This window comes from Adiantum capillus-veneris, chromosome 20 (assembly GCF_014529385.1).
Source record: "Adiantum capillus-veneris isolate H3 chromosome 20, ASM1452938v2, whole genome shotgun sequence".
NCBI classification, from domain to species: domain Eukaryota; kingdom Viridiplantae; phylum Streptophyta; class Polypodiopsida; order Polypodiales; family Pteridaceae; genus Adiantum; species Adiantum capillus-veneris.
Window position 1 is genome coordinate 2,623,657 of NC_140950.1, and position 72,089 is coordinate 2,695,745.

A 72,089-nucleotide genomic window follows, 5' to 3' on the forward strand; every position below is an offset into this window, starting at 1 on the left:
AAAATCCAAAAAAACTAGTTTTATTTATGTGTATATTTTTTCACTATTGTGATTTTTCCCTTCCTATATCTATTTTGTTTTTTTTTCTAAAAAATTAGAACACCAAAAATATTTATCTTTTTATGGTAGCCTCATAATGAGAGAGATTTCTTTTGACCCCTTTATATTTTTTCCACTTATATTATTTATATTTGACATGTACATATTTTTTAGACCCCTCAATATTTGATTTTCTTAGTTGTACTATTCACTTATATCATAATCTCAACAATATCTTCAATTATAGACCTACCAAATAAGGTCAAGGGTAGGTGGCATGCATACATGCACTATGGAGGGCTTACTCTTGGAGGTATTCAAAAGAATCATCCAAAGAAGGACCCCACAAGGACCTTGTGCAGTGGAAAAAAACGGTTGGTTTTGTTGAATTTTTAAAGTTCACTTGCTCTCCGAATTTGAAAAGGTGATACAAACAAAAGTTGTAGCTTGTGGGCTGAACTTCTGCCTCAAATTTTTTTATATTTTTATGAGCTACGAGCTGTGAGCTATGATTTTATTGGTGGACCCCAGTTTTCCCATGCTATGCAGCCACACTCTCTCTTCCACTTTATCATTTTCCTCTTTCACACACACTTCTCCACTCATCATCCCCACCTCTCTCACCACTCCTCTCTGCACCCTACTCACCTTCTCCTCAACCTTGAAGAATAAGAGAAACCATGGTGAACTCATACCTCCCACACACAATTCCATTCCAAAATTGACCACCTAGTCTCATTTTTCCTCCTCCAATTTACCCATATCTATCAAAAAAACCACAAAATTCAGCCTCTTCTGTTAAAAGACAGCATCATGGTGGTTGATTACTCAGCTTCAATTACCTTGTCTCTCAAGGAAGGTCAAGAGTGGAGAAAAAATGTACCGTCAAAGCTAGTGGACCGTCAACAAGCGTAAAAAATTGGCCCTACTCAAGACACTTGGAGCATCAACCTTGTAAGAAATCCACCTTTTCTTACCTCTTAAGAGTTTTTCTTCCTTATTTGTATCCTACATGGATACTCCCATTGTAAATATCCAATTCCATTTGTAAATTAATACTAACTCTACTAACACTAACCCACTATGAAAAGTCCTATCACCTCCATTTCTCTCCTCTCGCTTTCCCCACCAACTTCTTGATAATTCCAAGCAAAAGAAATTAGATAAATAGCTGAAAATCTAACCCAACCATGGTTAGAGGAGTAACCCTAGCCTTCAAAATTGCTATAAAAGGAGAGTGTAGCTAGCACAAAAGGGGGAGCCATAAGCAAGAGCACTATGCTATAGCTTGAGAAGCCAAGCTCAACCTCTCTAGAAGGAGCGCTTGAGTGGAAGCTCATTGTCTTCTGCATGTGCATGTGTTGTAATAGGGGATTAGCAAGGGAACTCTATGCCATTGTAAGAGAGAGAGTGATCATTCAATTGAGAGTAGGAAATCTATCATTTCTCCTACTAGTGTAAGCCCAACATTTGCTGAATCAAGGAGGGTGGATTTTGACTAAGCTTGGATACTTTGTCTCCCTTCCAACGTGAAGTAATGGACAACAATGATGCGTAAGTGTCTTGGTGTTTTTTGTTAAGTTCTTGATAGCTTGTCTCTGGTGTTGTCACAATCTAGCCATAAATCCCACATACTGTAAGAGGGCGACAGGGTGGAGAGGACTCCCCTGGCTTTAAGACAGTGATTGGGGTGGCTTTTTTTGTGATGTGTTGTGGTGAAATTTACGCAAGCTATGTTGAACAAATACTAATCTCACTTTGATTTGTCATGACAGATTTGTAAGAAGGTATTAATGCAACAAGCACCCCCTCCCCCTTTCTCTCTCTTTCTTAAATATATAGTTGTGTTTGCTTGATCATTGCCGATACGTTTCAAAGCAGCCCGAGCACTATCTCTCTCTCTCTCTCTCTCTCTCTCTCGTGTTTTAGTGTGTGAGAGTGTTCCATTGGTGTTAGGGTTAGTGTAAATTCCTTGCTTGTTTGTGGGTTGCTCTAACGATTCTCCTCTTTTGCGTCCTAGTTCGCTCTTAAATTAGGTGGTGCCCCTTGTGTAGTTGGGATTTGGCTGTGGGTTTGTTGTTTTGGTTTGTGTTGTGTTGTGCCCCAGCCCCATTGAGCAGCACGGGAGCCTTGAAGGGTGTCTAGAGGTTGCTCTTCTTGTTGCCCGCCCCGGACCGCCTCAAATTGGTGCCCCCACGGAGGACAGGCTTGTGTATGTTATGTGAAGTCTCAACGTTTAGCATAATCAAGTAGCTTGCATGAATCACGAGAATTTATATGATCCCTTCATTCCCATTGCAACGCAAAAGGTACACATAATTGTTAGTACTAAGTTGCAATTTCAGCGAGTAATTCGTAGAATTTTAGGTCCTCTTAGGTTGGTAGAGATAAACGCATCAGTAAATCCTTTTATTTTGCCTCTCATTAGGTACGACCTTAGTTTGGACGTCTATATTTTTGTTTTGTTTTAAGAATTAGGTCATGCATAGACCATGGATAATGGCCCAGGAATACAGGTTTTTCCCTTTCATTTCACTCCACACATTAGAGTAAACATTGCAATTAGTAGAAAAATCCATTTTCAACAACGTATGGTATTCATGTTTGGTGTCCAAAGAGCAGGAGAAATTCTCGCGTCACCAAACCCTGTCATTCTACCTCTTATTGATTATCATAGGTCATTTGATGTGAATATTTTGATTTTGTTGTAGAATAGATTGCAATTTAGAAAATATTATTGTGTAAATCTTTTAAAGAAAGAAAAAACAAAAACGCGTCACTTTGAAATCAATTCAATGGAGAGCCAACGCCAAATGTCTGGATATCCTCTTTTCTTTGGAGAGCCTGGAGAGGATGCAGAATTATTTTTAGCAAATTTCAAGATGTCTTGCCGTATCAAGAGGATAGTAACTGATCAAGAACGTGTAGAAATGTTTGAGGTGGTCCTTAGGAAAGATGCTAGTACTTGGTTTGACTCTTTGCCTGAGGAAGTTAAGGGGAATTACACAGAAGTTTTGAATCGTTTTAAGAGATACTTCTTTGATCCCCAAAACACTCAAAAAATATGGCAAGACATTGTTTCTCATAAGCAAAAAGACTTAGATGACTACTACTTGTACAAGCAAGAGTTTCTACGTCTTTGGGCTCTATGGATACGAAATGTTGCTAACCCTGGTGATGGTGCAGAATTTTTAAAGAAGGAGAGGTTCATAGCCGGACTCTTTCCTGACCTTAAGGTAAAAGTTGAGGCGGGTGCACCTGCTACTTTTGATGCAGCTGAAACTAGGGCTGCTGAGAAGTATAGGAAACTCAAGTGCTTAAGGGGAGAGGTTCCAATAGAAGGTCTTAGACCCAAAGGTAAGTCACAAGCATCAACATCTAGGGAGCTTCCTGAGGTAACGGCTGAAGTGATTGAGAAGTTAAATGAATCTTTAAGCAGCCTGTCAATTCACCTTGCACAAGCTGTAGGTCCAAAGGGACAAGCAAAGAAGTCAGAAGAGAGAGAGCCACGAACTAGGAGAGTCTTGCAATGTTGGAATTGCGGAGAGTCTGGACATGGGATGTATAATTGTCCTTGGCCCCGTGGAGAGCCAGGGAGACCTAACTTGAATTACCCAGTGATGAATGCAGGAGAAGGAGCTGGTCAACAACCAAGGCTTCTACAAAGGCCAAATGGACCAAGACCACCTCCACAAGGGGTAGAAGGAGTTCCACCTTTGCCAGATCCAAATGTGCATGTGGTAGAGGTGACAAATTCAAATGAGGTTGACATGGAAGCCAATGGCATTAAGCGTGGCCGAGGAAAAGGTAAAGAGAAAGAGGGTGTCCCATCACAGAGTGACCATGGACAAGGCAAGAAGGCAAAGGAGACCAAGGAAGCTAAGAGGACTCGACGTCGTATCAATCTCCAAGACTTCCCTCTTGGACATGGTATGGCTCCATACAACCTGTTGGAAGACATGCGAGGTAAGGGTCCTGATATCTCATGGCCTCAGTTTCTTGCATTATGCCCACAAGTTAGGAGGGATTTAACAAAGGCAGTTAGCACTAGGAGAAAGGTAAAAGAGAGTTTTCCTGTTGTAAAAATTGCACATGCTGAAATGAACGAGGATATTACACCTGTGCTAGATTGTTACATAAAAGGAAGATTGGTTAGGAAAGGTCTAGTGGATGGGGGTGCACAAATTTGCATCATGACAGAAGGGCTCATGCAAAGACTAGGCATGCACATCCATGAGACACCTGAAATCAAAGTGAAAATGGCAAACAATAGCAAGGCTAGGTGCGTAGGCATTTGTAAAAATGTTTTTGTGGAGGCCTTTGGCATTAAGAAGGCAGTGGATTTTTATGTTATGTCGACCAAGGGAAGTGGTTATCCATTTATCCTAGGAAGACCATGGCTAATGAAAATGCGAGCTTTGCAGGATTGGGAGAGTGGGAAATTAATTTGCAGGAATGACAATCATAAGAAGGTTGTCTTTGACATGAAGGAGCAACGCCAAGAGGAGCTCCATGAAGAATCATCTCAAAGTGAGACGGAAGAAGGTTGGACCGATAGCACTTCAGAAGAAGAAAGTAGCAGCAGCATTACTGAAGAGGAGTCTTCCATCGAAGTCATGGGGGTAAGGTTTAAGCCAAGCAACCAAGAGACCTCTTGTCGAGGTTTGGAAGAGGTAGGTTCCCAAGAGAACCAAAAGGTGGAAGATGAAGGAATGTTAGAAGGTATGTTGTCTACAACACTTACAAAGGATGAAAGAGAGGAGTTCAAATGTGTGCTAAGGAAATTTCCGAGGCTTTTTGCTAAAGACTACACCGATGTGCGTGGAGTAGATGTTGTTCAACACAAGATTGAGTTGAAGCCAGAGGCCACACCTAAGGCTCAAAAGCTACGAAGGCTAGGAGTCATTAAGGAGCAGGCTCTACTCAAGGAGGTAAGAAAGCTTCTAGCAGCAGGTTTCATTTATCCAGTGGAGAATTCAGAGTGGGTCTCTCCTGTTGTTGTCACTCCTAAGAAAAATGGCAAGTGGAGGGTGTGTGTGGATTACCGTCCCCTCAATGAGGCAACAAAAAGAGATCACTTTCCCCTCCCATTCCAGGATGAGATACTAAATGAGGTAGCTGGTCATGAGAAGTACACTGTGTGCGATGGTTACTCAGGTTACTTTCAAATAGGGATTGCATTGGAGGATCAATTGAAAACAACCTTTATCACTCCTTGGGGTTGTTATGCTTTTAGAGTCATGCCATTTGGTCTGACAAATGCTCCTGCAACATTCCAACGTTTCATGAATATGGTGTTTCAAGCATTCTTTGGAAAGTCAATTAGGGTGTTCATTGATGATTTCTGTATTTATAGCTCAAAATCATTGCATCTACAAAGGGTAGAAGAAGGTTTAAAGAAGCTCTACGACATGGGAGGTCAACTCAACCCCGACAAGTGCCATATAGGTGAGGATGAAGTAATCTTGCTTGGTCATAAAGTTTCTTACAAAGGCATTGAAGTGGATCCTTCAAAGGCAAAGGCTCTTATTGAGCTACCATCACCCAAGAGTCTTAAGGAGGTCATCTCATTCATTCAAAAGGTGAAGTATATGTCATGCTTCATTCACTTAGCCTCGGAGTTGCTTCATCCTTTGCAAAAGTTGACACAACAAGTAGAATTTACATGGTCTGATGAGCTTGAAGAGTATTTTTGTAACATTAAAGTCATTTTGTCAGAGCTACCAACACTCATACCTCCTTGTTGGGAGTACACATTCTTTGTTAGCTCTAGTGTTGGAAGGGAAACAATTGGTGTTGTGTTGCTACAACAAGATCCCCACAGTACAAGGATGCGACCCATCTACTTTGCTAGTAGGGTCATGAATGCTTTGGAGAGAGACTACACAGAAGCAGAACTCATGATGCTTTCTCTCATGTTTGCGGTGAGAAAGTTTAGATCCTACATGCTACCAAAACCTTTTGTAATTCTCACTGCAGAGAATTTGTTCCCTTGGGTGTCATCTCAAATGAATCTTAGTACTAGGATCTCAAAGTGGATTATGGAGTTGCAAGAGTTTCAATACTCTTTCAAGGTAGAAGATAGTGTGCGTGCACAATTGGCAGGGATTCTCACTTATAGGGTGCATGAAAAGGAGATTAAGGTGCCTGAAGTAAAGACCCTACCATTGCCACCACCAAAAAGTATTCCTAGTGCTTTTACCTTGTTCTTTGATGGAGCTTTTCGTCGAGCCACAGGAAAAGCAGGGGGAGGGCTAGTGTTGCTCAACCCAAGTGGAGAGGTGGTCATGAAAGAGAAGTTCAATCTACCAAGTTCAGTTAGCAACAATGAAGCAGAATACGACACACTAATTCATGGTTTGAAGATGTGCATTTGCCAAGGGATACAACGCCTCATGGTAAAGGGAGATATACTTCTCATTGTTAAACAGATTTTAGGTATTTGGGCATGCAAGAATGAAAGCTTACGGACAATAGTTCATGCCATTCGTAGATTGTTTAATCAATTTGAAGAAGTGCAACTATATCATATTCCTAGGAAACAAAATGAAGATGCCGATTTACTTGCACAGCAAGTAGTTACATGTGTTGAGAAAGAAGTGCAAATCATCATGGCGGCTGCTGTGAAGCAACCGAGGTACCAGGGATTGGAGTCATTGGCTACATTTTGGAGGGTGAGTTTCCACCAGACTTTACAAAAGCTCAGAAGAGGAGACTCATGAAGAAGGCAAGCATGTATCTCTTCCTAGAAGGCTCCCTCTATCAAAGAGGGAAGGATAAAGTGTGCAGAAGAGTACCAACTATCGCGGAAATTCCAGCCATTCTAAAAGGTTTGCATGAAGAGGCATGTGGTGGTCCTTTTTCCCAAGAATTAACTGTGAAGAAGATTTTGCTTGCGGGGTATGTTTGGCCAAGTCTGCATGTGGATGTCCAACATTGGTGTAAAAGTTGTCACAGTTGTCAGGTAAATGGGAATAGAAGATTGGTTTATGGTCCAAGGTAAATGGTGCTTGCAAATGGACCGTTTGAAAAGTGGGGCATTGATGCTATGGGTCCTCTGCCTAGGACAAAAAATGGTAAACTCTACATTCTAGTGGCTGTAGACTATATGACTAGGTGGGTGGAAGCACAGAGTGTGGCAAAGGTAAATGAGAAAACAGTGAGCAAATTCGTCTACACTCACATTTGTTGTAGATTTGGCACACCTTTGGAGATTGTTTCTGATAATGGTCCAGGGTTTAGAAAGGGATTGCTCACAGAAGTCTGTGAAGAACTTCACATTCTACATCGTCACAGTACACCCTACTATCCCCAATCAAATGGTTTGGTAGAAAAAGCTAATGGTGTCATTGCAGGCATCAAAAAAGAAAAAATGGTGAAAAACAAGACAAGGTTGTGGGATGACTTCTTGGATGGTGCCTTGTGGACGTATCGAACCACATATAGGGAAGCCACGGAGTTCACACCATTTCACTTGGTCTATGGTCAAGAGGCTTTACAGCCAATTGAACTAAACATTCCAACAATGCGACTTCATGGAAAATCAGCACAAGATGATCAAGAAGCATGGATGGATCGACTTCTTACCTTAGCTGAGCTTGAGTGGAAAAGAGAAGCAGCATACGAGTGCTATAAGAGGAAAGCCACACAGACAAAGGAGAAGCTTGACAAGAAACTGAAGGACAAAGGCATCAATGAAGGAGATCTTGTGCTAAGGTATGACAATCGACTCGATAATCGTTTTGATGCCAAATTTGAAACAAGATGGCAGGGGCCATACATAGTCAAGAAGGCTTTCAATTCAAGTTACTATCAACTTATGGACTTAAATGGGAAAGAGCACTCCAGGAAGGTAAACGGCTATCGCTTGAAGCCTTATTTGAGTCGCCTTCTACCAAAGGATCTACCAAAGATCTGTCAAAAGGCCACTGTTTCATGTAAGTATTGTTACATGAAGCATGAGTGTAACTCTAGCCAAAATTCCAAGGGGCCAAACAATGAAGATCTTGTCAAGGACTCTGAAGCACTCTCTTTGGAAAAGATTCTTTATGATGGTACATGAATATACCATCATCCTGGGGGAGGGCTAATGATAGCCGTTTTTTCGGCTCTCTGTAATTGCCATAGTGAGTTACCTCACCCTACCAAAATCACCCAAACGCTATGGTTACCCTCACCCTTTCACTGTATATAGGTGCGTGTGAGTTAGGGGACTTTTTCCATATCTCCTTACTGAAATAAAAAACCCTCAATTAGCTAGGCATTGGGCTAGTTGAGCCAAAAAAATAAAAAAAATAAAAAATATAAGTATATTATGGCCCATGCGTATGTAAATATTTCTTTGTATATAGCGCCTAAATAAAAGATTTTTTTCATAATTATTTTGGTATTTATTTAAATATTTCTACCTAGGTGTGTGTTATTTATGCTCTGTACATTGCCTCACCATTACCACAATTTTTCTTACCATTTTTCATACTCTTTATTCCATATAGAAATAATTTCATGTAAGCTTCTCTTATATTTGGTGTAACTCCACCCCAACAAAAATCCAAAAAAACTAGTTTTATTTATGTGTATATTTTTTCACTATTGTGATTTTTCCATTCCTACATCTATTTTGTTTTTTTTTCTAAAAAATTAGAACACCAAAAATATTTATCTTTTTATGGTAGCCTCATAATGAGAGAGATTTCTTTTGACCCCTTTATATTTTTTCCACTTATATTATTTATATTTGACATGTACATATTTTTTAGACCCCTCAATATTTGATTTTCTTAGTTGTACTATTCACTTATATCATAATCTCAACAATATCTTCAATTATAGACCTACCAAATAAGGTCAAGGGTAGGTGGCATGCATACATGCACTATGGAGGGCTCACTCTTGGAGGTATTCAAAAGAATCATCCAAAGAAGGACCCCACAAGGACCTTGTGCAGTGGAAAAAAACGGTGGTTTTGCTGAATTTTTAAAGTTCACTTGCTCTCCGAATTTGAAAAGGTGATACAAACAAAAGTTGTAGCTCGTGGGCTGAACTTTTGCCTCAAATTTTTTCATATTTTTTTGAGCTACGAGCTGTGAGCTATGATTTTATTAGTGGACCCCAGTTTTCCCATGCTATGCAGCCACACTCTCTCTTCCACTTTATCATTTTCCTCTTTCACACACACTTCTCCACTCATCATCCCCACCTCTCTCACCACTCCTCTCTGCACCCTACTCACCTTCTCCTCAACCTTGAAGAATAAGAGAAACCATGGTGAACTCATACCTCCCACACACAATTCCATTCCAAAATTGACCACCTAGTCTCATTTTTCCTCCTCCAATTTACCCATATCTATCAAAAAAACCACAAAATTCAGCCTCTTCTCTTAAAAGACAGCATCATGGTGGTTGATTACTCAGCTTCAATTACCTTGTCTCTCAAGGAAGGTCAAGAGTGGAGAAAAAATGTACCGTCAAAGCTAGTGGACCGTCAACAAGCGTCAAAAATTGGCCCTACTCAAGACACTTGGAGCATCAACCTTGTAAGAAATCCACCTTTTCTTACCTCTTAAGAGTTTTTCTTCCTTATTTGTATCCTACATGGATACTCCCATTGTAAATATCCAATTCCATTTGTAAATTAATACTAACTCTACTAACACTAACCCACTATGAAAAGTCCTATCACCTCCATTTCTCTCCTCTCTCTTTCCCCACCAACTTCTTGATAATTCCAAGCAAAAGAAATTAGATAAATTGCTGAAAATCTAACCCAACCATGGTTAGAGGAGTAACCCTAGCCTTCAAAATTGCTATAAAAGGAGGGTGTAGCTAGCACAAAAGGGGGAGCCATAAGCAAGAGCACTATGCTATAGCTTGAGAAGCCAAGCTCAACCTCTCTAGAAGGAGTCTTGAGTGGAAGCTCATTGTCTTATGCATGTGCATGTGTTGTAATAGGGGATTAGCAAGGGAACTCTATGCCATTGTAAGAGAGAGAGTGATCATTCAATTGAGAGTAGGAAATCTATCATTTCTCCTACTAGTGTAAGCCCAACATTTGCTGAATCAAGGAGGGTGGATTTGGACTAAGCTTGGATACTTTGTCTCCCTTCCAACGTGAAGTAATGGACAACAATGATGCGTAAGTGTCTTGGTGTTTTTTGTTAAGTTCCTGATAGCTTGTCTCTGGTGTTGTCATCAATCTAGCCATAAATCCCACATAATATAAGAGGGCGACAGGGTGGAGAGGACTCCCTTGGCTTTAAGACAGTGATTGGGGTGGCTTTTTTTGTGATGTGTTGTGGTGAAATTTACGCAAGCTATGTTGAACAAATACTAATCTCACTTTGATTTGTCATGACAGATTTGTAAGAAGGTATTAATGCAACAAGCACCCCCTCCCCCTTTCTCTCTCTTTCTTAAATATATAGTTGTGTTTGCTTGATCATTGCCGATACGTTTCAAAGCAGCCCGAGCACTATCTCTCTCTCTCTCTCTCTCTCTCTCTCTCGTGTTTTAGTGTGTGAGAGTGTTCCATTGGTGTTAGGGTTAGTGTAAATTCCTTGCTTGTTTGTGGGTTGCTCTAACGATTCTCCTCTTTTGCGTCCTAGTTCGCTCTTAAATTAGGTGGTGCCCCTTGTGTAGTTGGGATTTGGCTGTGGGTTTGTTGTTGTGGTTTGTGTTGTGTTGTGCCCCAGCCCCATTGAGCAGCACGGGAGCCTTGAAGGGTGTCTAGAGGTTGCTCTTCTTGTTGCCCGCCCCGGACCGCCTCAGTAGCCTATAGATGAGCTCTTGGAAGAAGCCATGTAAGAAGGCAGTTTTTATATCAAGATGATGTAAAAGAGGATTAAACTTAGCAGCAAGTGCAATAAGAAGCCGAAATGCATTCATACCCAGTACTGGCGAATAGGTGTCGAAGTAATCCACACCTTGTTGTTGAGTGAAGCCGCGAGCGACAAGGCGTGCCTTGTAGCGATCAACTAAGCCTTTGGGGTGGTATTTCTTCTTTAATAGCCATTTGCAAAAGACAATGTTATGATTCTTAGGAGGTGGCACAAGCTCCCAAGTGTTAGCTTCTTTGAGGGCTTGGAGTTCATCCAATATAGCAGCATGCCACTCCTTGCTCTCGCTATAAGTGAGGGCATCGAGAACAGAGAGGGGAAGGGCATCTTCAAGAGGCTCTGGTGGATGTTCAAGAATCATTTCATCACTGAGGACAACAGAGAAATTGGTGGCTTCATAGATCTCGCGAAGAGAGCGGGTGCGGCCATACGAACTAGAGGCGGCTTGGTCCAAGTGTATAGCCGAAGTGTGTTGCGATGGCGAGGTGGCAGAAGTAGAGCTATGAGGCTCGACTTCGTCGACATCTGCTGGGATGAGAGTAACTGGCAAGGTTCCGTGGGAGTTGTGGAAAAACGATGGCAATTGTGAAGGTGAGACCGGTAGCGAAGGTGATGGGAGCTCACGAGGTGGAGCACCGAGTGTTTGCGGTGTGATAGAAGTAGCGGCAGTCGGGATGGACGGTGTTGGTGATGGTGTCAACTGTGAGGAGATGGGTGTAAGACATTATGGCCAAAAATGACTCAAAAAGGGCTGTGTAAGGAATTGGTTAAATTACTAATTAGCAGAGCCGTTTGTGGTCAAAAGGGCTCCAAATTTGTCCGTTTTGGTCATTTAAAGCATACCTACGCAATCTAAAGCGTATCTAAGTACATATCTCTAAATATTCAAAAAGATATCGTTTTCTTAACATTCCTTTGTGGCTCACCTCGAAATTTGTTTTCATTTACTTCACTTGGCGGCAAATAGTTGTTTCCAGTACTTTTGAATCTCTCTTTTTTCTCTCACCTTTCACGAGATTTTTCTCTTCTTCTCTGATGCACCTTCTTCTCTGCTGCTACGTTATTTTCATTATACTTTCTGCTCCTTCATTAATTACTTACAATGACTAATACATCTTCCACTAGTGATAACCGCAAGTTTCACTTGAACATTAAGCTAAGCCAGGAATATGCTACTACGCGGAGTGTCTATCAAATACCAGTTACAACTGCAAATGAAGCACAACAACTTCGCAACGAGGGAAAGAAACACATTGATATATGGACAGATGGGAGCTTGTATCCACCGGATCCTAGCACTGGAAGGTATCCATCTTTTAACACTCCTCATGATTTGATGAGATTGGTTGGTGATGGGGTTGATGGCTTACTAGGATATAGTTCTAGGTTATCTCATTTACACATTGATCATACACATTACATTCAATATCTCAAAACTGTTTTGGCTTCAAATGCAGTAAGAATTTTAGAACTTGAAAACCAAATAGCATCTCTAAAACAAGAAAATCACCAACTTCGGACTTTAAAAGAAACTCCAATAGGATGAAGAGCACGAGTAAAACGAATGAGAGATGTATTAAACTTAACAGAAGGTTCTGGACAAAGAAAAAAAAGATTAAAGATTACTAGAGAACATGTGACTAGTCTTTTAGGATTTGATATGTCCAATGGTCAAGAAAGGGTGAGATTTTTGAATGAGGTAATGAACAAAAGTGATATTCTTAAACTTTTGAAACTTCCTGAAAATCAAACTCAGAAAAAATTGGTATTTCAAAGTTTACTGAAAGATATGGTTTTACTGGTCCAACCTTCTCAAATGCAAGAAGTTTGTGACACAGTGGGGGTGAGTAGAAGGGGTTACAGGGCCATCTCTAAAACCTGGTTTCAGGTTTTAAAGTATTACAAGATTAAATCTTTTGGGTTGCCTACGCATCATAATGTTGGGAAAGTTAGGACTCTATTAAACGAAGAAATACCCGAATTAACATTTTGGAGAGTACTATCATATAGAATGAACGATGCCATATGAAAAACAGAAAAAAAAATCTTCTTTTGAGTATAATGTTTTTAATAACATTTGGATGAGTATAAAAAAAGTTTAATCTGCTATGGTGAGATACTATAATATGCAAGAAGTAGATTGTGAAGGAAAACTTATATTTGTTCTGAAATTGGATGAAGCTCAAATTCAAAAATGTCAAAAAATGGAAAGAGTATCCATATCCCTTATGAATAGAGCATTCGACTATAGCCAGGGTAAGCTTGATTCCCCATACCACAAAACTCAATCAGAAATGGAACTTTGGTCGATCGGAGCAGCTCAAATACCAGTAGAAAATCACGATACATTGAAATGGCTGTTTTTGCAGACCGATATCCATTCTGTTATACAGGACCAAAATGCAGGTGAAAAACTCTGTGTAGATGGCATGGGTGACTTTTTTGTAGAATAGCACTTGAGTGCCGACCTAAAAGCATTAAAGTGCATGTTTGGTGTATGTGGAGGTGCCAATACCAAGTATCCATGTCTATATTGCATGGCAAGCACCGGAACAAAAGGATGGCTTGCAGAACACGAGGTTGGAAAATCACCATCGAGGAATAGTGTTAACGTCATCGACTACCCATCGTCTTCTATGATTTGGGATCCAATTCTAACAATAGATTTAAAAAATGTACATATATGCACAATGCATGCAGAGATTAGAATCTTGGACAAATTGCTTCGACTCCATCTCGACTATGGATATTCTATTAAGCCAACTAAACTTGCAGACGAGTGCATAGAAAAATGTGAGGCTTTTCTCTCTCAAATGGGTTTTCATGGTGGTCAAGTGCATCTAAAAAAAGATCCCACTCTTTCAAAAGGAACCGGTGATGTTTTGCAAGATGTTTCAATGGGTGGAGCAAAAGCCAGAAGATTTTTGAGTAACCATGACAACAAACAAGTTGATGCTATGTGGAACTGCTGGAAGGATCTTTGTGTTATAACAACCAATGTCAAAAGTAGACTAGATGTAGCCAACAAACGCATGGAAGTGTGGAAGAAGCTCGACAGTTTTTTGAAAGTTTTGAGACAACAAGTTAGCTCTGCTACTTATGCAGATGACTTTAAAAAGACAATAAAGCTTTTAATAACTGCTATTACAGATGCTTGGGGAGCAAAAGACATCACATATTACTTGGTGAGTATTCAATTACTTTCTAAAGTCTGGGTAGTATTTTACTTTGCATCCTATTGAGTTCAACTAACTTTTTTTTTATTTTTAGCATATTCTGTACCTGCATGGACCATATTTTGCAAAACAAGGACCCCTTGCAACATGGAATACTCAGGGAATGGAAAAATCTCACTATCAAGCAAGGACTTCTTTTTTCAAATGTACGAGAAAGGGAGGTGGACAAAGAAGGAGCAATGCACTAAAGGAATTATTCAATTGGTTCTATAGGAGGCATTACAACGGATGAGATCAAACAACCATGCTGCTCAACCACAGATCTGAGATTAATGCTTCACTTTGAAACATTGTACTTCGTTCTAAAGAGATCCAAATTCAAAAAAGATATTTTGGTGCAAAAAATTGTCAAATTTACATCAGTTTTTGATTTTTTTTATATCTCCAGGCATGTCACCCTTTTCAAACAAATACGTAGCGAGGGCAGGTACAGGAGGACATCCACGGCAAGGACCGACCATCAAAAGACTGTTTTCAATGGATGCAATAGATCTATAAAATGCGGCAACACCTACCAAATAAGTCGGAATGTAGAAGAATTTCTGCTTGGAAGTATCCAGGATGTGTTAATGCAGCAAATGAAAATGCTCAAACATTTACTATTTTGCATATCAAGCCTTCACAAAGTAGAAATCTCTCTCTCTCTCTCCTCCCCCCCCCCCCCCCCCCCCCCCCACATAGGCTTGCAGTAGAGGACATTGTAGATTCCCTCCTTATCCATCGCTCAACTTCAACTCGTGTCCACATTGCTAACTTATAGTACTGGAATGTCTCCATTGCCATGTGGCATGATAATAAGGAACCCTAATATATTATGGTTGACCACCAACCTAGTCAATCTTGTGTCGATGTGCTAGCCTTTCAAGTTGGGTTTTACTCAACATTGAGAAATTACATTTCAAATGTGTGAAAAACATAAACTAGTTTGAAACCTCTAAGTTCTAGAAAAAGTTTTACACGTAGAATCCTTGAGGAAAGGCAAAAGAGAAAGCTTTATCCATGTGAAGTACAAAAAGAAAGTATCTTTCATTCTATTCTAATTAGGCATAAAAGAAGACTCAATATTCTCAAGGCATTGCCTATTTGGAACAAGCAAGCCAAAAAAGTGTTCAAATCTTAGAAAATAACATCTAATCATACATCAACGGTCCTTGAAAGAACATGCAATGTTGCGAACATGATTACTCCTCCGCTCCAAACTCTCCATCAAATTGGTTTTGGTTCGTGACTATTGGAGTACAAGGTCTATGGGGCATGCCACCTTGACAATGGGAAATATTTCATAAGTTGTAGTTACGACAAGAAGGAAGCAACTTCCAAGTAATTGAGATCAAGTGGCAAATATATACGGTTATGGTGAGGATAACGAGGCCACCTCTTGCAGCGGCATGAATGAATATTTTGATGTCTGAAGGCATAGGGAAAGGAATATGAGATTGTCGGAGAGAAGCAACCACTAATGAACTACCAAGTTGTACTTGTACACAAAAATCTATTCTTTTTTGCGTGTAGGCCTATGCTTATACATCAATAAAAGAAGGTCTGCATCCATTTTCACATCACAGAGTGAATTATTAAACTGGACCCTTCTTCTTGCTGGTGCAATGGACTATGTCTGCAGCGTTGTATGATTAAGTGACTCGATCTCTGCTACCTAAAAATCGTAAAATAGTCAGAGTAATAGGACCATATTTACTCTCTCTTCCCAATCGTAAGTTCCCACATAGTCCAAGTTCAATTGGATTGGTGCAATCAGAGGCGTCCAATACTTCTTTCTCTCTAGTGAAGGTATTGCTAAAGACTAGATGGTGAATAATTTGATGCATAAGCAGTGGACTCCCAACATACTAGGCTCCCCACACTACAGATTGGTTCATTCTTAACCCCTATTCATTACTTACATAAAAGACTTGAATTGGACTCCAATACGTATTTCTTCCTTTCATGCTTTAGTACTATAGAATTTAAATTAGTATATATTCTACGTTATCAAAACTTCCAAGGTCTGCCTACTTTCTTGAACCACCTTCAAGCCTTCCAATTAAGTATAAACCTAAAAAATAGTAAGATTAAACATTTTTCAAATCTTGTTTCTATACATGCATTTATGAAAATAGAGAGAGAGAGAGGGGGGGGGGGGGGGAGAGGGAGAGAGGGAAGGAAAAAGTAGAAAGAATATTCTTCTAATTTATGTGAAAATGGTATATATATTAATAATTGTTTCTAGTGAATGAATGCATGTAATGTAATGTGACTTGAATACAAACTTAAACTAGATTTTGATTCGTGAATTTCAAGTTCTTTGTTTTTCTTTGTAGAAAATTTATGGTGCTTTGTAGTGATGTAGTCATATAAACAAAAAAAAATTGGTATTGATAACAGTTCATTGAGACTAAACAAAGAAAAAATATGTAACAACTTCAAATATGTAACAGTTCATTGGTGCTCTGTGTGTTCTCTCTCTCTCTCTCTCTCTCTCTCTCTCTCTCTCTCTCTCTCTCTCTCTCTCTCTCTCTCTCTCACACATTTTGAGGGGTGGACGACATGCACAAAATTGCTATTTTCTGTTCATCTATTGGGGGCACGTCAGTTTCAGAATGAAAAGTGTGCTCCTGTCAGCACTAGGTTCCTGCTTCACTACTGTAGTGCTCCTCTCTCTCTCTCTCTCTCTCTCTCTCTCTCTCTCTCTCTCTCACACACACACACACACACACACACACACACACACACACAATCGTACTGCATAAGGCTTGGTAGTTATAAGATACACAATATTCAAATTCTAGGTGTGAATGTGTTCTACTCTCGGACTGCGAGTCTGTTCCAATTTGTCTGTGGTTGAGGGATATCGACCAATTAATGTGAGAGAGGAGAGTTCAACCATTAAAATCATGCTCTCATTGTGAGAACTTAGAGATTAACTTAAATGTGATTAATATCACTATTAATTAATATGCTAATGTCAAGACATAAGAGAGTGCAAGATAGAAATAGAGCAATGACAATAGATTGCACTTGAATGGAGAGTGAAGACCTTGCTACAAATGAGGGCAGCTAATGGGATTTATATACAAGTTGAGGGAGTGAGGATTATCCATCACATGGGAATTATAGGTAGGTGGGAATAGACACATGTTGAGACTTGCATAGGTAAAAAGGGGTCCATGTGGGAATTATGGAATAGAGGTAGGTGGAAAGGAAGTCCACACTTATTATAATCATAAGTTACTTTTACATCCCCCCTTAAGGGTGGAATTCTCATTGTAACATTGAGATTGATGAACAAAAGAGCTTTGTGAAGTAGCCATGTCGTAAATACATGCTATCCCCCCTCAATGAGAAGTTCATCCAGTAGGGATCAAACTAAAATTACAAGATGAGGCGTGAGAGATGCAGTCAATCGCTTGCAGAAGGATGTACTCCGATGTGCCAAGAAGAGGAATGTCATCCGATGCGCCTAAGATAGCCATGCCTTTAGAGATTTGCCATATGTAGATATTGTAGTCTGCCATAAGACGTTCCCAGCCACATTTGAGCAAGTAGTGGTGCATGCGGATGTACCACTCTCGTGAAGATGTTTTTAAGCCATAAATGGGCCTATGCAATTTACATACATAATCAGGGTGGTGAGGGTCTTCAAAATGAGGAGGTTGTAGCATATAGATGAGCTCTTGGAACAAGCCATGTAAGAAGGTAGTTTTTATATCAAGATGATGTAAAAGAAAATTAAACTTAGCAGCAAGTGCAATAAGAAGCCGAAATGAATTCATACCCAGTACTGGCGAATAGGTGTCGAAGTAGTCCACACCTTGTTGTTGAGCCAAGCCGCGAGCGACAAGGCGTGCCTTGTAGCGATCAACTAAGCCGTTGGGGTGGTATTTCTTCTTTAATAGCCATTTGCAAGAGACAATGTTATGATTCTTAGGAGGTGGCACAAGCTCCCAAGTGTTAGCTTCTTTGAGGGCTTGGAGTTCATCCAATATAGCAGCATGCTACTCCTTGCTCTCGCTATAAGTGAGGGCATCGAGAACAGAGAGGGGAAGGGCATCTTCAAGAGGCTCTGGTGGATGTTCAAGAATCATTTCATCACTGAGGACAACAGAGAAATTGGTGGCTTCATAGATCTTGCGAAGAGAGCGGGTGCGGCCATGAGAACTAGAGGCGGCTTGGTCCAAGTGTATAGCCGAAGTGTGTTGCGATGGCGAGGTGGCAGAAGTAGAGCTATGAGGCTCGACTTCGTCGACATCTACTGGGATGAGAGTAACTGGCAAGGTTCCGTGGGAGTTGTGGAAAAACGATGGCAATTGTGAAGGTGAGACCGGTAGCGAAGGTGATGGGAGCTCACGAGGTGGAGCACCGAGTGTCTGCGGTGTGATAGAAGTAGCGGCAGTCGGGATGGACGGTGTTGGTGATGGTGTCAACTGTGAGGAGATGGGTGTAAGAGGTGGTGCAGGAGTGTTGCCGATTGGCTGTGCATGAGAATACGAGACACAAGGAGGTGGATGGGCGATGAGAAAAGGCCTTTGGATGGTTAAGGGAGGCTCAAGATTGTGCCTAGAAGGGTGGGAAATTTACATGGGTGTGTGTGTGGGTGAGGCCGTCAACAAAGATTGATGAGAAGAGTGGAATGGTGATGAGAATGTAGGGTGCAATGGTGGAGAAGATTTGCCTGAGATGATGAATTCTTCATCAAAGACGACGGTACGGGCAAAGATAAACTTGTGATGGTCTGGGATATAGAGGCGGTATGCCTTGATGCCAAACCGATCACCATAGCCGACAAAAGTTGTGCGTTGAGCACGTGGTGATAGTTTTGATAAAGGTTGCGTCACAAGTGGGTATGCAATGCTTCCAAAGATGCGAAGGTGGCCAAGATGAGGTGAGTGACCGTGCCAAAGGGTGTAGGGTGTAGTAGTAGGATTGCGGGTGGATGGAATGCGGTTTTGAATGTAGCATGTAGTGGCGGTAGCTTCTTCCCAATAGGTGTCTGGGAGGCTAGCTTGAAGAAGCATGGCACGAGCAACTTCAAATAGTGTGCGATTCTTGCGCTCGGCACGACCGTTTTGTTGTGGGTGGTCGGTGATGGAGAATTCATGTCGAATACCAGCAGAAAGACATAGATCTTTGAATGCATGAGAAGTGTAGTCCCCACCATGATCTGTGTGGAGAGTTTTAATGTGAAAGCCATGTTTAGTCTCAACTAATGCCTTGAAGGTGCAAAAATGAGAGAAGGTTGAGGATTTCTCGGCCATGTAGTCAGTAGTTGTGTATTTTGAGAAATCATCTATAAAAGTAAGCATATACTTATTGCCAGTGAGGGAGTTGACGGGCAATGGACCACAAACATCAGAGTGGATGAGGTCGAGAGGTGCAGTGGCTCGTGATGATGAAGTAGGGAATGGGACATGATGTGCTTTAGCAAGAATGCAGCCCTCACAAAGTGTGACGTGAGTGAGGTGCTTGGGAAGACCTAGTGCAAGTTGGCGATGAGTGAGTTGGTGCAAAACATGTTGAGAAATATGTCCTAGTCTATAATGCCATTTGATGTGTGTTTTCTTGTGTTTTTATGGATGATGCAGATGCATGTGCAGACGATGAGTCACCCAATGGATAAAGACGCCCAGTTTTGGGGACCAAAAGTGTGACATACTGACCATCTTTGTTTAGTGCCGAAATGTGGCAGCCTTCTCGCACGAATTTGATGATGATGCCGTTTTCGGTTAGCTCGCTGACAGAGATGAGATTTTTCTTGAGACCAGGGACATAATATACGTGAGAAATAGTGGTGTGTAGGCCATTAGGTACGTTAATGACAGCATCTCCATAAGCTTTGGTGAGCTGGATGTTGTTATCACCGAGGCATACTTCTAGAGGGTGTTCTAGATAAGTGATGTTGGATAGCCAGTGTAGGTGATATGTCATATGATGGGTGGCGCCTGTATCAAGTAGCCAGATATTGGGATATGAAGTAGCTATAGTGGTGGCATATAGTTGCAAAGGATAAGATGGGCTATCATAAGTAGATATGTCAGCATAATGAGCTTGACCATAAATAAAAGAAGATGGCTGGCCATGGCGTGTCCCCCCTTGAGGGTAAGAAGGATATAGGTTAGGGTGAGAGATAGGACGATTACCTTGATTGCGTGGTTGCCGACAGTCCTTTGTGAGGTGTCCAAAGTGATGACAATTGGCGCATTGCTTTGAATTTTGGTGATTGTGGTGGCTTTGAAATTGCAACTTTCTTCTAGAATTATTGTGTTGTTGAGGAGGGCCCGAATGTTGAGGCTTCTTGCCGTTGTAAGGGCGTGAGTTTCTTGTCATAGTGACAAGTGCCGTGGACTTCTGCGAGCTGCTAGTGTGGTCGCGAAGCGTTTCCTCGTGATGGATCTTGGCTACAAGATTTTGTAGCTGCAAGTTAGCCGTAGTGGCTTGTGTAGTGATAAAGGCTCTCCATGATGCAGGTAGAGAAGCCAATAAGAGCATACTTTGAAGCTCTTCATGGATGGCAAGCCTTGAGATAAGTACTTCATCTAGAAGTATTTGCCACGTCTCCAAAAACTTGGAGGATGACTGACCTTCTTGCATGGTAGTGTTTACCAATTTCTTGATCAGGGAAACTTGGTAGACGAGGTCAGTGTGCTAGTAGTTCTTCTCGAAGAACTTCCAAATGACGCTAGCAGTAGTTAGCTTTTTCACCATTTGGACTTGCCGATCTTGGCAATGGAGAATGAGCTCCATCTTGGCACTATTGTTTCTACTATGCCAAGTATTATAGGTGTCGATGAAGTATGTTGAATCTTTGTCTTCGGGGTGGTCAGGTTGCTCTTCGACTCCTGACATGACGTCCCAAAGTTGCAGCTGCGTGAGGTAGAGTTCCATCCGAATCTTCCACACTTGGTAGTTAGTGCCGTTAAGCTTGTCGATAATGTAGCGGGGCTTGTAGGTGGATGCGGAGGATGAAGAAGCTAACTCGGCCATCTTTCGAGGTTCCGGATTCCTTGAAAAGAATGGAAAGTGAGGCTTCGAGTGTGGACTAGAGAGATGTAATCTTCTTAGCGCTAATTAAAAAAAATAATCTTAAGTTCTAGTGCTCTGATACCATGTGAGAACTTAAAGATTAACTTAAATGTGATTAATATCACTATTAATTAATATGCTAATGTCAAGACATAAGAGAGTGCAAGATAGAAATAGAGCAATGACAATAGATTGCACTTGAATGGAGAGTGAAGACCTTGTTACAAATGAGGGCAGCTATCGGGATTTATATACAAGTTGAGGGAGGGAGGATTATCCATCACATAGGAATTATAGGTAGGTGGGAATAGACACGTGTTGAGACTTGCATAGGTATAAAGGGGTCCATGTGGGAATTAGGGAATAGAGGTAGGTGGAAAGGAAATCCACACTTATTATAATCATAAGTTACTTTTACACTCATACCACTATGACGGATAGTTGGTTGAGGGATATCGACCAACTAATGAGAGAGGGGAGGGTTTGGTGATTAAAAAGTGAGTGGAAGGCAGCAATTACTCAGGAAAACTGATTCGCCAATGGGACTACCATTTGGGCATACATGAATTTCCTCCGATGGTTTGAATGTAGACCATGGGTTGTGCTTGATTATACAAATTTTCACTCTCCTTGTGGACAATGCATCAGGCATCTGGAGCTAGGTCCCTACTGATCGGGTATATTCAATAGGAAATTCAGCTCTAATGAATGATGTGTCAGGCATCTAATGTGAGGTCCTTTTCTTTCAAAAGACGAGTTTGGAATCCTCAAGGCAAAGGAGTATAGAGCTACATCAATATGTTGTTGGCAAATGGAAAGTGCAACTATGCTAGACTCTGACGACTACCATTTTGAGCATAGATTGTCACTCTTTGTTGAGATTAAGCTACTGTATATTGTCCCTGACTACATGAAATTATCACTTTGATTATTGTAATTTAAGAAGAAGTTGTTACCCTTTTGTTGGTTGACTTTGAGCTCAAATCTTTTGTTAAGCCTGGCAATTGGGTTGAGGTTAGAGTATGCATTTTGTTGCGTTCATCTATGAAGTTCTACACAGAATGAGAGAGAAACAACTACAATTGGGTTGCGGAAATCAATTAAATGCGATATTGGTTTTCTGACAGTAATTAAGAGTCTGGCTATGCGTACACACTCCCATGAGCTTCTGTGAGCATTTGTAGATGGTCAATTTGCTACTCGCATAGTGCAATTGGGAATTGGCTAGGGAAAACAACCTCCATTGTTTGTTAGCTCCTTACAAAACTCACTCTCAAAATGTGATGCTGTGTGTGTGTGTGTGTGTGTGTGTGTGTGTGTGTGTGTGTGAGTGAGTGAGAGAGAGAGAGAGAGAGAGAGAGAGAGAGAGAGAGAGTACAAACGACTTTTTGTTTTTTGTTTTTTTGCAGGTTGTTTGGTTGTAGGTGGTTTTTGTTGTTGGGAAGAAAAACACATACTGATGATGGTCAGGGGAAGAGAAGCTTGTGGGTGAAGAGGTAGAGGCATGCTTGAGAGATAGACTCCTACTTTTGGATTGTGTGGTATGCTCATGACTTAGTATATTGTGGGGATACAACATTCTGCAGGTGAGTAGCTGAGGTGAGACTATGCATGCTGCTGCGATTTGGGACAGCGATGCTTGCTGCGGCACTGGAAATAGGAGACAACTCTGCCGCACTGTGCAAAGATGCAGTTGGCGGAGGCTGCAGCTTCCGCTTGGCACGAGCCTTGCGATTTTGAAACTAGTGGAAGACATTGGCCTCAGTAATGGTGCCATACTTGTAGAGCTGCACGACAATGTTGACGATCATGTCGCGAGTGGGAGTGGTGGTGCCAGAGTTGAAGATTGATTCAAGGATTTGAATCTGTTTCCTGAGTGGGGCACCATATCTAGGCCGACCAAGAGTGCATGTCTCCTCATAACGTGCTGTTGTAGCTCCCTCACCTGCATTACCATTCATATTACATAATTAAAATGTGACAATATATGCATGACTCAAGCTTTGTTTAAAAGATTGTTGCTGCTAGCTGATTGTTATGGAAGCAGATAATTTAGTTAATAATTTTTCTGCGTTGCGGCTTACTTGAGGTTGCTCTCCAAAGTACTAGTGCGAGCCAGCACAGAAGAACTCCCAGAACTCGTAGTGCTCTGCATCTGTTGAAGACTACCATACATCGATCTGGGCTCGATTTCTGCCCCCTGTATTGATCTCCCTCTGATTATAGCCGAACATAGAAGATGCTCATTGTAAAGCTGCTCTTGTAGGCTAGAGCTTTCTGGCCCTGTCTTTGTTGGGCATATCCCAAAATCATTGCACTTCAAGCAAGCGTAGGTGATTGCATATGGAGAGATGCGTCCGTTTTACAACAGCTGAAAACAATCCAGAGCTTCTTTGCCCTACTCCTGTTTGGCATATCCTGCAGTCAGTGTGTACATTAGGAGAAATACCCTCACTTCACAGTCTGAAAACAGTTGGCTAGAGATTCCTAGCCCTATCCCTGCTGGGTATATCCCGCAATCAATGCATTTCAAAAGATGACATTCTGGATATACATGTCGACCAAGGCTATAAGACAAAATCATAGGTGATTGTATCTAGAGAGATGTGCTCACTTTGCATCAACTAAAAACAGTCTAGAGCTTTTTTGCCCTAGCCTTGCTCTGCGTATCTTGTAATTAGTGCGTACACTAGGTGACTGCATCTGCAGAGATGTGCTCGCTTCACATTAGTCGGAAACAGTCCATGGCTTCCTACAATGCTACAAACAAAGTGGAGAGTTAGTGCGATCTCTGCATTGGAGGTGGTTGTGCTGTCTGTACTATAATATGCAGATGATCGAGATTATCATGGCGGTCAAGTTAGACTTCAAGGACCAGCAGCGAACCCTTCAGCGAATAAGGCCAATTACGAGGCGAGGTCGCCCTAATTGCTAGAGGTCGATGGAAATAAGTCTTTGAATTGTTTGTGCTATTAATTACTTTGAAATGGTTCTGCATGCATGATCTTCTCAAAGAACTTGATCCGATATACGTCTAGAGTAGCTTACTTAATCTTGTCTTTCATGCAAGGGTCACCTTGCATGACTGTAATACAGAGTGTTTGGGTTGGTTCTTTTGTGCGCACCGTCTCTATATACGTCCACATATGTCGGAGCATGTTCTGTGTTGCATCTTTGTCCCCATAAAGAGTCTAGTTAGAGTGCTTGCAACAGGGGCATGTATGGTGTTGCGACATTTGGGCACAATAGACCTATCAATTTTGCATCCTTGTAAGTATCTCTTATGTTCGCCTATAGGAACAGGACTAGAAAGCTTTGGGATGGTTTTAGTGAATGCAGGGCATCAGTTTCTCTAGACGTATTGTGTTGGATTGCACTTTAAGAGGATATGCATTGCAAGGGCTCCCCAAGCAGGCAGTTCTCAATAGATATAACTGTCAAAATTTTCAATGTGCTCAATGCATGGTGTTATGCAGGTCTAGAGGACCAGAGCCAAATGTATGTTAGTAACATGAGAAGAAATATAGCATTGCATTAGACAAAGAACAATGCATTTGCATGGTTGATCCCTTTGACAAAGCTATTTGGGTAATATTGCCGATGCCATCAGTTGACCACTGCTGTAGGTGCTCATAAAAATTGGTACAATGTGAAGCTTTAAAGGTTTGTGTATAATTATGCAAGCCCCATGAAATGCACAGGTTATGTCTTCATTAGTAATATTTATGCTAGCATGAAGAAGGAGGAAGAAAAAATATGGACGTGTGAGTGCTACGTAGAAGCTGCTACCACGTTGAAGCGAGTGAGTTTTTAATGCTTTTTTTGTTGTTGCATACTTAGCATCCACAAAACTATTTCTTATGCTCAAACACATAGACCGCCGTCTTCTCAAGCAAGGTCATCAATGTGACATAGAGAGATAGTATGGTTGCAGTAGAGGGCATTGCAGGGGTCCTCCATTTGTATCTCCGAGCTTGCCTACCTTCAACGCACAGACCTCCTTGCTTGTACATGGCTGGCTTATAGTGCAAAAAGATGCGTGGCTGTTCTTAATTGGCCACACACCCTTGCCATACCCATGATGGCAAGATAATGAGGAACTATGTGTATGGTGTTCAAGTAAGCGGTTGCCATGGCATCTACCTCACTGCAAGCCTATGTAAGACTGCACATGAGAGTGCAAATCCAAGAGGGTTTTTTTGGGTAGCCCTATGTTCTTTGCAATCTACCATCCATTAATGCGTGGATTAGTCTTCTCACAAGGGGATGCAAATGTGTAGGGATCGATCTCATTCAGCAAGACCTGCAATCTCATGGTTAAGTCTGCTTAAACCATTTGCCTGGCCTCATACTTGTTCATGAATGTTGTCGCTTCGGCAACAGTGGAGGATATGTTGCTGATGAGCCATCCTTAATCATATGAATGACACTATGGAAAGACGCATTAATCATATGATGCGAATTTTCCTATGGTGAATGCATCAAACTGGTTTCTATTAAAGTGTCACCAAGATAATAGGGATAGGGCTGGGATGTTGTGGGTTTGCAGCAAATGCAAACCCAAGGTGTTATGAAAAAAATGCCTAATGCCCAATGAGGGCAGGGGCAGGGCCATGAAGCTATGGGATGTTTTCAAACAAATACGTAGCGAGGGCAGGTACAGGAGGACATCCGCGGCAAGACCGACCATTAAAAGACTGTTTTCAATGGATGCAATAGATCTATGAAATGCGGCAACACCTACCGAATAAGTCGGAATGTAGAAGAATTTCTGCTTGGAAGTATCCAGGATGTGTTAATGCAGCGAATGAAAATGCTCAAACATTTGCTATTTTGCATATCAAGCCTTCACAAAGTAGAAATCTCTCCCTCTCTCTCTCTCTCTCTCTCCCCCCCCCCCCCCCCCCCCACCTCCATAGGCTTGCAGTAGAGGACATTGTAGATTCCCTCATGCATCGCTCAGCTTCAACTCGTGCCCACATTGCCAACTTATAGTACTGGAATGTCTCCATTGCCATGTGGCATGATAATAAGCAACCCAAATATATTATGCTTGACCACCAACCTAGTCAACCTTGTGTCGATGTGCTAGCCTTTCAAGTTGGGTTTTACTCAACATTGAGAAATTACATTTCAAATGTGTGAAAAACATAAACTAGTTTGAAACCTTTAAGTTCTAGAAAAAGTTTTACACGTAGAATCCTTGAGGAAAGGCAAAAGAGAAAGCTTTATCCATGTGAAGTACAAAAAGAAAGTATCTTTCATTCTATTCTAATTAGGCATAAAAGAAGACTCAATATTCGCAAGGCATTGCCTATTTGGAACAAGCAAGCCAAAAAAGTGTTCAAATCTTAGAAAATAACATCTAATCATACATCAACGGTCCTTGAAAGAACATGCAATGTTGCGAACATGATTGCTCCTCCGCTCCAAACTCTCCATCAAATTGATTTTGGTTCGTGACTATTGGAGTACAAGGTCTATGGGACATGCCACCTTGACAATGGGGAATATTTCATAAGTTGTAGTTACGGCAAGAAGGAAGCAACTTCCAAGTAATTGAGATCAAGTGGCAAATATATACGGTTATGGTGAGGATAAGGAGGCCACCTCTTGCAGCGGCATGAAAGAATATTTTGATGTCTGAAGGCATAGGGAAAGGCAATCTGAGATTGTCGGAAAGAAGCAACCACTCATGAACTACCAAAATGTACTTGTACACAAAAATCTATTCTTTTTTGCGTGTAGGCCTATGCTTATACATCAATAAAAGAAGGTCTGCATCCATTTTCACATCACAGAGTGAATTATTAAACTGGACCCTTCTTCTTGCTGGTGCAATGGACTATGTCTGTAGCGTTGTATGATTAAGTGACTCGATCTCTGCTACCTAAAAATCGTAAAATAGTCAGAGTAATAGGACCATATTTACTCTCTCTTCCCAATCGTAAGTTCCCACATAGTCCAAGTTCAATTGGATTGGTGCAATCAGAGGCATCCAATACTTCTTTCTCTCTAGTGAAGGTATTGCTAAAGACTAGATGGTGAATAATTTGATGCATAAGCAGTGGACTCCCAACATACTAGGCTCCCCACACTACAGATTGGTTCATTCTTAACCCCTATTCATTGCTTACATAAAAGACTTGAATTGGACTCCAATACGTATTTCTTCCTTTCATGCTTTAGTACTATAGAATTTAAATTGGTATATATTCTACGTTATCAAAACTTCCAAGGTCTGCCTACTTTCTTGAACCACCTTCAAGCCTTCCAATTAAGTATAAACCTAAAAAACAGTAAGATTAAACATTTTTCAAATCTTGTTTCTATACATTTATGAAAATAGATAGATAGATAGAGAGAGAGAGAGAGAGAGAGAGAGAGAGAGAGAGAGAGAGAGAGGGAGAGGGAGAGAGGGAAGGAAAAAATAGAAAGAATATTCTTCTAATTTATGTGAAAATGGTATATATATCAATAATTGTTTCTGGTGAAGGAATGCATGTAGTGTATTGTGACTTGAATACAAACTTAAACTAGATTTTGATTCGTGAATTTCAAGCTCTTTGTTTTTCTTTGTAGAAAATTTATGGTGCTTTGTAGTGATGTAGTCACATCAACAAAAAAAATTTGGTATTGATAACAGTTCATTGAGACTAAACAAAGAAAAAATATGTAACAACTTCAAATGCTATATGAGATAAACTTCAATTTTAAATATATCTAGATGTAGTTTTATTTTTTGGAATGCACTCTATTGTTCTGTTCTTAGGACGTAGTTGTGCGGGTAAAATATTTTTATATTCAAATACACGTCAATGTCTTCTTCCAAAGACTTGATTGTGTTCTCAAAAGAAAATAAATGTGCATATAAGCGCACTATTATGTCTTCCAAAGACAAAATAGTGCAAAAGAGAAAAGAAATAATGTTTAATTGCACTCTAACATCTTCTCTTGAAGATTTGGTAGTGCTTTTAAATTAAATATGTATAGTCTTTTACATCATATTCAATGTTGCTAATGGTTTGAGTTTTCGATGCTCATTTTGGGAGCGTATGATTAATTAGAAGTGTCTTTTTTTTGCATATATAAGTTGAAAGTGACCAGATGATTTATAAACAGATGCAAATTTGTTTACATAAAGTAAATTCTTACATTGAATAGACAAATTAGAGTATTGTAAAGTGAATGTTCCACTTGAAAGTTGTTCTCCCTCCCAATATTCCCTTGCATGTTCACTTTTCATCTGGTATATTGATGTACGTTTCATGGCTACGTTGTTTTTTAGCCAAAAGAAATGTTTTAATAATGCTTGAATATATGTCTATGTTTTTGCTTGGCGTCACTTGCACTGCTCTAAACTTTTTATATGGTAGGAATATGTACGTTGCATACTCTTTCGAAAATAAGTTGCTTTATGAAACTCTACATTCGTGTATAAGAAGTTTGCTCGAATTCTATAGCAAAAACTGTCATATTCAAAACTCATTTTGTAGTTTCATTTTGTTTGTAGACAAGAACTGTATTCTTGAAATGCTTGAATACATGTCGATATTTTCATTTGGTGTCTGCTTACAGCAGTTGTGGAAGATTATTCAACAGGGACATTTATATTGTATATTTTCAAATACTTTGTAAAATTTTACATTTGTATATAAGGAATACATTTTTTTATTGTCATGGTTTTTACGTTGATCAGTCATATTCCAATAGTTGATTGGTAGATTAATATATGCTTTGCAATCCTCTTTTGATTGTAGATAGAAAAAAACGTATTTTTTATACTATTTAAATACATGCCAATATTATCATTTGATATCTGTTTGTCTCAGAAAATTATTCAATAGAAACATTGTCCATTTTTTTTAAACACTTTGCAAAATTTCATACTTGCATCTAAAATGTCAGCACTCCTATTGACTATGCTTTTTATATTGATTAGGTGTATTTATTCTTAGAATATTTCAATGTATATTAATGTTTCCATTTGGTATTTACTTATATTAGTTTCAAAAGTATATGCAGTAGAAACATTTACATTGTGTGCATTTAAAAAAAATAAGCTACTCTATGGAAGTTTATATTGGTATATGAAGATTTTTTTTCTTATTAATCAATTAGTATTACAAATCAGCATGTATAATATATTACAATTTTATAATAATTTCTTCAATATAAAATTATTTAAAGTTTTAATTTGTAATAGTTTTTTTGGTAGAAGAAAGATAACTTGCTGTGTCTCCATTTGTATAACGTAATTTTACTATTTCAATATAGACTATGGAAATTTCAAGGGAGAAAAGAACTTTAGAGAAAGACGAGCGTCAGTGTTTGGTAACTGCAATTGTCACGAGATGTTTGGCTTTCAGTGACCAATAGCTCAAAGAATTTTTCAAGCCTACTCGCACTGACTTGCAAGAGTTGTTTGTGGTGTTATAGGAGGCAAGTATCACTAGGTTGAAAGCTACGTGGCCTTACTTTGAACATTGCAATAATTTTATTTCTTCAAAATCTTTCCTCAACGAAATATCTAAAGCTCTTGGTGAAGTTAAAAAAAGTCATTTTTACAATTAGAGAAAAACGTAGAGGCAGATTCAAATAGTATATTAAGAGTCGAAGAAAATAGAGCAAATGTAGAAAAGGTTTCAAAAAGCAAAAGGAAAATGGAAACAAAAACAGATTAGTCGTACGCAAAACAAAAAAATCAATTGTGGTGAAGGCCCTTCCCAGTATGTGCACAGTAAAACAAATCCATTTTATCGATGACTCACAACAACGAGTCCATCATATGTATGGTAGTTACTCTTGCATGCGTAAATTTTTTGAACACACATTTACAGAGAATGTCCACGGCAAGGACCGACCATCAAAAGACTGTTTTCAATGGATGCAATAGATCTATGAAATGCAGCAACACCTACCAAATAAGTCGGAATGTAGAAGAATTTCTGCTTGGAAGTATCCAGGATGTGTTAATGCAGCGAATGAAAATGCTCAAACATTTGCTATTTTTCATATCAAGCCTTCACAAAGTAGAAAGCTCTCTCTCTCTCTCTCTCTCTCTCTCCTTCCCCCCCCCCCCCCCCACCACCATAGGCTGGTAGTAGAGGACATTGTAGATTCCCTCCTCATGCATCGCTCAACTTCAACTCGTGCCCACATTGCCAACTTATAGTACTGGAATGTCTCCATTGCCATGTGGCATGATAATAAGGAACCCTAATATATTATGCTTGACCACCAAGTCAATCTTGTGTCGATGTGATAGCCTTTCAAGTTGGGTTTTACTCAACATTGAGAAATTACATTTCAAATGTGTGAAAAACATAAACTAGTTTGAAACCTTTAAGTTCTAGAAAAAGTTTTACACGTAGACCCTTGAGGAAAGGCAAAAGAGAAAGCTTTATCCATGTGAAGTACAAAAAGAAAGTATCTTTCATTCTATTCTAATTAGGCATAAAAGAAGACTCAATATTCGCAAGGCATTGCCTATTTGGAACAAGCAAGCCAAAAAAGTGTTCAAATCTTAGAAAATAACATCTAATCATACATCAACGGTCCTTGAAAGAACATGCAATGTTGCGAACATGATTACTCCTCCGCTCCAAACTCTCCATCAAATTGATTTTGGTTCGTGACTATTGGAGTACAAGGTCTATGGGGCATGCCACCTTGACAATGGGGAATATTTCATAAGTTGTAGTTACGACAAGAAGGAAGCAACTTCCAAGTAATTGAGATCAAGTGGCAAATATATACGGTTATGGTGAGGATAACGAGGCCACCTCTTGCAGCGGCATGAATGAATATTTTGATGCCTGAAGGCATAGGGAAAGGCAATCTGAGATTGTCGGAGAGAAGCGACCACTCATGAACTACCAAGTTGTACTTGTACACAAAAATCTATTCTTTTTTGCGTGTAGGCCTATGCTTATACATCAATAAAAGAAGGTCTGCATCCATTTTCACATCACAGAGTGAATTATTAAACTGGACCCTTCTTCTTGCTGGTGCAATGGACTATGTCTGCAGCGTTGTATGATTAAGTGACTCGATCTCTGCTACCTAAAAATCGTAAAATAGTCAGAGTAATAGGACCATATTTACTCTCTCTTCCCAATCGTAAGTTCCCACATAGTCCAAGTTCAATTGGATTGGTGCAATCGGAGGCGTCCAATACTTCTTTCTCTCTAGTGAAGGTATTGCTAAAGACTAGATGGATAATAATTTGATGCATAAGCAGTGGACTCCCAACATACTAGGCTCCCCACACTACAGATTGGTTCAGTCTTAACCCCTATTCATTACTTACATAAAAGACTTGAATTGGACTCCAATACGTATTTCTTCCTTTCATGCTTTAGTACTATAGAATTTAAATTAGTATGCAAGGTCTGCCTACTTTCTTGAACCATGCACCTTCAAGCCTTCCAATTAAGTATAAACCTAAAAAAACAGTAAGATTAAACATTTTTCAAATCTTGTTTCTATATATTTATGAAAATAGAGAGAGAGAGAGAGAGAGAGAGAGAGAGAGGGAAGGAAAAAATAGAAAGAATATTCTTCTAATTTATGTGAAAATGGTATATATATTAATAATTGTTTCTAGTGAATGAATGCATGTAATGTATTGTGACTTGAATACAAACTTAAACTAGATTTTGATTCGTGAATTTCAAGTTCTTTGTTTTTCTTTGTAGAAAATTTATGGTGCTTTGTAGTGATGTAGTCATATAAACAAAAAAAAATTGGTATTGATAACAGTTCATTGAGACTAAACAAAGAAAAAATATGTAACAACTTCAAATGCTATATGAGATAAACTTCAATTTTAAATATATCTAGATGTAGTTTTTTTTTTTGGAATACACTCTATTGTTCTGTTCTTAGGATGTAGTTGTGCGGGTAAAATATTTTTATATTCAAATACACGTCAATGTCTTCTTCCAAAGACTTGATTGTGTTCTCAAAAGAAAATAAATGTGCATATAAGCGCACTATTATGTCTTCCAAAGACAAAATAGTGCAAAAGAGAAAAGAAATAATGTTTAATTGCACTCTAACATCTTCTCTTGAAGATTTGGTAGTGCTTTTAAATTAAATATGTATAGTCTTTTACATCATATTCAATGTTGCTGATGGTTTGAGTTTTCGATGCTCATTTTGGGAGTGTATGATTTAGAAGTGTCTTTTTTTTTGCATATATAAGTTGAAAGTGACCAGATGATTTATAAACAGATGCAAATTTGTTTACATATAGTAAATTCTTACATTGAATAGCCAAATTAGAGTATTGTAAAGTGAATGTTCCACTTGAAAGTTGTTCTCCCTCCCAATATTCCCTTGCATGTTCACTTTTCATCTGGTATATTGGTGTATGTTTCATGGCTACGTTGTTTTTTAGCCAAAAGAAATGTTTTTATAATGCTTGAATATATGTCTATGTTTTTGCTTGGCGTCACTTGCACTGCTCTAAACTTTTTATATGGTAGGAATATGTACGTTGCATACTCTTTCGAAAATAAGTTGCTTTATGAAACTCTACATTCGTGTATAAGAAGTTTGCTCGAATTCTATAGCAAAAACTGTCATATTCAAAACTCATTTTGTAGTTTCATTTTGTTTGTAGACAAGAACTGTATTCTTGAAATGCTTGAATACATGTCGATATTTTCATTTGGTGTCTGCTTACAGCAGTTGTGGAAGATTATTCAACAGGGACATTTATATTGTATATTTTCAAATACTTTGTAAAATTTTACATTTGTATATAAGGAATACATTTTTTTATTGTCATGGTTTTTACGTTGATCAGTCATATTCCAATAGTTGATTGGTAGATTAATATATGCTTTGCAATCCTCTTTTGATTGTAGATAGAAAAAAACATATTTTTTATGCTATTTAAATACATGCCAATGTTATCGTTTGATATCTGTTTGTCTCAGAAAATTATTCAATAGAAACATTGTCCATTGTTTTTAAACACTTTGCAAAATTTCATACTTGCATCTAAAATGTCAGCACTCCTATTGACTATGCTTTTTATATTGATTAGGTGTATTTACTCTTAGAATATTTCAATGTATATTAATGTTTCCATTTGGTATTTACTTATATTAGTTTCAAAAGTATATGCAGTAGAAACATTTACATTGTGTACATTTAAAAAAAATAAGCTACTCTATGGAAGTTTATATTGGTATATGAAGATTTTTTTTCTTATTAATCAATTAGTATTACAAATCAGCATGTATAATATATTACAATTTTATAATAATTTCTTCAATATAAAATTATTTAAAGTTTTAATTTGTAATAGTATTTTTGGTAGAAGAAAGATAACTTGCTGTCTCTCCATTTGTATAACGTAATTTTACTATTTCAATATAGACTATGGAAATTTCAAGGGAGAAAAGAACTTTAGAGAAAGACGAGCGTCAGTGTTTGGTAACTATAATTGTCACGAGATGTTTGGATTTCAGTGACCAATAGTTCGAAGAATTTTTCAAGCCTACTCGCACTGACTTGCAAGAGCTGTTTGTGGTGTTATAGGAGGCAAGTATCACTAGGTTGAAAGCTACGTGGCCTTACTTTGAACATTGCAATAATTTTCTTTCTTCAAAATCTTTCCTCAACGAAATATCTAAAGCTCTTGGTGAAGTTAAAAAAAGTCATTTTTACAATTAGAGAAAAACGTAGAGGCAGATTCAAATAGTATATTAAGAGTCGAAGAAAATAGAGCAAATGTAGAAAAGGTTTCAAAGAGCAAAAGGAAAATGGAAACAAAAACAGATTAGTCGTATGAAAAACAAAAAAATCAATTGTGGTGAAGGCCCTTCCCAGTATGTGCACAGTAAAACAAATCCATTTTATCGATGACTCACAACAACGAGTCCATCATACGTATGGCAATTACTCTTGCATGCGTAAATTTTTGGAACACACATTTACAGAGAATGTCTACACAACAAAAATCTTTAGTTCTGCAGAAACTCTTGCTCCGCCAGAATTACATGCAATTGATGAAGCTACAAACATGTCTATAAGCCATAGCGGCATCATATCTCTGCTTGGACTCTGCCGTAATGAAGAAGAGCCTATTGTTATATACCCTTTCTGAAATGGCTTGGCCCTTACGAGCTGGACATGGCTATCTAGTACTGTAGGTACGAATGTACCTCCTAAGCACTATGTCAGTGTTTCATAGAGGATTGGTATAAAAGAGCGTTTCAAGGCACATATTTTTGATATTATCAATGGATTGGAATAAACTGTAAGTTACATAAATTCAAATGGGTACTTGCATAATGACTTACAACTACAAAATATTTACCTACACTTCTATGAGAAAACAGAAGATGTTTACGTAGGTATTACAAATTGGGAGAAAAGTACGAGTACAAGTACAAAGAAAGTACATAAACCATTGCCAAATAATAAAAAAGACACCTTTGAAGAGTACAAAAGATTGTACCCATGGGTCGCTCATGAATTTTTCAATTCTAAGCCTGTCGCTTACAACTTGGCACAACTGAAATTTACTCTTTGGGAAAAAATCTTAAACTTTACGGTTCCTGCCGTTTGAAGGTAACAAACCGAGAAATGACTTTGTTCAAATTTTATACGCATTTGCAAAATGTTGTACTCGTATAAATCCAATGGAGAGACCTGCACTCTATGAGTTGTAAATATATGATATGTAAGTTTTAATTCTTCTAATTCATTTTGTACCTTTATATTAATAAAAAATATAATATTGAAGGTTACATGTTTTTATACTTTTTTTAGAGGTATATATTCAAGAAGAACACATTGTTAATCACTGAAAACACCTTTCATAAAAAAACTCTTCATAATTGAATAAACTTCTTGAGAATAGTACTTCTGTCACTGAATATAATATAGATACATATATAAGATTGAAATTCCAAAAAAAAGCTTATAACTATTCAATATGATTTCAATGTGCTCGTACAAGAATTAAAGTAATAAAAGAAATTGAACATTTTAATTTATTATAGTCATAAATATATATGAAAAACAAGACTCCATCATATGTAATCTAATATTGTAATTTATTAAATAGGTTAATAAGAAACAAATTTAAAAAAACTGCCCTCATATACTAAATGACATTGAGTTAGTAAAATATCCTCTATAAGTTTATGTATCATATACTTCTCTCTCTTTGTTTGCCTCTCTTCCTCTCTGTCTTCTCTTCTCGATGATTTGAAAATTAAATTTCACATTTATTACAATAAAATTGTAAACCTGCATAGAAGCAAGTATGTGAACTGGTTGATTTGTTCTTTAGATATTTTCATACCAAATGTTTAACGAACATGTATATGATGCTTTCTAGAATATTCTCAAGAGGAACTCCACTAAATGGAGCCAAGAAACACACTACTTGTTCAAAAAACTCCACACTAGTATTTATTTTGACGAAAGACGGAAACTTTGTACAAACAAGTACAAAAAATTCATTGTTTTCAACAGCAAATACAGAGGCTGCTCGACGGAATAAACAGTGTACAAAGAAACACATCAACGTAGATGAACCAGAGAAAGTAACACATCAGAATTTTCCTCCAAGCTCTGAACCAATAGAATATAGCGATGAGAATATCATCGACGAGCCTGCCCTTCTTAGAAACCATTACAAGAAAGCAGAGTAAATATTGTTGTAGCTTGAATTTAGACAATTTGTATTCTAGAACTTATGTTCAAAACAATGTACAAATTACAAAAGAGGTAAATTTTTAAACATACAATTACATGTTCCATACTAGCTTCTTTTCAATTTAATACATAAAAAACTTGAAAATTTGCTTTCTGATAATGTAATTGCCATTTCTAGATAACTTTTATAATCTCCAATAATATAGTTAATACTAATAGAATTTAGAACAATGACGTATTTGGCATTTCTAATTCAATATTAATATTCTTCTAGTGCTTAATTTTGCTTTATTATAGTTTGAAGTGTAATATGTATTAGTATATTATACCTGGAGCTTAGGATTTACATTTATAAGAGACAAAAAAATAAACCTTTATTTTCCGTATACAAAATTGTTGACTTTCACTTTCTAGTTTACGATTGATGTACATTTACAAAATACATATTCAGTATAATTAAACCAGTTACACTGATTCATATTCGATCAATACATTCAAAAAATTACTTCAAACTAACATACAATCTTAGGACTATCAATAAAAAACATATCTAAGTATTGAAAAAAAAAAATCTTATCCTTCAATACAAATAATCCTGATCAAATTTGTAGTTGGTAAAAATAAATAATACGACTATACAGACCTAAAATAACTTCATAGATTAAATGTAAAAAATATAGTGATAGTTTTTTTGAACATAGTTTGTCTTCCCCTTTTATTTTACAAAATGATTGTAATTACTAGGTACAAAAATTAATCTACTTACAAATTTCCAGTTTTATTGAATGAAACTAAAATTTGTACCACTAGTTCCTGTTAGTAAACAACATTGAAATTGCACTTCTTTTCTCTGGATGTAGATGGAGTTAATGACAAATTTACACGCATTGCATCCTGAATGTACAAATAAAATATTTGTTGGCACTGCCTGCAGTGATATAGGCGTGGTGCCTATGAAATGTTGTACACAACTTTTAGGCTTTTGAAGCTATTTTAAGATGTTATTCATTTTAAGATGTTATTCTTTGGAGCTATGCTTGTTGCAGTAAAAATAGCACGCACTTTAAAAAAGCCGACAGTAGCAAACTCTCCCCGATCGCTCTCGTCTCAGGCAATTCTCTGTGAGAAATTCTCTCTCTCTCTCTCTCTCTCTCTCTCTCTCTCTCTCTCTCTCTGATCAGGCAGTGCCGCCGCCATCAAGTTAGTGATGGCCTTGTTCAATATACAACTGCAGCATCTTGCTGCTGCGGAATCGGGAACTGACAAACATAATGGCCATTGAGTATTTGGTGCCAAACATGTTCCTTGCATGGGAGTTTTTTGTAGATGGTCAACCAGAGTTTTGTAATGAACCATCAACAATTTTTCCCTAGAATATTGAGTGGACACACAATCAGATAATTGAAGAAAATAGTAAAATAGCATGTGACGTGCTATATATTGATGCTTACGATTTACTGGTACATCCTTCCAGGGATACTATACGTGCAAAAAAAGCTTTAATGATGAATCAAAAACTTGGAGTTTGTCCCATTGTGATTTTCAAGATTTAAATGCAGCATGAACTCCGATTGAATTTCAATTACTTATCACAATGGCTATTTAATGAACGTTTTGAAAAGATTGTTACTGACAACCCTTTAGGTTTGGTATAAGGTTTGATCAATATCATAAGCCAAGATGTGTATGGGATAATGCTCGAATATAGAAGGAGAAGTGGATCCAAACTCTATCTTCTTTATGGATCACCTTATTGAGAGACAAGCTTACGTCAATAAAATTCATCGTCTACTGCCTTCTGATATTTCTAATATTGAAGAATGATGAGGAGCACGACAGGCTTGCCGACATAGAGCTGAATATGCATAGATTAAGTGATTTTACACAACAATTTCAAAATGTAAAGCCTATAGTTAAATGTAAAAATTGGGAAGCTACTCCTTACTCTATATTGCTTCCCCACTAAACAAAGTGGAAATCTACTAAGTTGCAATTTTTATAGTGTTCCAGTTTTTATTGAGTAGTAGTAGTATGATAATTTAGATGGTTATATTATTTTCCATCTTATATAGTACATTGTTATGGGTGACTTTTAATTCAATACAATTTGAAATTCGTCTACACATAAAACCTACTCTAGTTTGCATACATTATACTGAATAAAATATACTCATCTTTTAAGGCAAAAAAATAGAACCTACTTGAAAAAATAAATAATATCCAAAAAAAGATAGTTGTAAAAACCAAACTGCAAATATATCAACTTAGTAAATTTCAATAAGATTATGTTAAATTTGAAAAAGGTAGTAAATCTTACTGATACTCTAATTAGTAATTTTGCAATATCTTGTTCATACCATCTTCACTGCTCCAAAATATTCTTTAATAGCATTATACCCATATATATATCTACCTTTTTAATCGACACTTACGATGAATTTTTATATTGGTGTTGTCTTTAGTCATTCCCTACACTGATCGCTTACACTTATTAGCTTCTAAACGTCTACACTCTCTTCCGTTCTAATTTACCTTCATGAAAATACTTACTGCAAAATATATGACGGACCACTTCAATTTTGTTGTGTCTCTTTCTTCAATCCAATCATTTGTCCTGGCCTCTATTTTTTATTGCAACTACTATGTTCCCATGGTCTTCTAACTGTTATTTAAACTTCAACTAGTATTCTAAGTACCTGTCATCTTGATTTGTATAAACCATTCTTGACTTCTATACGTCTTAAAGCCAATGTCCATTACTTACATTTCCTTCTCTATTTTAGTTTATTCACGGAACCCTGAGGGGGGGGGGGGGGGGAGCTACTTGAAATGGAATCATCTAGTATTGAACATGCAAGAATTTACATTGAAGAGAGTTTCATTTATTTTGTAAAAGAAATTGTATACAAAATTATTGGATTGTTTAGGCCTAGATTTGTAATCGAGCACACCATTCAAAATAAATACTACCAGCTAAAAAAATACTTATATTACATTCAACTGCAAAGAAACTACATGCTTGAATATACTACTTTGGCTGGTCAAAATATAAATATAGCATAGAGTATATACTTAGATAATATAAACAAGTGAATAACTCTAGTAAGAAATAATATTAACAATTTCTTTCCCTTCCTCTTCTTCTTTGACCTCATTTCTTTAAATTTTTTAACACTAGTTCTGTAATTGGACACTTTAGTGTCCTGAGACACTAAAGTGTCCTGTTTTTCTACCAAGTTTTGGCAATTTCTTTGTCAAGCTAGAAAGAAATTTTTTACACCTTGCTTCTACCATATATTTTTTATGAGGGAAAAAAAACACTGGATTTTTCTCCATATCAAAATAAAATTTGTATGGAGAGAATTTTGGTAAGTTCTAAGACATAAATTTTAGTAAAATTTCAAGCTGTTTTGCCAAAAAAATCATAAAATTAATTTATCTTTTTGTAGAGATGGCCTTTTTGATGTTTATAAAAGCCAAGTGTTAGCACTTAGTGTTACAAAACAATGGAATGCACTTCAAAGATAAGTTTTCAAGTCACATGTAAGCTATAGACATAATATCATACTTGAGCACGTGCTGAATAAGAGCATAATTTTGGTCTTCCAAAGGTCCCCTCATGAAATTGGTACTATTCTAGTGCAATTTGACGACTACAAATGACTTTATATGTTTAAACCAAGAAACTACATATTTTTTGGGCTCTCTAACTCAATTAAATTTCGTTGCTTGAACTCTATCTTGAATTTTTTATCGTGCAAAAACTCTTGAGAATCTTGAGTTCTCCATAATAACATTGAAACCAAGGTTTTAGGCACCCCAATTGTGTATGTACCATGTACTTTGATACATTTAGTTGATCTACATGGAAATTTTGATATTATTTGAGGTTTTGAATGCTTATGTCTCAAGAATGAAAATATGAAAGTTTTCTCTTATGTAGTTTTGAATATTTGAAATGATCCAATAATTGTTGCTACCAAAACCCTTCTACTTGCCACTTTGAGTGCTCAATGGAAAGGTCAAGCAATGTGGCACTTTCTAAAACTCACAAGTACATCAAAAACATATTTTTCTATGTATACGACGATATGCTTCCATATCAAACACATGGAATTTTCCATTATTTTATATACTCCAAAGTCAATTTTTTTTCACATGAAACTTTCATTTATCTATAGAAAAATTATGGAAGAGTCACCTAAAATTTTTTACAAGGTCACTTCATTTTTTTCTTGAGCTTATAAAGGCGATTTCTTCAAAGCGTCAATCGCTGTCTTACGAGGGTCAACTTGATGAGTATAGTTCTTGATCATGATAGACTCTAATATGCAAGGTTATATTTTTAAAAGACCCTTAGCTAAAATATTTAAGCATATCAAGAGGGTTTTCTTAAATAAACCGTCTACTGGAAGTAGCATTTAATTTAAATTTGTTAAAAAAGGACACTTAAAGTGTCATGTTTTGGTACCAAACTAGTGTTAACAACCAGATCGTTCCTAGTAGTACATTTGTAATGAAGGTTGGCGATTTCAGTGAACAAATGAGATCTTGATTAGTTTTTGAAGGTTACATTCTTAATAGGTACGGGACATACGACCAAGCTTTTGCTACAAATTAAACGTGACTCCGTTCCTTCAAGCAGATCTTTTTGATGAAGAAGGATTCACAACAATTACACTACAAATCAATAAGTCCCAAATAAGCAAGTTTGAAACCATTATTCAAAAAAGAACATGGATTAGAATAGAATGCTTCTTAATCCAACTAAAGAGACATTTATGGCAATAAAGGCAATGCTCCACTGATCATTGTTCCTGACAACATTATAGTAATAAGCAGACTTCCCGCGAAGAGCATAGAAATTATGTTTTTCTCGAATGCAAAAATCATTGAGCTAACTCATATTCCAGACCATACTGAAAAGGAGGACACAGTTTCCACTGTAGTAATTCAAGACGGAGGCACATAACTTACAGGCAAAGATAAAACAGTTTTCCACATACAGCTCACAAATGGTATAAATGAATATGACCGACGTACTGTAAGTATTCAGCTGGACTTCCTACATAGTACTTGCACAAAATTCTACATACTCGCTAACACTTTTTAAAATATATATGTGTATAGATTGTTTTTATGAGTGGATGCAAAGAAGACCGGAATCTTATTTTGAACGAATTCTACAACGAAAAGTACGCAATGTTTGTACTAAAAAACTTGTCCTCCAGCTCATACAGAGGTAGACTCTCCTTAAAATTTCGAGCATCTTCAATTGCAGTTCCCATCACTGACCATGACTAGCTGTAAACATCATTTACAAAACGTCGCGGACTTTTGGAAAATGCTGAAAGAGGTAATATATAGTATTATATATGGTTCTCATATTTGTAAACAAAAAAATCTACTTACTTACACTTCCATATATATGTACATAGATATGAAATCTAAACTATGTATACAAAGTTTAACTTAATTTCAACTCGAACTTCACATAATACAACGATAATGTATGATTCATCAACAACACTCGTTTCAAAAAGTATATACACATCTAATGTATACGACATCATTGAAGCAAAATTTACAATTGGTGAAACAAAAAATTTACAGGCAATAGCAGTTTATTGATTCCCAAATACAAGTATACAACCATTTCTTAATATTCTTGAGACATTTTTACTTGAACCTCCTCATAATATACAATTATTTTTCTTGGTGATTTCAATATCGACATGCTCAAACCATCTCATCAACAAACGAACTTACAACAACTTATGAACAAAAATAAATTACAAATCATAAGCAAATTACCAACAACCATACACATAAGTTTACTTGATCACATATGGATTAAAAAGACACAAAAACCACTTGAAATAAACAACTACCCTATACATTGGTCAGATCGTGATGCTGTATTCTTATCAATACAAAAAAATACGCTTCTTAATATTGACTAAGAGGAAAAAAAATAAATACCAATTTCCAGAAAACAAATTATTCAAAAAACCAGAGCAATATTAAAGTGCAAAAAATAATAAAGCCCAACATATATTAGTCCTACAAACGTGCAATAATATACACTACAAAACATTACTCCTAAAGAAAAACTAGAGTTTACCTCAATTTAAATAAAATTGTTCTTTGTTTAAAAAAAGTAAAAATTTTTACCACACATCTTATATTCTTGTCTAGCAACATCACAGTGGCATATCTTATTTTGCAATAATAGAAGTCCATTTAATTTTACAATATATAATGCCGAAGAAATTAAATAAGCCTCCTAAACAACATGAATTAAATGTTTTAGATGATGCAAACAACATTAATGTTCTTATGAATTTCTTCAAAATCCGCAAGGCAAGTATGTAATTACTACTTAAATAATCACCTTCTTATAAACTACCGCAAAAATTCGATTTCATCCTCCACATGTACATGACTTAAATTCACCATAGAATACTGAACGTAATAAATAAGGTTTCCATGAACAAAAGACAGAGAAATCTCAAAGGTAACACTCTACAAAGTTTAAAGTTGATGGCCATTTTTCTTACCAAGAGTCATTTTCCATGTCGAAACAAGTGCCCACCGTTTGAGATATTTTTTGTTGCAGCTTGAAGGCGTTGTCAAAAAGTCAAAAAAAAGGCACTGCATAGCTTTCCCAAAGTCGAGTAAGAATAAGAAAAGAACACGACAATTTGGAAACTTCCTGATCGTTGTATTTCACTCTCTACCAGGTGACACATTCTGAAACGTGCTTCTCAACATTTTTGCAGAGAGTAGGCCAACCAAAAAATATGTCAATGCCGTGTAATGTACACACAATGCAAAGACTCAATGCCACTCTACCAACTCAAATGAAGACTGTCGCCACGATAATTCTTCGTAATAAAACACCATCAAGATTGATTTGATGCACCTTTGAATCCAACTCGATGTGGGCTACCGGTGGCCTCTGCTGGGTTGAAATGCACACTCAATGTGCAAAAAAAAAAAAAACCTAAAACCGCACATGTCAAGGTTACCAACGACAGATATTAATGGAGCACTTGATGTGGCAAGGAAATGGGCGAGAAGAAGCTCAATGGGCTCCCGAAGTGTTGGAATGCCATGGAACAAAGTAAGTATACACATTTCTTCCATTTGTTAATACAATATATACAAACACTACCAGTATACTTTACCTACCTACCATACCATTCCTACCCCAAGGTAAAATTTATTTACGTTCTAACTTATATCTTGATTTCAATAAACAGACAAAGCCTTACCATTACACTATTCTTGTTCAAAAAAACTTGCAGGTGGATTATTCTTAATCATGCGTATTCCCGTGGAAAATTTTAATAAAGATATACAAAGCTTGAGATGTATATTGGTGGAAATGGCCACAAGAAGATAGTTGACTGACAACTTGCAGCACCTACAACTTCTGGATACCCCACCATGTAAAATGGAATGAAACAACAAAAACACTTGATGTTTATCTAGATCTTGGATAAACTCAACCTCTTTTTCCTAATCTACTTTAACTTTGTAAACATCCAATTCTCTTCTGTTTCTGAAGCCAAACCGTTTATCAAAAAGTACTTTGATGACGCTTTCAATAAACCTACAGCCCATATGAATATTTTCTAATTTAGTCACTCTCTCAAATCAAAATTTACTGGACACATAGAGAACAACTTATATTACTTGTCATTGTCAACCAGGAGCATAAACTACATTTGTATAATTTTTTGTACATATAATTCAATAATACTTCTACCTAACAACTCCAATTCTTAACTAGAGGGAGTGCCCTCATCTACTGTAGACGACCTTGTTATTAAAGACCTCCTAAGTTCTTATTCCCATAAAGCCTCTATGACTTGCATCCAATCTTCTCCTCTGGTGTGTGAACTTGTAGGGATTTATTCATACCTTTGCACACATTGCAGGCCTTTGACTTGAGTTGGTGTTTCACATATGTCTGTAGCTCGCCGAAGCAGCTTGAGTGATTACCTCGCAAAGAGACCATGCCCATGTAGAGACATAATGCAGAGGAGCTAAAAGAAGAAAAATCAATCATAATGCTTGGCCGAGCACACTCTAATGCTTTATCTTTCTTCCATGATGGTGAAATATATATAGAGGCTCCAATTGGAAGTCCATTTTCAAGACTCGTTGGAGATTGTCTTGCATGACGGTCAACATCAAGCTCCAAAACATACTGCAGGATGTTCCAATGAACCCCACTCTTGAAGCTTCCACTCATATAAGCTTTGAAGCGACTTTAATACTTGCATTGGCTTTATGGAAGTGGTCGTCCATAGGATTGTCTAGCTCTCAGATGCACTGACTGAGGAAAGTTTGGAATCCATCGTCTTTGCTCAACCCTCTAGTTGAGCATTCATGCTCAACTATAGCAATAATAGGTAACAAAACCTGGTAATATGAGCCCCAGGATGAATTATATCAAAGTCAAAACCCTGTACAGGAGATATACAAACTGCCATATCTCATTCCATCATGGAGACTCGCCTGGATCAAAGGGAAAGCTCTCAGCCTGCTTGCTTGAAGACCAACTCCCACTTGGATCACAAACAGAACTAGTTGGCATGATATACATTAGCTTTGCACCAAAATCTACATCATAAACCCTCGCATATTCATGCATGCATACAATGGACTTTTTCTCTCTAAATTTAAATGCACAAGAATCTGTCTGTGGGCCAACAAACCGCACTCCAAATCTTGGGAAACACTTGTCACACCATCATTATCAAGAGTAGTAACCTTCAAGAGACACTAAAAAGCATGCATCCCTACAAAGAGTCATATAAATCCCTTAAATATATTAGAAGCATCGGCATAAGCCAAAAAATCTCTTGGAACACCTGTGACCAACTCAAGAGGCACTCCCTCATCAAGCAAATGATCTAGATACTCACAAGTAACGTCTTCAAGCATACCAGTATCAAAGGGAGAAGAAAGAGGTACATAATCACCTTCTTTTGATAAGAGACTGTAAAAAAAGTAGTATCATCACCTCCATCATCAAAAAAACTCTTTACTTGCACCATATCCTCACATACATTGTCGCTATGCCATGTGGACATATTATCCTCACCATCAAACACATTCAAATCTTCTAAATTTGCACAAGGAACGACCAAGTCCTCATCCGCAAGCTCATCCACAAACACCACATCCTCTTCAGCAGATATCATCTCCACTATAGCCTCAATCTCTATCACCACGTGCTCCTTGACAGTGGATGATGCCCAACCCTCTGCTTTGGCAGATCTCCTACCAGCTTGCAAGCCACGCCTTTGTCTTTTGGATGCACTTGCTCACTCGTCACATCATCAATTAAGCAAGATAGGAATTCATTCCATACCTTCTCAAACTTCAAGTTGACATCTAAACAATGCAAAGGGAATATCTTCTCATCCTCGACACATGATGACTCGCACTCCAAGGCTCCATCTCCATCAACTCCCACAGAGTCTACGATCGGAGACACCTCTCCACGGCCACACAAAAAATCTTGAACCGGATGCACATCCAAATGCTACTGATGTTGGCAAGACTACCCACCCCCTGTCTTTATCAAATCAGCTTTTGATACCTCTTGGAAATCTTCCATTGAACTGGATACACCATTTGGATATAGACCATCCATTTCACTATCTCCAGCTCTCCTACAATATGCACTCCATCGAGTACTGCATCCAAAAGCCTGCTTGAGATTCCCAAATCTTCGGCATTAATCGAGCTTTTGTCACTCCAATCATCGTCATACCCACTCATATATGATCCGCTATTGTTGGAATTCAATGACTCTTCACCATCAAATACTGCATGTGCTTTGATGGTTGACCCCATAAATATCTTTTGGTCTTTACAAAAGGCTAGAAGCAGAGCCAACTTTATCTAGTATCAAATCCTTTGGTCTATTGCAGTAGAGATTCCATGCAGTTCCACAAAGCCCTTGCCATGCATAATCTAGCTTTCCATCATCTGTGCAGATATGCAACTCCTCCATCTCTAGCTCCACGAGCCATATCCAAGTTCAAATCCTCTACCCTGGTGCTCCACTAAACCACTTGTCAAACTTGGAATACACCATCTGCAACACAGGACATTTTAAGGTTTCAGCACGTTGAGCTTCTCCTCCTCGTTGTCCTAGAAGGCACTTTTGGGAGCTTTAAGACACAAAAACAACTCGTTCCCCAATGGGATTGCCAGAAGATGATGAGGCAAACACACCCAGATCCAATCCTCACACTCTTTCCCATAGCCCAAACCCACACATTGGTAGGCTCTTTTATAAGAAACCCTTCTAGCAAAAGAAACTCCTTTGAGCACTCACAGATGGGACTCTCTCTCCCCCTTGACACACACCCACGGGCCCCAAATTTCAATGGACCTCATGCCCTAGCTTTATACAAAACAACATTGTGTGCTAGAACCCAAAGCATAATGATACCTAAAATGATCATATATACATAAAAACATATATTGAACTCAAGTCATTAGGAAGGGAATGGGGTCTAAGGGGGCCTCTTTATTTTCCATGGGATTAAAAAGGAGATTATGGAAGGGAAAAATGGGTGGATGCCATGTGGACTGAAATAGTGGGTATGGCAGGGCCTAAAAATAAGTGGTCAAACTTGTACTCTTTTATAAAATAGGAAGAGAAAAGCTCTTATAAATTCAAAAAATAAACTTTTCTCTAAATAGTTGAGTAAAAACCAATCCTTTCTCTCTCTAGTGGCTGCCAGTTTCTCCCCCCCTCTCCTAAAAGGGGGTCCCTCCAAAAAAGTGATGATCATTCCCTCCTTCTCTCTCTACTGTACCATCTCTCACTTCTCTTCACTTCACCTTGCAAGTTGCTTCTCTTTCCTTCCTTTCAGTTTTCCCTTCCAAAATCTCTACAGGAGAAGTTTGAACCTCTTTTCCCTCCTCAAGCTTATTGCATTCTTGAGGGTTGCATTCTTCTCAAGTTAAATTTCTCCATTTCTCCATGGGCCTCACTGAACACCTCTACCTAAAGCTGAAGATCTACAACATATCCTTCTGCTAGACCATCCCTTTTTCTTTCCTCAACAGGTTTCCTACTCCTTCTCCATTAATCGCTCTAGAGAGGATCTACTTCCCTCTCAATCTTTTCAACATTATCTTCCCCATTAAGCCAACAAGCAGGTGGAGTAGTATAGCACCTCACCCTCCCCTCAGCTCCCCATTCTCTCTCCACAGTACCCACACACAATAGCCCACAGCCTTGCCCACTTCTCTCCCTCATCTTCCTCCCATCCATTCGCAATCCCTTCCTAAGCCCAACTTCCCAAGCATGTCTATCGCTAACACGCATAGACGGCCCAAACCAGAGATACAAGAGATTGTGTTGCACAACACAAAAAATTCAGAGGGGGGATAGATCCCAGAGGTATTCAAGAAGGGTTCATGGGTCTACATGCAACCGTCCAATGTTGGACCTCATCGCTTACGATGTCGAGGCGTATTGGAACGCCATTGGAAGGGAAGACTATTGGCATTCACAGAAACCAAGTCCGGAATGGTGGCCATCGTGCAACACGTGTACAGTGCAGCTGAGATCCACCTGTAAAGAGCTTCAACTCAATTTTCACCTCATTGTAAGTCCTCATGGTTTAGCTATCCCATGCATATATCATGTTTAACGTGCATGCGATCATTTTGTTTGACTAAGGGCATTTGTAAAGATGTTTTTCCATCCAGCTTAGTTGAGGAGTAGCAGCTTGAGTGCCTCTCAGGCACGTTCATGGTTGTGCATGCTCACATTGGCGAGCTTATGTTTCCTAATGTCTCATAGAAAAAACTTACCGAGTAGCGAATATTCATGTACTCCCACAAGTACGTGGTGCCGAAGTCGCGCCAAGGCTATGGTAGGTTAGAAGCCGTGGAGACACCCTCATTGCAGAGTGCAGAGTGGCCAACTCCAGACCATTGGGCCTTGCTTTCTTGAAAGCGCAAGGTGCTGCAAGATTTTCAAGGGTCCCTAAAGTTTGGTAAGGCAACCAGATCGGTGGGTCTCAGTTGGCATTGTCCCATCCATTTGTTTGTGCATGCATTCCGCTCTCTACCGATTGTGGAAACACCGACAATGTTTGTTTGCAAAGAAGTTGACATAGATGCAATGGACACCATTCTAGGTGTCAATTGGGGCTATGTTGACGATTTTCATGATGGTGACCGTTACAAGTGCAATGTGTCCCCCACACAGCTTTGCCTTGGATATTTGAAGGCAAGGTGCACCTTGTATGCACGGTTTAGCCTACGAAAGGTGGATGCACAAACGTGGCAAATGGATACCCTTGCAGCTGACGGTCGAAGAGGTTCAATCCTTTGAAATTTGTGTTCGCATGCCCAATAATGAGGTGGAGGTGGTTGCAGTGAACCCGCATTGGACTCTTGCCAAGCTTTGGGAAAATTTTGTCATAATGGGATTCGAGGATGTCGGCAATGCAAGTTTCAAAATGGAACAACGCAAGGTATGCTTTGTGCTTGATTAGCTACCTTTTCTTAATTTTTTTGGGTATTGTATCTTGATTGCCCATTTTTTGGTTGTGTAGATTGGAAGGCGGATGGAGGCCACTATGCTTGTTTACAAAGATTGGGCTACAGACGAAGTCATCTTGTTTAAGTGAATTGGCTTGTAACTTTACTCTTTTATATATTGGATATTTTATTAAAGTTTTCTAGGGTGTTGTACTTGAGTTTTAAGGTGTTGTGTAATTTTATTTTTAAAACACATATTTTTTTTTTTTTTGAGATGGAATATTTCTATAAAAGGGGGACCACCTCCTCATTTTATTATTTTCATCCCAGCATTGCAGAGAGACCTAGCATACCCAGTTACGCAAAGAGAAAGCATGGCTGCAACTAGTGCTTTAGATGCATTCCTTAGTGAGGTTGGGCATGCAAATCACCTTGAGCTTCATGCATTTTTCACAACCTAACCCGATTTGGAAACCACCATGACCCTCCACTCTCAATCTCTTGAGCACATCACTTCATACATTTCCACGTGCATGGGGAGATTCATTGTTGAGTTACCAAACCGGCAAGGGAAATGGGTCCCTTAGGGCCTTCTGCACCACATCTACAAAGGGGACAGGCCATTTCATCAGTGGCTTGCACGCTTTGCCACCATAGCACAACCCGCCGGACAATATGTGCGGCTTGAAGATGATGATGTGCGAGCAATGCATAAGGGGAAGATTGGAAACACATTTTTCTCTGTTTAGGCCATAATGATCTTCCTCCTTCAAGAGTGCCCAGCAGGCCCTGATGTAGTGATACCACACTTGTAGATCGGCGGGGTCCTGGCTGATGTGAAGGACCCCAGGCCCGCGCCCATTGACACATCCGTAGAGGAGAGGACGCTTGCCTCGACCTACCCTGTAGGGATTCAAGGCCTCTTGGAGGCCTCTCAATCTGTCGGTTCGTCCTCGGGGCCACCAGAAGGAACCAGCACTCGGGATGTCATCCCTAAGGTAGAGATTATCCGTGTCTCCTCCATTGTGGTGGGTGGGGAGGAGTTTGTGTTTTTGCATGATCTGGAGAAATCCTTTGAGCTTCGCATGGATGAGTGTTTCGACATCCTCGATGCCCATGGAAAGTTTGAGGTTGATACCACCACCTCCCATGACGATGATCTCCTACTGCCCATGGGGAATACTGTGGCGGACACAGTGTCGATCGCACAAGCCGAGGTGGCAGCGGCCGAGCAGGCTAAGGTCTCTAAGGAGGAGTTTGTGGCCGTGAAAGCCATGTGTTTGGCTAAACGCACAAGAGTGGATTCACCATCACCTGCTACAACACGTGTTTTGCTTGATCCAAAGGGGAAGTCAAGTGTGGATCTTTACTTGCACCCGGATGCTGATGAGGAGGATTGTAGACAAGAGGTATAGATGCTCACTTAAATTTGATTGTTACAAATGATTTTGTTAATGTTATAACTAATTTTTTGCCATATTTCTCACAAATCCTATGTTTTGCAGGATGTTTTGGAGGTTGATGCCTGGGCGCAACGGTCAGGGGGGAGGAGGACGCCGTTCGGACCTCAAGCGACACTTGCTCACTACCTCGGCACACTTTCGATTGATGACGTGGTGTTTGTGCATGCCGACTAATCCCCCAATGGACACTACAACATTTTTTCCCTCCATTCACTCTCCAAGGCATTGTGCTTAACAACCCTTGCCCAATCGGCCAACCTTGTAGTGCTTGTAAAGAAAAATTTTGCAACATCCACTTTTGGTGTCAACTTTTGCGGGCGCCTCATCACCCATGTTGGCATGAACCAAGCTGTAGGGGTTAATGACACCCAAGAAATTACAACCACTTTGCTTAACAGGGAGCCACCCCAAAAGGCCGAGCGCCAAAAAATTGTAATTTGAAAGATCCTAAAGCAAAAGCCGGATATCATGTAAAGCGTTGATTTCCTTAATGAATCTAATTTTTGGTGTCTATGTCTCTCTCTTACTTGCAAGATTTTGAATTTGTTATATGTTTGTCTTTCAATGTGTTTATGAGAAGCACCCGTGCTTAGTGAATCATGCAGTTTTTGATGCATGCTGGGTTGGAAAGCATGCTGGCCAACCAACTTGCATTAAGTCATGGGGGAAGTTATTGATATGCCTACTAAAGGGCTTGGGAGGCCCCAAAATGGGCTGCCACAAGGGCGCGCATTTGGGTCTTCCATGAGCATATGGAAGGGGCAAATGCGCACCCTTGTGGCAGCCCATTTTGGAGCATCACAAGCCCTTATAAAGGCTTATCAATACCCAAATAAATTACAGTTGCAAAACCAAAAAACAAGAGACAACCATGGTTCAAAAAATCTATGCTACATGGACTTAGTGACTAAGGGCATGCAATTCCTGATGCATCCATGCTATGTGAAGCATTGAAGCAAGGGAAATATCCTGAATGCTTGGTAAAAGATTCTGGAAAGCGTTGGAAAGGGCTTGGAATGCCCTAAGAATGGCTTCCACAAGGGCGCGCATTTGGTCCATTCATCTGCCTTTGGAAGCACCGAATGCGCGCCCTTGTGGCAGCCACTTTGGGGGCATTCCAAGCCCTTTCCAAGGCTTTCCAGAAACTTTTACCATGCATTCAAGATATTTTTAACGTAGGCAAGTTTTCCCAATGCCAAGCTTTAAGATACATACATACAAAAGAAGGTAGACAAAACATGGACCACTACTACATCGCATGGTACACAATTAAAGCAATACAATGCACAAAGAGTGGGGTATTCAATCAAAAGACACTTATATTCAAATTCTTCCCAATCTTGGAAGTTTCGTAAATACAAAAAAGGTTTGATGACTAATTACAAGCTATTGCTCATGGCGCAAACGGCGAGCAAGCTGCATATCCTTGGGCATAATCGTTACACGCTTTCCATGGATGGCACATAGGTTTGCATCCTCGAATATGCTAGTTAGATATTGCTCTGTAGCCTCTTGGACTGGCTCTATGGCCACGGCGCCCATCCGAAACTCAGTGTTGTACATTTGCAAAACCTCCCTACAAAGCCTTGCAAAAGGGACCCTCCAAATCAAGAGCTCGGTGCTCTTCTAATAGTGGCGAATCTCCGCAAAAGCATGACTGCGCTTTCGCACCTTCTGAGGTTGACGCGGAGGTGCATTTGTTGCACGAGTTGGGGAAGCTTGCTTCCTCTTCTTGTAGACAATGCTCTTTCTCTTTTTCGGCCGCACAGGCACCTCCAGCACCTCATAATTCGATTCCACCCACTCTTCATCTGCTTCGTGCTCTTCACTATTGAGTGGATGTGATGGTGTGGGTCCACTCCCTTTAGGGAGTGTCTTACCCCCAGTAGACATATGAGCGGCATAAGTTTGTATTTTGACTCCAGCCCATGGGGGATCTTCATCCATTTGCGTCTCTTCGGAGCCTTCTGACGGCTGTTTTTGGTTATTTGTTTCTTTTCGTTGGTCGCTCTCATCCGCCGTGTTGCCCTCAGAATCGTTGGAGTCCGATGAATAGACAACAAGGCGATGCTTCCTTCTCTCTTTTGCTGCTGTAGAGGACTGACCATGTTGATTTGAAGCTCCAGCTTCTTCTGTGTGGAGCTCACCTTGAACTTGTGAAGTTCTAGCTTCTATTGCTGTAGCTGGGATTCGTTGGCCATCCGGGCCCTCTGGATATGCAATCCTTGACGTTTGTTTTGTTCTTGCCATGGTAGCACCTAGTATGGAAAATGACAAAATGAGCGCCTTCAACCTTTAAATAGGGGTTTTTGGGATTTGGGCCCTTTCACACTATGCGGCCAATTAAGTGAAAAACTCAAATAAACCAATTGAATTTAACAAGTAAACCTAGATCATGCGGACGGCTGACGCGATACCCAAACGCTGCCTTTTCGATACTTAGTTGCACGCCAAGCCTCATGGCCCAGGGACGCTCGCGAGTGTTTCCACTTCTCAGATGCTGCAGTATGGGAGGCCTTGCATAACTGCTTTGCTAACATCGACTCTCTTTCCTTCTCAATAGTGCGAGTTCTCCCAAAGGTGTGCCTAAAAAACCAGTTAAACATCTCTTGGAGGTAGTTGGAGTGTGAACCACCACCACCATGCCGAGTATTCTTGAAGTAGACTCCTTTTGCTCAATAGTGGGACTTATCCATGCCTTGTGTACTCCATATATCAAGCGAACCATAGCGGTCCATGAAGTATGCACCATGCGCATAGAGAATGTGCTAAAACAACCAAAAAGGAGATAAGCCAATAGAAAAGTTGCATTTTCAAACATTGCATATCTATTAAGTCCGTTAAAACAAACCATGTAGTGTGTAATCTTGCTTTCAGACCATCCATCCTTAGCGGCCTTTGTGAACTCATAAAGCACCTTCTTGAACTCCTCTCGCTGCTCAATGGTGGTGCTTGAAAGATTCATCAATTGCACAACCTTTTGAAAGGATGACCATACTAGCTTGCGTTGGTTAGCAACCTCCAGATTGGGATCTTTGTCCGTTGTGCATGAACACAAACCTTTCCACAACTCCCACCGCTTCTCACTTGCTAGATCGACACTTGCCTTGGGTACCTGCATTGGAGACTTTGACATCTTCTTGAAAAATCGACGTGCCTTGGATCCATTCATGGAGACCTTCTGTGCCACCTCATATGTCTTCTCCCTACAAGTCTCTGCCACAATGTTCACCCTTAATCGGTGACATCCAATCTCATTAAGGAGCTTCTCCACCCCCTACAAGGAGTCTTTTGATCGTTGAAGGGGCTTCATTGTGAAAGCATAATCAATGCGATGCTTTAGCATCCTATCAAATATTCGCATAAACGCATGGAATATACAGAAGTGAACATTGTTGAGGGAGAAGGGAATTATGGGGCTCCACCCAGGATCTTTGCTATCCCTATTGGGCACCTCTAGCATATCACATGAAAGAACCAAAGCACTCCCTATTTATATGATCATCATTATCTTCGTCCTGACCTTCCACTTGAGTTGCTCGACTTGTCTTGTGCCCTTTCACATAGAATGGGTAGGGAAGTAAAGAATTTGCACCTTGTTTGCATCCAAGAATGCACTTTATGGTCTTTAGATCACCACTTAAATTCCATTCAACATCAAGCTCCCCACGCCCTGGAACCATGAGCTTCTCACCGTTTATTTGAGCTTTGATGACCTCTGTGACCCATGGGATTCTACTAAAAATCCATTCAAGGACTTCATGTGTCTCTTTCGGAACTTCAATTGCACCAAGCCACCATATATCCTTCTCTAATTGCACACTAAAAGAGGGATTTATTGCTTCACTCAAACTGCAAGATTGCTTGGCATAAGCTAGGGCTTCATTCATAAGCGTGATGCTCATTCTCTCCAACTTTCTCCCTTTCACAATTACACACTCATCCAACTTCAGCACAAACACAAACTTGCCTTCAAGAACTGCCAACAATATAGAGCCTCAGAATGCATGTTATGACACATCATAGAGTATGTAGGCAACCCTAAACTAACCTGCATCACTCAAATTGTAGAAAATAGCCATGGACCGCTGCAATCATATCAAGTCCACAAAGATATTGTTGAATTTGGTGTAAACAAAGCCTTCGGTCCGCAACACACTGTTAGAAACAACACCGCTTCCCTTCCCGCAGCCCTTCCTTCCTTGCGATTTGCTATGAAGCGGCTGAAGAGGCACCGTGTCCTCAATATACAAGTAGTCCCCTAATCGGTGAACAAAATCTTCATTTGACACCCTCTTCGCAATCGCCACTCTGTGAGGAAGTGGGAATAGGTTTTTCGTGACTCCTCGACTTCTTAATGCATCTTTTAACACTTGATGTATTGCTTGATAGCCCTTCATACTAATCCCAACAGCATCACAAATATCCTGAACATCTAGGTTAGTGACAATATTAGAAAAATCACTAAGAACTCTCTTAGTGATTGCGTCTTTCAAGTGTTTTGCCTCTGGAGCATCAAGCATCCCAATAAAGTCCTCTTTGTTGAAACAAGAATGAAGTAAAGATGCCCAAGCTGACGCATTCTCGCCGCCGCACGTTTCTTGGACGAAGTTCCTACTACCCAAAACAACAATGATGAGTGGTACTAGACTTCAGCAACATGAGGGGCAGAACATATTACCTCATAGCTGTCACCCTTCATTTTCTTGCCCCACCACGTGGTGCAAGAGTCTGAATTTCGGACAACTCCCGTTTCCTCACCCTACCTCCCATGGCAGTACTCTTCATGTGTGAGAGAGGATCCTCAAGCTTTTTAATTTCATTTTCCTTGGTTGCGATGGTGCTCTTTGCCTCCTCGAGCGCAGTAGTAGCTGTTTGCATCTGATCTTGAAGATTGTGGAAATTCCCATTCAGCAACTGCCAATGACGCAAGTAGGTCTCGGACCGAGCAATCTCAGCCCAACAAACCTTTCTCTCCATTTCCAACATATTGCAACAGTGATGGAGGTTTGTAAAAGGCGGATGGACATTGAGAGCAGGATCCTTTGGGTACAAGCATCCCTCTGTCCAGAGATTCACATTCTTCTCCCCTTGAGCGCTGCGTTCGTTGGTTGAAGGTAATGTACCCAAGCATGTCTTCTTTGTCGGAACATACTCTTGAGGTAGGCGCAGGAAAATCCCTAGAGACCTACCGCGTGAAGAGCTTGCTGGGACATTGGTCATGTCGTCAAGAGGCATTGTAGGATGGAGAGATGGAGCTTGAAGGATGGAGAGATGGAAAGGAGATGGGTGTGTAGGTGCATCAGCATATGCAGGTGCAAGGGGGATGGGTGTAGGAGAGGAGCTTAGATTAGGAGGGAAGGTGGTCAATTTTGGGGGAATTTCTTAAAAGTTTTGGAGGGAGTAAAAAAACGCTGAATTATGAGTAATTTAGCTTAAAATCTTATTTTTATATGTATATATGTTGGGGCCACTTTTTAGGGGGAAATAGAGTTTATTTGAAAGTTTTTGAAAAAAGTCACTTTTTTGACCTCTTTGACCCATGGATTTAATTAGGTGGCATGGGAGAGTTAAGAGGCCACTTACAAGTTGGCCAAAAATCTAGAGAGAGAAATAGCATTCTCCCCCCTACCCCCCTACTTTTCAAATGGTTTACCCCCCCCCTTCCCTACTTTTTAAATGGTTACCTCCCCCCTTTCCCCTACCTTTTTAGGGGTCAAAGGTGGAGGAGAACCTACCAAAACAGCCCCATTCAAAGCCTTTGTTCCCCTTAATTTTGGCAAGCTTCCTTGAAATTAGGGATTCTTACAAGGCCCATGGAGAGTCCATATTTTTCCTAATGCAGATGGCCCCTAGACCCCTTGGGCTTCTTGGACACATTAGATGTAGCTACTATAAATTTTCTCTTATGATGTCCATGTTGTGTTCATGCATTTTCATGTGTAGTCTCAGACACGTGAGTGTTATGCAATGTTATTTGATTGGGATTTTTGTGTATATGTGCTTGCACTATAGCCTCCTCAAGCGTCTTGGGGTCTTGAGTTTTAACATGCTTCTTAAGCTTTGGTATCAACCCATGGATGAACCGAGGCACTTGCTGAAAGGTATCCTCGAAGGTATCTGGATCCCCCAACTTGAGAATCACATCGTGATAGTGCAAGATATACTCCAAAACTGTCTTATGCTAATACATAGAGCACTTGTCCCATACAAACCAATTTCTATCGGCTTCATATTTGGGCAAGAATTCCTTTTTAAAAACATTCTTGAAGGCTACCCAAGTCTATGGTATGAAGCCCTTCTCCTTGATAGACATCCACCATTTTTGGGCCTTACTCTCTAGTGCCATACTTGTTTGCAGTATCTTAACTGCATCTAAGATCGTGAATTCCATCCCATTTATTCAAGAATATATTCACAGTCTCTTTGTTGCACTCCCTTTCCTTTCCTCTAAAATTGGTGGCTTGGTGCACCCCCCCCAGATTGGAGCCTTGCTCCTATAGACCAGGGTTTCTCTTGCCAAGCATGGTGTCACAAAAACCCTAATTTTCTTATTAACTTGGCCCTTGGCTGATTGTTGGATGAATTGCACAAGCATATCATACGTCTTAGTGACACTTGCATTCAACTTTGCAAAACTAGACTCTAAAATAGTCATGCGTGTTTGTAGTGCTCTAAACTCTTAGATATCAAGTAATTCTCCGATGCTATTATCCGGTCCCGTTGCCACACGGACACCCTTTGTGAGAGTAGCTGACCACGGGGCATCAACGGATGAAACTCGTGCAAGATTTTCAAAATCAAACGTATGTTGCATGTCAATATCCAAATCCATGGCGTAACATGCTATGCTAGCTAGAGAAAAGATGTAGCTTGGATGAAAAATTCACCTGCCGCAACCTAATGGTAGAAGGCTATGAGCAACCACAAATGAAATCAATTACCCTTGCTGAATTGATACCATCAACTTGGGAAAGCACCATCTAATTACAAACTTTGCCACACTTGAAATCCCATAAAAATAGACTGTGTCTAATCTGATGAAGATAAACCATCAATTTGTAGATAACAAAAAAGTTTTGCTAGATATTACCGTCTTTGTGTGGCGTAACTCTTTGTAGATGCCACTTTGCAAGTAAAAAGCTTCATCGAAAAAAAAAATATTGAAAAGCATTAGGAAAAGTTTGGATTCAAATTTGGGCCTTGTAAGAAATGCCATGTCAGTGTAGAGAGAGATAATAGAAAATTCATTTTAACCCTTTTTCATACCCGTTTTCTAAAATTTGGATATCTTATTCATGCGAGGTATGTTTATTAAAAAACCCAAAAAGTATTCCAGTCATGATAACACTTCACTGTGCGCCGCGGCTACTGAATTCAATGCCGAATATCTCAATCTTCTACATTTTTGAAAACTAAGCTCTGTTTCCTCGCATCCTTCTTCCCCCCATTCCTCCTGCGTTCTCTCTCGCACGCGTGATATTCAAATTGCTACTATTCAATCATCCCCACCTCCTTCTATACACAATTTTGATAAGTCATGTCTCACTCGACACTTGTAGCTTCTCCACGAAGAACTTCTACGAGGAATATGAGAGATGTATATCACATGCATATAGAGATCTCACGACAGTATGAACCCCTCTGCAAGAAAAACAAACGACAGACGCTTTCTGAAGCTTCGCAGGAGAACTTAAGATCACAGGACATGAAAAATGTGGACCTTTGGTTGGACGACAGAATGTATCCAAAGCATCCCGTCACAAAGTCCACTCCACCTTTTAAGGATATTACATCCTTAGTGAACTATGTTGGAGATGGCTACCATGGCTTGTATGGCTACACTAAGCAATTGGCTACAAGAAATGACGTTTTGTAACAAGAAAAAGATATTGTATATAGCGAGAATGTACGCTTACACCAGAAAGTCGTGCAATGTGCTCAACAGGGTGAAGGTAGTAAGGAGACCATTAAGAAGCTTACACAACTCAGAGAAAAAAAAACAGCGCTAGGTCTTTGCCAAAGAGAAAGAAAACTAACAGACATCGAGAACTTGACAGTTGGCTCAGGAGGAATTAAGAAAAGAGTACAAGCCATCAAGTCAGTGCATCTATCCTTCTGAGGTTTATATTCATAAACTCTCACGTATCTTGTAATGAAATTAGCCTTTTAACTTGAGTTGGAGCGGAAGGTGAATAACATATTGAGCATTTCCTTGAGTATTCTTTTGAGTATAGATTTATAGTGAGAAAGAAAGTGCTTGGATGGAGAAAGTAACACTAACACATTACTTTATTAACATGGCATGATCAATACTTGTAAAAGAGAGAGAGTTTAGAGAAATTGACACAAATAGAGGACCGGATTAGTTGGAGCCGGTCCCCCCTCCAATAGGCATTTGTATTATAGATTCTTCCATGACGGAAGACTTGTTTACAATACAATTGTTTGTGTTCCTTGAGACTTTCTTGATGAGATGAAGATGGTCAGATTCACTCACCAAGTATAACAACAATAAACATGATTAGCATGAACTTGAAAAATGCCTAGCCTCAATCCCAAGACCTTAAACACCATGAAAGGTGAGGAGAGCTAGCAGGGAGTGAGGAAGAAGAGAGAAGTAGAAGTAGCTCTAGGAGAAAGCAATAACCCCTTGCACATAATCACTCATAGCTCTTGTAGCATATCTTAGCATAGTGTTAATGGAGATTAGAGAGATTGATAAGCAAGCATAAGCATTCTCTTGTGTGGATTTGCATCCATAGCCAAGAGCTTGTGGTAGTAGGCATTCAAGTTCTCAAGCTTGGAGAAGGATATGGAATCCTTTGGTTCACAAGAGTGTGTGAAGGAAAGAATGAGGGAGAGAGAGCTCGTGGGATGCTCAAATGAGAGAGAGAGAGAGAGAGAGAGAGAGCTAGCTAGGTCGACCCCCTGTCCTAGGCTTCCTTTGAAGCTCATTGGGCCATGTAGCCCTCTAGCCAATGAGAGCTTGGCTCCCTTTGGGGCAAGGTGTGTAGCCTCTTAACAAGTGTCCTTCTTTCCCCTTGTGTGGCTAAGCTAGCACCCCCCTTGCTTAAGCACAACCCCTACTTGCTTGAGCAGCGTGTCTCTACACTTGACATGTGTCCCCTTTCCTCCCATGAAATTATGGGTCATTGGTGAGGTGCTCACATACTATCCAACTCCCTCCTTTGTAGGGCTCGCCCCCTCATTGGTAGCAAGTACTTTGAACTTGGTAAGCAGGCAAGCCCCCTGCTTAAGCACAACCCTAGCTTAAGCAAGCTTTCCCCTTGCCTGCTTGGACCTTAGTGACTAAAGAGTAAAAATTTAAAGGCTATGTCTTAAGGCTTTTAACACTTACCTTTGGAGGATCTAATGAAGATAACCCTAAGGTCTTTTTATCCATTGGTTAACCTTGCTCTTTGATAGACCTTTCCTTATTTGGGCCCCTTTACCATTGGCCTCATGCTGAAATAGATCTATAAGCACATCTATATCTTAACCCTTGTTCCCATTTATTCTCCCACATTAAGTGATCAGTTTAATATGAGAAAATCATTTGGTTTGGTCAGATATTAGATTTTATGACATTACCTCTCTCTTGAAATCGTAGTCGTCCTCGACTATGAGGTAGAAGAGATAAAGTCGTAGTCATTAGTCAATTTTACTTAGCGGGTAGAGTATCCCTTTTTATCCTACGACATCTTTCCAAGATGGATGACTAATCCATTTGGTGCTTGGGAGAAATAGCTGTCACAAGCATGTCTGTTCTTTTGTCCATTTCATTCTCCCAAAATAGAGTGACAAATTCTACTTGGTTTTGAGAGACGTCGTCCTCACAAACATGATTCTAAGCATGCATATTATTTAAATTTGTGCATAATAAAAATAGAATTATTCTTATAAGACAAAATATGAGTTATTTAAAGGAAGTTTGTACATTTGCTTACTCTAATGTAGCATTGTAAGCATTGACAATGTTCATACTATCCTTAAGCTATATTCCTTGCATCCATCTAGTATCTTCAAAAGGATAGTTTTTGAATTTAATAAGATACCGTTGGATAATCTTACCATGTCTTAGTACTTTGTCTTCATGCCGAAGGATAGCTTCAGGTTGTAGCACCTCTTCTTGGTCTTCAACTTCGGGTGGATCTTGAATAATTGGTTCACTTGGTGGCTCTCCTTTGTAGGACTTAAGTAGGCTCACATGAAAAGCATTGTGTATGAGCCAATGGTTGGGCAATTTGAGTTGGTAAGCTGCCTCATTGATAGGCTTCAAGATTTGGAAAGGACCATAGTATCTTTTTGCTAGCTTAGCATAATACTTTTGATGGCCCGTAGGATTTTTACCCATTGCCTTAATCGAGCCTTATGAAACTTAAGTAAGACCCAATCATTTTCTTGGAATGTTAAGGTCCTTCTGTGCTTGTCAACAATAGCTTTTTGCCTTTATTGAAAGATGGATATAGCCTCCTTAATCTTTTGAAAAGATTCTTGTAGGTCATGGCTACACTCATCGGCGGCAAAGATCTTCCCATGTACTTTAAGTAGCAAGGGACTTTTTGGTCTTCCCTCAATGATCTCAAAAGGTGCCTTTCCCGTAGATGTATGTACAATATTATTGTCAGCATACTCTACAAGTGGTAAGTACTTTTCCCATTCTGAGCATTGATCTACTTCTGTAACATAAGTCTTTAGTAGATCGAGTATTGTAAGATTGGCTATCTCACTTTGGCCATCCGTTTGTGGGTGATAGGCCAAAGAGAAGTTCAATCTTGTTCCTAGGTTTTCAAAGAGACCTTTCCAGAAATTACTGGTCATTCTAGGATCTCTATCTGACATGATGGATGTGGGTAATCCATGGCACTTGAAAATCTAAGATTTGAAGAGATTTTCCATTTGATGTGCCTTAATAGTCTTTTTGACATGAATAAAGTGTGCTTGTTTGCTAAACCTGTCGACTATTGTCCATATTCCTGTATTCCCATGGATAGACTTGGGTAATCCAAAGATGAAAATCCATGGATATACTCTCCCATGGTGAATTTGGGATAGGCAATGACTGGAGTAATCCAGGTTGCTTCCCTCTATCATATTTGGTCTTTTGGCATACTACACATTTTGAAACATACTCTTGTATGTCCACTTTCATGGTAGGCCAATGGAAGTATGTCTCTACTCCTCGGAGAGTAGGTTGATTACCTCTATGCCCCGCATATGGAGGAGCATGGGATTCATACATAACTTTGTCACGAAGGGAATGTGTAACACATAGCCTATTTACGTGGAGAAGATAACCATCCTGCACGATGAATGGTTCCTCTTTCTTCCCCAAAGCAAGGGATGATATTATGTCTCTAAAATCAGGGTCAGTAGGATACTCATCTATGATAGAAGATAGGTCATTGTGAGTAGCAATAGACACTACATTAACTTTTGGTCGTCGTAAAAGTGCATCAGCCACTTGATTGTGCTTACCAGCAATGTGAACAATATGAAAATTAAATTGCGAAAGAAAATTTTCCCACCTCATTTGTTTGTTGAAGAGCTTGGTTTGCGTCATAAAATACTTGAGATTTTGGTGGTTGGTTCGTAGAATAAATAGAGTCCCCAATAGGTAGTGCTTCCATGTGTCTAGGCCATGTAGAACAGCTAAAAGCTCTTTCTCATAAATACCCAAGACTCGTTCATTAGTATTGAGTCGTCGGCTCTCATATGCTGTGGCATGCCCTTCTTGAAGAAAAACCGCTCCAAGGCAATCACCACAAGCATCACATTTGACCTCAAATAGTTTTGAGAGATCCGGAAGCATGAGGACTGGTAAGCTTCTCCTTGAGCTTATCAAAAGCAATTTTTCTCTTTAGCAGTCCATACATACTTAACGTTCTTCTTAGTTAAGTCATGTAGTGGTCCTGCTATTTGAGAGAACTTTGCTATGAAATGTCTATAGTATGCGCACATACCAATAAAGCTTCTTAGCTCATGTAGATTCTTTGGGTTAGGCCATGCTTTTATTACCTCTAACTTTGATGGATCCATATTGATATTATCTTGAGAGATAATATGACCTAGGTATTGAATCTCTTGAAGGAAAAATTCGCTTTTCTTTTGGTTGAGGAAAAGCTTATTCTCCCTCAATGCTTGAAAAACCACTTGGAGATGCTGCTTATGTTCCTCCAAAGACTTGGAGTAGATGATGATATCATCAAAGAACACTCAAGTGAATTTGTGGTATGGTCTAAAAATTTTCTTCATTAGACGATTGAATGTAGCTGGTGCATTAGTCAAACCAAAAGGCATGACTAGATATTCATAAAGACCAAACGTTGTGCGAAACACGGTCTTTAAGATATCTTCATCCACTATCTTTATTTGATGATAGCCACTCTTAAGGTCAATCATTAGGAAGAGAATGGAGTCTAGGAGGGCCTCTTTATTTGGCAGTTTAAGGAAGTCAAACCTTTAGTATTAAGAAAGTAATCAAAGGATAGATTTTGAATTCAAACAGGTAAAACGGGTAGTTTATTTGAATTTAAAGTTTCCCCCCAAAATGGAATTTAAAATCTAGCGGGTAAAACCATATCATGTAGCATATCTATGGAAAGAGCTCAACGCGTAGATTGCAGATATATGATATCCGCTCAAATTGGAGATCATATGTGGGACTTATGGAAGGCCGAAAATCATAAAATTTTCAATCTTCTTTTTGGGGGGAAAAGTGCATTCTTTGACCACTCTTACACATCTCTTACACACCCACCATTCTTGCACACATGGCGTACACCTATTCCTCAAAATGTTAATCACCTCCATAAGCTCATGGCAAATAAAGAGGCCCTCCTACACCCCATCCTCTTCCTAATGTCCTACTGAAGTAGGTAGAGCCTTGTAGCTTATCAAACAGACCTTATACCCGAGGCACGGGAAATCTGTTTTTGATAGTGATATGGTTTAATACTCAATAGTCCACACACATGCGATATGTACCATCTTTGTTTTGCACTAAAAGGACTGGAGAACAAAAGGGAGAGGAACTAGGCCTCACCATCCCTTTGTCTACCAGCTCCTGCACTTGCCTCATGATCTCCTCTTGTTGAGCTTGTGAGACTCGATAAGGAGGCTTGTTAGGTGGTGAGCTTCCAGGAAGGAGCTCAATGCGATGGTCATCATCCCCTCGTTTTGGAGGTAAGTCCATAGGGATATCATCGATGAACACACCTTAGAATCCTTTTAGAAAATTAGACAAGTCTAACTCTTCTTGATTCCTACCATTTACTTTTGATGCAACATTAGGATCTTTTGGAGACTCTTTGACAAAAATCATATACATAGAAATTGAGCTCTTCATTGACTTATCAAAAGCAGGAGAATTTACAAGTGGAATAGTGCGACCATGCTCACTAGCATCTATATACATATTCTTTCCTCTGTAAGTGAAGTAAATTCTCCTTTCAGGGAACTTCATATTTGCAGCCATGCGATCAAACCATGGTGCCCCTAAGATAACATCCTCATGTTGCGGAGGAGAGATGAAAAAGTCTTCTTTATCGACATAGCTTTGGACATGAAGCCTCAAATTCGCAATCAAGGGAGTAACAGAGGCTTGTTGTCCCTTGAAAGCTGCGTCAGCCGCCGTTACCATATCTTCATCTCAAAAACTTGAATGCCCAACTTGGTGGCCAACTCCGTTGATGTGAAGTTGTGAGTAGAGCCAGGGTCAAACAATATGAATGCATCATGCTCTCTTACCTTTCCCCAAGCATAGTAGAGTGATGAGCCTTTGCAATGAGCATCCTTTTTTGGAGCTTTGATGGTGAAAGCCCTAGGAGTCTCATTGCCAGTATTCTTCTTCGGGCAAGAACGATAGCCGTGTCCTTGGTCCCTACACTTGAAACACTTACGATCCTTGCAAAAAGCTTCAAGCTCTTCATGAGAGAGTTTGTTTTTACCTTTGTAAACTCCCTTCTCCTTGGACCGATTGTTGTTGTTGTTGTTGTTGGAAGTGCCTTGGGGAGAATTTTGAGCATTGGTCTTCCCCTTTGCATCATTTTTGCCTTTGCTGTCCATGGGTTTGACATTATGTCCAGCCCTTTGATGAAAATTGATACGTGAAGCAACCATGGTGTGATGGATTACTTTGCTAATAGGACCGAGAGTTGATGTATTCGGCCATCTCTTCAGGTAATCCCGCACAGAATTGCTGCCTTTGCTCGGCAAAGTCTATCTTTTGAAAGACAGTAGCCTTGAGATGTTAATACCAAAACTTGTCTACATACTTGTGGATAGAGTCATGAGGGAGAAGCTTCAAGCTGTGCCATTCGGTAAGCACTTTGTCCTTTGCATCGCTTGCAAGGAATTGCTTCCTGATGGAAACTTGTAGAGTTTTCCATGTCTTCGAGGCTTTGCCGTTGCCACGAAGGCTAGGCCACCATTGACGAGCTGATTTTTGAAAGTGCATAGCTACATGGCGTGGACTCTGTAAAGACCTCATCTCCAAAAGCCGCATCAAATTGCTGGATGAAGGCCAACACTTTGTCAGTAGCACCGAAGGTGCCATCATAAGTGAGATAAGAGATACTCTTCCTCCCTCCTTGAACTTCTTTAACTTTTGGGACCTTCTCCATGTAGGGAATGATTTGCGATGTCCTCCCCTCTTGTATTCTCTAGGCAAATATCCATAGATTTCATCGGAAGAGGAGGAAGGTGAAGATGAAGGAGAAGAGGGTGACCTCTTCCTAGCCCTTTTCTTCCTTTGTTTCCTCTCTTCTCTTTCAGAATGACGAGGAGAAGGACCGTGCGTTGATCTTTTCCTCTTGGGAGGAGTAGGCGATCTTCAAGACCGCTGTCTTTGTGGAGCCACATCTTCAAAGGAACTTAAATTTTCATTGCTTTCTTGCTCTTTGGATTCCTCCTCTCGTATGGGAGAGAGTCTTCTTTTGGGGGTCTCTTCAAGAGGCCTCCTTAGCTCTCTCTCCTCTTGGAGAGGAAGGGAAATTCCATAAGCACGAAGTTGTTAACTTCGGCTTGCAAAGCAGGGTTGCCCATAGCTTGCTACAACCTAGTGACTAGATAATTCACAAACATGGGAGCATCATCATTAGCACCTTCATGTGAAAAATCAAAGCTATCAATGTTCATTCTACTCTCTTGATTATTGTCAGCCATGTTAACAAAATTTATGTATGTACTTAGTGTTATCTTTGGCAATTCAAAACCTTAGTTGCCACTGTTCTTAGCCTTTGGAAATCGGCTCTTAAGTATCTACACCCATGGCTCAAAGTGGCTAATTTATAGAGAGTAGAGGAGTAGGTCTAGCATAGTAGAGTTTCCGAGGGCTAGCTCCTTTTGGACTTCTTATGGCTCAATAATGGTAAAGCCGTAGGCAAGTCTAAAAATACTTCATTATTAAGTCCAAAGCTCTTGAGGTGTGCACCATACTCCATATAGTGGGCTCAACAAAACCGATAATAGATCCCAGTTCCACTTACCCTAAAATAATTAGCAACATCAACCATTTATAGGCTACTTAAGGACCTCTCTTCTTAAGCAAGAAAAGAGAAACCAAATGCTCTGATACCAATGTAATGGAATTAGCCTTTTACCTTGAGTTGGAGCGGAAGGTGAATAACATATTGAGCATTTTCTTGAGCATTCTTTTGAGTATAGATTTATAGTGAGAAAGAAAGTGCTTGGATGGAGAGAGCAACACTACACATTACTTCATTAATATGGCATGATCAATACTTGTAAAAGAGAGTGAGAGTTTAGAGAAATTGACACCAATAGAGGACCGAATTAGTTGGAGCCGGTCCCCCCTCCAATAGGCATTTTGTATTATGAATTCTTCCATGACGGAAGACTTGTTTACAATACAACTGTTTGTGTTCCTTGAGACTTTCTTGATGAGATGAAGATGGTCAGCTTCACTCACCAAGTATAACAACAATAAACATGATTTGCATGAACTTGGAAAATGCCCAGCCTCAATCCCAAGACCTCAAACTCCATGAAAGGTGAGGAGAGCTGGCATGGAGTGAGGAAGAAGAGAGAATTAGAAGTAGCTCTAGGAGAAAGAAATAACCCCTTGCACATAATCACTCATAGATCTTGTAGTATAGCTTAGCATAGTGTTAATGGAGATTAGAGAGATTGATAAGCAAGCATAAGCATTATCTTGTGTGGATTTGCATCCATAGCCAAGAGCTTGTGGTAGCAGGCCCTCAGCTTCTCAAGCTTGGAGAAGGAGATGGAATCCTTGCTTCACAAAAGTGTGTGAAGGAAATAATGAGGGAGAGAGAGCTCGTGGGATGCTCAAATGAGAGAGAGAGAGAGAGAGAGAGAGAGAGAGAGAGAGAGAGAGAGAGAGCTAGCTAGGTCGACCCCCTTTCCTAGGCTTCCTTTGAAGCTCATTGGGCCATGTAGCCCTCTAGCCAATGAGAGCTTGACTCCCTTTGGGGCAAGGTGTGTAGCCTCTTGACAAGTGTCCTTCTTTCCCCTTGTGAGGCTAAGCTAGCACCCCCCTTGCTTAAGCACAACCCTTGCTTAAGCATAGCCCCTACTTGCTTGAGCAGCGTGTCTCTACACTTGAAATGTGGCCCCTTTCCTCCCATGAAATTATGGGTCATTGGTGAGGTGCTCACATACTATCCAACTCCCTCCTTTGTAGGGCTCGCCCCTCATTAGTAGCAAGTACTTTGAACTTGGTAAGCAGGCAGGCCCCGTGCTTGAGCACAACCCTAGCTTAAGCAAGCTGTCCCCTTGCCTGCTTGGACCTTAGTGACTAAAGAGTAAAAATTTAAAGACTATGTCTTTCGGCTTTTAACACTTACCTTTGGAGGCTTTAATGAAGATAACCCTAAGGTCTTTTGCTCCATTGGTTAACCTTGCTCTTTGATAGACCTTTTCTCATTTTGACCCCTTTACCATTGGCCCCGTGTTGAAATAGATCTATAAGCACATCTATATCTTAACCCTTGTTCCCGTTTATTCTCCCACATTAAGTGATTAGTTTATATGAGAAAATCATTTGGGTTGGTCAGATATTATATTTTATGACATCTCTTACTGCTAACATGCTTGCACAATCTTTGCTTCACCCTGACAAGGAAGTGGAGCATAGCACAACCACCTCCTCGGCCCATTACGGGCTCATATTGAATCACAAAAATGTAGCTGGCCTCTTGGATGATAAGTGCTATGGTAAGATGGTTGCTAAACAGCTTGATAGCCTTTTAAAGGAGAACCAACACCCTGCACGAGACGTTCAATCAATTTTGGATGAAGCTGGTGTATCCAATAAGGGATATGCTACCATTTTCAAGTATGTAGCATCATTTTCTTTTTTCACTGGAAAAGGGTTTTGCATCATTTGCATTGCTGCTCCACTAGAAAAGGGTTTTGATTCTTAACTCCTCTTACTCAGGTCTGTGCAAAGACAGGTCAAAAAGTTTTGCATAAATCACACACTTCTTCCGAACTCTTTCTCTATTCAAAAAACAAGACGGGAAGTCAATGAGGAGGTGCTTCAAAATCTAGGAATTCTTTTCCACATTGAATCAACATACAGATCGCCAAAAGGATAAGAAATGGTCTATGACAATTATAACAATATTTTTTATTATATCATTGCGCTGCAGTCATACATTGTGAAGTTGTTGGATGTCACTGCTGAAGAGTGCAATGACGTCTTGAAGTTTGTCATCAAGCTAGATGAGTGCAAGGTTGTAAAGGATATGAAGGTTGAGGAGTCACAATCACACTTATGAATAGAGATCTAGATGCAAGCATTAGACCAAATGATCCTCGAAACTTTACTGTGCAATCTGAGCACAACATTTTCCTTCTTGCGACGTTCAAGGTTCGTAGAAGTTATATTGAAGATAATTTATCATTATGTTTCAATTGAATGCTTTTGAATGTGCATTGTAAAAAGTTCAAAATTATCCTTTCAAGTTCCCACTGAGGACTTTGATATATTGAATTTGGTTTTTCATCAAACAAACATGAAACAATAAGCGAACATAGAAATGGAGAGAAATTGGATGTGGAGGACATGGGATCCTACAATGTTGAGTGACACATGGTTGAAGACCTAAAAAACTTGAAATGCATGTACACCATTTCCAAATGAGTAACAAGCAAAAGACCTTGCTTGTATTGCATGGGAGGGGTTCACATCCTTGACAAACCATTTTGGAGGAGAGCTTCGAATAGGCATCTGTGCGAGCCTAACTTTCGACCCATTTTGGATATCCCACTATCTAGAGTACGCATATGCACAATCCATGCACTTTGTAGAATAGTAGAAATACTATTTTTTCTCTACATCTGTTTTCCTAGACTACTAGACCTCTCTTTGCGAAGCAAAGGGCAATCTCATCCTTAGAGACGGCCTTCTCAGAAACGGGTTTGCATGGAGGACATGTTAAGATAGAGTAGGATGAGAAGAAATAAAAAAATGGCCGGGATGTTCCAAAGAAGCTATCCATTGGTGGTGTGAAATCCCGACTCTTCCTTTCAGTGCCCACAATTGGACGACAATGCAAAAGACAAAGCGCACAAGAAAGACAAGCATTAAGATATAACAGGTGGAAAAATCTGCACAATGCTTTAGTTGACCATGCAGACAATGGTGAAGCAAGGACTCACAAAGCGTATGGAAAACTTTGGACGCAATATTCAAGTTTTGCAAAGTGAATTCATGGACTGATGGCGACTATAAAAATTTCCAAGAAGCCGTGGAGACCTACCACAAAACATTCATAAGTGCATGTACAAATCAACATATTACTCACTACAGGGTACTCTAATTGTTTGAAGACATGAAATGCGAATACTCATCCTTATAATGTCTGCATGCTTTGTGTGCAGCACATTATCTATAATTACATGCGTTGGTTTGCAAGGCAATATGGCAGCTTGGGTGTTTGGTCTACACAGGGCATGGGAAAAACCCACTACCAAGCTCGTACTGGTTATTTCAGTCACACTCAACATGGAGGTGGTGCGGACAAAGAAAATAGCTTAGAGGAGCTACACCAATGGACGTATCGGAAACTAATACACAGGTCACATTGCAAGGAACAAGTCAAACAAAGTCAGATTGTCCGTGAGGTGAGATTAGCCAAAAAACGGCAAAGAAAGGAGATATGGGAGTTATCGTCTGCAGCTAGGCAGCATGCGGATTGGCGGCTACAAAAACAACACATTGGAAGGGTTTGGACAACACCGTTGCAAGTTATGCCATAACTCTCAACCATAGCATAGCAAGATCCAAACAACAAACTTAATGTATCTAGAAGAATCGATGTAATTTCAACTTTTCATATTGTGAATAATTGTTGCAACAAAAAAAATACATTGCAAGACATTGTTACATAATCAATCTAACTTTGATGCATAAAATATTGCAAGACATTGTTACATAATCAATCTAACTTTGATGTATAAAACAAATACATTCTATTTATTTCTAGTCATCTGGAAATGATACATAATATTATGACCTCTTGCCCTTATCTGAAGGACCCTCTTCCTTGTGTCTTGGTCTCTTTGAATGACGCGTTTTGTCATCAGCATCCATCGCAAGTACGTTGAGGTCAAGCAATTGGGTTTCCTCAGTTGCCTCAACCTGCAGGGCCTCTTTTATAAGTTGAATGATTAGCTGCTTTTGTTTCAATAGATCATGTTTTCCATATTGTGGCAACTGGCATGGGTCTGTGATTTCACAAGCTAGACCATATGCAACATGTGTCAAAAAGTAGAGATTGCACAATCCATATATGCCATGCCCTACACCAAAAATTGAGACTGCTGCTTGCTTGTCTAGCAACATCACCTCGTCTACATTCCATCTGATGGCCGTGCCTCCTAGATATCTTGAGAGTGTTTTCAATACAAAAAGGGAAAATTCAGCTTTGTCTTTGGAGAAGCTGGAATGGAAGCAGAGGAAATTTGGAGCGTTCAAATTCTCCAAGTACTGACCAAGAGAGAAATTCTTTCCCAAGTCTCCTTTACCTCGTCCACAGGGACGAGGAATAAACTTATCATCATAGTTAAAAGCCAAGTTTTGGTATATACTCATGAAGCTCTCATACAGGGAAGCAGAAAAATATTTATGCAGGAGTATACCTTCTGATTTTTGTCTTCTTCGAGGAATGCAACATTACATAAGTCAAGTGTACTCTCATTTGTAGAGGATGGGGATGGCATCAATGTCGTTGATGGAGCACTTCTCCTCATCTCTATGATCCCAAGACTTTCCTGTACCACCCTGAACTCCAACTCTATTGGAAGCATCGCGGCACATGTGCTGCATCCTTGTATATCATTGCTAGTGTCTCTCTTGGTTCGATAAACTCACCCGCTGTTACATGAGCATCCATGACAGAATAATTGTCATCGGCAAGGTCAATTATACTGCCATCCTCTTGTAGATTTTGAGCGACTATAGCAAGGCAATAGTACTCTCTCAAGTCAAACAGTTCCATAATGTCATTGAGCATTACATAATGATGATCACTGATGGGGACTGCAGGGAGCACATTTGTTGGCAAAGCTCTCTCTGGCATCTGAACAACTTTTGAAACACAAAGCACCACTAGGTGGTTGCACCAACTCGTCACCAATGATAGAATGGTGACTGGTCTTGGCCTCCTCTGTTGTGCCTCGGTGATCGTCTAGATTAACATTAAAAAAGAGTATGAACCCAGCATAGTATTTTGCAACTCGACACTTTTGATTATGTACGGGACATCTAATGTCATTTTTGCGAGACTGCAATGGCAACTTGAGGCTGCTTCTGTAGAAAATATCTTTCTTTAAACGATCAGAAATGATATCGTTCATATGAACATATCGACAACCCCCAAAATCAAATGTGCTGCTGATCGTCTGTTGATCGTATGTATGATAAAACTCTACAAGGAAATGTCACGCAAAAGCCAAAAACTCTTGCAATGAGAAGGAAGGATTGAAAATAGGCTTGAATTTGTGCTCCCGCTTCTGCTGAAGCCCAATTATATAGAGAAAATGGTACAACTTGTCTTTGGGGGCCTCGTTAGAGCAAGGCAACTCATTCTCTATCTCGATCTAAAAGGCATCCATTTATGGGAGAGGTAAGAAAACTTGGGTTTTTGGTTGGGGTGAAGGTAGGAAGGCACTGGCTAACACTAAAGAGTACGAAGGGGGGACTGCCTGGCCTCCTATATATAGACTCCTCAGGAACTTGACCAGGTCATTTTAGTCACCCTGATGATTGCATTAGAAATGGTGCAATGAATGCAACACAAAGACCGAGGCAAAACTCCACCATCCCTATGACACATGTCCTTCATGCGGTGAGTACTGTAGTATATAAAGCATCTTGAATGCACACTCCAGAACTCGCTCACATCTACACAACATAGAAGGTATGGAGGACAAGAAGAGAAGAAAGGAGAAGCTTTCCCAAAAGATGATGGCAAAAATGAAGGAGCTAGAGAAGATGATAGCTGAGGCAAAAGCTCTTCGAAAGGACCTGAAGAAGAAAAACCAAAAGGCAAAGACTGAGTAAAACAACACTGTAAAGATTGAGGACAAGAAACCACTAAGGATAAAGGAGGAAAATGAATAATTGTGCTTTCTTGAAGTTGTAATGGAGTCCTTGAAAATAATGCAAATGTCTTCATATATTGTTCCTTTGTCTCTGCCTCTTTGTTTCTTTTTTTGGTTAATGATTATGAAAAAGAGATTCTTTTAAAATGTGTCGTACCACAATGCGAGTGGTAGGTTTATGTCACACAGCCATTGACTTGCTTACGCTGTGCATCGATAGGAAAATGTCTCGACACAATGCGGTAGGGAGTTCTCTCCATGATATGGGTGGTCCCTATCACATTGTGACGCGACATCCAAAGGTCGTACCACAACATGATAGGAAGGCGTGTCCATGATATGGGTGGTCTCTATCACATTGTGATGCGACATCCAAATGTCGCGTCACAACGTGACAGAGAGGCATGTCCATGATATGGGTGGTCTCTATCGCATTGTGACGTGACATCCAAATGTCGCGCCACAACGTGATAGGAAGGCATGTCCATGATATGGGTGGTCTCTATTGCATTGGGACGCGATATCCAAATGTCGCACCACAAGGCGATAGATTGGCATCACCACAACATGGTTAGTCCCTATCACGCTACGGTGCACCTTTAAGGGTGTCATGCCACAACGTAATAAGGAGTTCTGGCTGCGGAACACTCCCCCTACTCGCATTGTGCCGTGAAATTTTTCCTT

At 39.5% G+C, this 72,089-nt stretch overlaps 1 protein-coding gene, 1 long non-coding RNA gene and 2 pseudogenes across 2 annotated transcripts; 3 read left to right on the forward strand and 1 right to left on the reverse strand.

Annotated features, from left to right (window-relative positions):
• Positions 1-17,116: 17,116 nt before the first annotated feature.
• Positions 17,117-18,602, forward strand: LOC147431999 (uncharacterized). Its single transcript, XM_086491473.1, has one exon. It carries the CDS (start codon positions 18,367-18,369, stop codon positions 18,589-18,591), a length of 225 nt encoding a protein of 74 aa, XP_086347599.1. The 5' UTR covers positions 17,117-18,366; the 3' UTR covers positions 18,592-18,602.
• A 3,050-nt stretch (positions 18,603-21,652) lies between these two features.
• On the forward strand, positions 21,653-22,857 carry LOC147432000 (uncharacterized). Its single transcript, XR_015185445.1, has 3 exons — positions 21,653-21,806; positions 22,539-22,625; positions 22,716-22,857. It is a non-coding gene; the product is annotated as an uncharacterized LOC147432000 (long non-coding RNA).
• A 21,472-nt stretch (positions 22,858-44,329) lies between these two features.
• Positions 44,330-45,690, reverse strand: LOC147432001 (uncharacterized; annotated as a pseudogene).
• Positions 45,691-46,040: 350 nt separating this feature from the next.
• Positions 46,041-50,282, forward strand: LOC147432002 (uncharacterized; annotated as a pseudogene).
• Positions 50,283-72,089: the final 21,807 nt, after the last annotated feature.

Bases quoted from the DNA above. Each gene is read 5' to 3' on its own strand.
- LOC147431999 (XM_086491473.1), top strand. From the start codon at position 18,367: ATGAGAGTAACTGGCAAGGTTCCGTGGGAGTTGTGGAAAAACGATGGC.